The 72,089-nt window shown below is 35.1% G+C and overlaps 4 protein-coding genes across 9 annotated transcripts in view; 3 read left to right on the top strand and 1 right to left on the bottom strand.

Annotated features, from left to right (window-relative positions):
* The window catches only part of LOC105044188 (protein PHOSPHATE STARVATION RESPONSE 2), a 9,730-nt gene extending 8,882 nt beyond the window's left edge, over nucleotides 1-848 (top strand). The window contains exon 8 of one of the 2 annotated variants that reach the window (XM_010922000.3): nucleotides 230-848. In XM_010922000.3, the coding sequence (XP_010920302.2) occupies nucleotides 230-598 (369 nt within the window). In that variant the 3' untranslated portion in view covers nucleotides 599-848. The remainder of the gene's footprint in view (nucleotides 1-229) is intronic. The other variant, XM_010922001.4, reaches the window with a different exon arrangement.
* Nucleotides 849-14,116: 13,268 nt separating this feature from the next.
* Nucleotides 14,117-31,445, top strand: LOC105044189 (peroxisome biogenesis protein 12). 3 transcript variants are annotated; one of them, XM_073255372.1, is made up of 10 exons: nucleotides 14,117-14,404; nucleotides 18,396-18,501; nucleotides 21,448-21,596; nucleotides 22,703-22,955; nucleotides 25,530-25,639; nucleotides 26,158-26,232; nucleotides 26,436-26,522; nucleotides 28,301-28,387; nucleotides 30,720-30,847; nucleotides 30,940-31,445. In XM_073255372.1, exons 1-10 carry the CDS (start codon nucleotides 14,297-14,299, stop codon nucleotides 30,962-30,964), a joined length of 1,128 nt encoding a protein of 375 aa, XP_073111473.1. In that variant the 5' UTR covers nucleotides 14,117-14,296; the 3' UTR covers nucleotides 30,965-31,445. The 3 variants fall into 3 exon arrangements, with proteins under 3 accessions (XP_073111473.1, XP_073111472.1, XP_010920304.1); XM_073255371.1 differs by having other exon boundaries at nucleotides 14,118-14,404; nucleotides 30,710-30,834; XM_010922002.3 differs by having other exon boundaries at nucleotides 14,119-14,404; nucleotides 30,710-30,847.
* Nucleotides 31,446-32,395: 950 nt separating this feature from the next.
* LOC105044190 (eukaryotic translation initiation factor) lies at nucleotides 32,396-44,682 on the top strand. Its single transcript, XM_010922004.4, has 5 exons — nucleotides 32,396-32,739; nucleotides 37,263-37,431; nucleotides 37,636-37,761; nucleotides 44,123-44,188; nucleotides 44,427-44,682. Exons 1-5 carry the CDS (start codon nucleotides 32,408-32,410, stop codon nucleotides 44,475-44,477), a joined length of 744 nt encoding a protein of 247 aa, XP_010920306.2. The 5' UTR covers nucleotides 32,396-32,407; the 3' UTR covers nucleotides 44,478-44,682.
* Nucleotides 44,683-51,230: 6,548 nt separating this feature from the next.
* On the bottom strand, nucleotides 51,231-58,473 carry LOC105044192 (probable inositol transporter 2). Of its 3 annotated transcripts, none has more exons than XM_019850195.3 (7): nucleotides 58,024-58,473; nucleotides 56,371-56,615; nucleotides 53,928-53,998; nucleotides 53,473-53,808; nucleotides 53,266-53,373; nucleotides 52,474-53,079; nucleotides 51,231-51,932 (listed from the first exon to the last, which is right to left on the bottom strand). In XM_019850195.3, exons 2-7 carry the CDS (start codon nucleotides 56,501-56,503, stop codon nucleotides 51,468-51,470), a joined length of 1,719 nt encoding a protein of 572 aa, XP_019705754.1. In that variant the 5' UTR covers nucleotides 56,504-56,615; nucleotides 58,024-58,473; the 3' UTR covers nucleotides 51,231-51,467. The 3 variants fall into 3 exon arrangements, with proteins under 3 accessions (XP_019705754.1, XP_073111471.1, XP_010920307.1); XM_073255370.1 differs by having other exon boundaries at nucleotides 56,371-56,543; XM_010922005.4 differs by having other exon boundaries at nucleotides 56,371-56,586; nucleotides 58,024-58,472.
* Between the last annotated feature and the right edge of the window lie 13,616 nt (nucleotides 58,474-72,089).

The raw sequence follows: 72,089 nt of genomic DNA, 5'->3' as shown, positions 1-72,089 counted from the left end.
TAAAAATAGTTATTTTTATGAATACTAAGGTATTATAAATATGAAAATGAACAATGGAGTTTCCCAAACCCTTTCTAACATGCAGTAATATATCATTCTCGTTCACTTGCTTTTGATCACCTTGACTGGCATGTCTAAAGATTTGTTTCTGCTGGTAGTCTGTATCGAGGACACCTGTTTAAACCAACTGCAGATAATTGTTTTTGACTCCATGTCCTCCTTTCCACAGATTCAGAGAAATCTGCAGTTGCGAATTGAAGAACAGGGGAGGTACCTTCAGATGATGTTTGAGAAGCAATGCAAGTCGGGCATGGACAATCTTCAAGCTGCTTCCACCATGGAAGAACCGGTGACTGTATCTTCTTACCAAACACATCCTGCTGACAAAGAATTCCCAGGGAAGAGTCGAGATGAATCAGGAAATGACCCTGCTGGTGCAGAGATGGCAGAAGGCTCAAGGCAGGTTGGTGGCAAGCAAAAGATGCCTGAAGCTGAATCCTGCTTCGAGAGGGAATCTAATACTGTTAGTGGGTCTCATTCCCCACCCTGCAAGCGCGCACGAGGCCCTGAGGAGTCCTCAACTCCCACATCTGTGTGAGATTAACATATTTCAGTCTTGTGCGATGACCGGTGAAATGAGCACTATCATTTGTAATGAGAATCTCAGTAATCAAGTGGGAAGCTATTTTAAGGTTAGGAGCCACTGACTCCTCAAGGAGGCAGCAGATGTGATTGCCTGTACTGTTGGTGGGTAATAGCACATTTTCTGTTTATTTCAGTTAATGGTGAACTTGTAGGGTGTAGAGATGTGGTAACGTGCCTTTCATGAAGTTGGAAATTTGCACCAATCCAGGACCAGCAAATGAATAAACCCACACAATCTACACAGCCACATTTCTTCAAAGATGTTGAAGTCCAAATTATTTCTTTTTAAATGGGCCATTCATGAGCAGCTCGAGTTCGGTTGGAATCTAAATGGGCTGTCTTGAGGTTAAGTCGATTGTTAATCGAGCCAAACTGGTTTTTTGCTTGTTTACACCCTTAAATATGATTGTTGATGGCTGTGGTAACAGCCCGGCCAGTGATGATGGTGGAATTAGTAAATGGCCGGCAGGAAAAAAGGCAGATTGCTTATAAGCAAAAATATTTCTGATATTGTACTTTGTAAAAGATAACTATGACTGATCTAGATTGTTATAACTGTTATTTTTTGTTTATAATTTCTTTTTGAAAACAAATCGGTGGGAGCATCATCATTCAGGTCCTATGTGTTTCAGGCAAATGAAAAAAAATAACCTCTTTATATCTTAAAACAGGGGCCCCACAAGGAGGGAAGCACCACTGGGCAAGGGTAAGAGAGAGAGAGAGAGAGACGCCACCGCAACAAGTCGACATTGAAATATTTAAAAAAAATTGAAAAAAATTAATTTATCAATTTCTTTGGACAGAAAAGCGTAATTAATTTGGTACACTTCACAAAAATTCTATGTCATTAGTAAAACCCTTCGTTTATGTAGTGATAAGAAGTTCCTCTTGCCCGTGGTATTCCACCAGTTTGAAACCCAGAGCAGGCCCAAGGGCTTAAGCCCCTTAAAATAATAATGTGGGGCCCGCAACCATGTCTTTCCGACACGTGGCATATCGTTTCCCATCACCAAAAAGTCGGTCAAAAGAGAGTAGAAATGTTTGAGCTCTTTTCCGGAATAATACGAAAAAAAAATTTAAATACCAAAATAATTTAAAATCAAATTTTTTACCAAATTAATGTAAAAGAGAAAAATATCATTTTGAACGGCATTTTCCCCCTTCCACGTCACCCTATTTTCCACGATGGCATCATCCCAAAAAAAAAAAAAAAAGAAACGCCAAATAAAATAGCGTCTTTAAAAACGCCATTTGAATGGCGTTTTTAAAAACGCCATTCAAAATGGCGTTTTCAATTTTTTCCACAAAAAAAAAGAAAAAATCGAAAAATAATGAAAAAAAAATTTTATAAAATTTAAAATTAATAAATAAATTAAAATTTTAATTTTGATTGAAATTTAGAATATAAAGATTTGAATTTGTAATTCAAAATAAAAATTAATGCAGATATTTATTTTTCAATTTTTTTTAAAAATGTGAAAAAAAATCTTAAGAAATTTAAAAATAAAAAATATCATAGAAAATAAAAAAAAAGAGAAAGAAATAAGAAAGAAATAAAAATTTAAAATTTAATTGAAAAACATCATTTCAAATGCTTGTCAAAAAAATTAAAAAAAGAATTTAAAAAATAAAATGTAGCATTAAAAAATAAAAATTTTTAAAAAATCAAAAAAATAAGAATTATAAATTAAAATTTTAAAAAAAATAAAATTTTAAAGATTAATTGAAATAAAAATATTTTTTCAAATTATTTTCTCAAATTAAAATTTAAATTATTTAAAAAAGTTTCAAAAAAAATTTAAAAATAGCCTAAAAAAATTTCATAAAAACATAAAGATTTGAAAAAAAATAGAAATTATAATTGTAATTGAAGAACAAAGTTTATAATTTTTAATTTTAAGAAATAAGGATTAAAATTATAATTAAAATTAAAAATAACATTTGAAATAACTAAATTAATTTAAATATAATTTTTTAAGAAATATTTTAAATAAAAGAAAAAAATACGTAATAGAATGTCAAAAAGATAAAAATGAAAGAAAATTAAAATTAAAATTTAAAATTATAAAAATTATAAATTAAATTTAAAAAAATATTTTATAAAAGAATAAAATTAAATTAAATTAATTATAATTTCTTTATTAGGGTATTTTATAAATGTGACTTAAAAAAATTTAATTTGAATTAAATTTTGATCAAAAAATAAATACATTAAAAAGTTAAAAAATGAGGAAAATGTGGAAAAAAAAATTTGTAAATTGAACTTTAAAAAAAGTAATTTTTTTTAAATTATTGTAAAAAAATTATCTGAAGAAAAGAAAAAAATATTGTAAAAAAATAAAAAATATCCTAAAAAAGAAAGAAAGGAAAAAAATAGATTTGAAAAAAAATAGAAATTGTAATTCTAATTGAAAAATATAATTTTTAATTTTTAATTTTAAAAAATAAAAATGATAATTATAATTGAAATAAAAAATATCATTTGAAATAATTAAATTAATTTAAACATAATGTTTAAAAAATATTTAACTAAAAAAAGAATACGTAATCGAATGCTAAAAGATAAAAATGGAAAAAACTGAAATTATAATTTCAAATGATAAAAATTTTAAAAAAAATTTAAAAAAAATATCAAAAAAATAAATAAATAAATAAAAAAATAAAAATTATAATTATAAATTTAAAGAAATTTAATTTTAATTTAAATTAAAAATTATCATTTAAATTATTATTTTTATTATTTAATTAAATTTATTTATTAAAAGATTACAAATAAATAATTAAAGAAATTAAAAAAAATAAAAAAATAAAAAAAAGGGGAAAACGTCAAAGAGAATGACGTTTTCCCCTCCCAAATCCCTTTTTCCTCCTTCTTCCTTCTCCCTCTTCTCCTTCTCCCTTCTCCCTTCTCCCTTCTCGATCTTCTCCGGCGTCTCTCCGGCGGCATGGCGGCACGGCGGTGAGCTCTCGGCGGCGGTGAGCTCTTCCCACCTCTCTTTTCTCTTCCTCTTTCTCTCTCCCTCTTCTCCTCTCTCTCTTTTTCTATTTGTCTCATGCCGGTGACGGGCCGCGCGCCCCGACGGCGGGCCCCGGCCCCATCCTCTCCCTCTTCCTCTCTCTCTCCTCTCTTCCTCTCTCTCTCCCTTCTCCTTGGCCGCCGGCCACAGACGGCCGACGGCGGGCGGCGGGCACCGCATCCCGGTGGTGGGCCGCGGCCCCCTCCTCTCTCTCTTCCTCTCTCTCTTTCTCTTCCTCTCTCTCTCCCTTCTCCTTGGCCGCCGGCCACAGACGGCCGGCGGCGGGCGGCGGGCCCCGCATCCCGATTGTGGGCCGCGGCCCCCTCCTCTCTCTCTTTCTCTTCCTCTCTCTCTCCCTTCTCCTTGGCCACCGGCCACAGACGGCCGGCGGCGGGCCGCACGCCCTGGCGGCGGGCCCCGCGTCCCGACGGTGGGCCGCGGCCCCTCCTCTCTCTCTCCCTTCTCCTTGGCCGCCGGCCACAAACGGCCGGCGGCGGGCCCCGCGTCCCGGCGGTGGGCCCCGACCCCCTCCTCTCTCTCTTCCTCTCTCTCTCCCTTCTCCTTGGCCACCGGCCACAGACGGCCGGCGGCGGGCGGCGGGCCTCGGCCCCCTCCTCTCTCTTCCTCTCTCTCTCCCTTCTCCTTGGCCGCAGGCCACACACGGCCGGCGGCGGGCCGCGCGCCCGACGGCGGGCCCCACGTCCCGGCGGCGGGCCCCGGCCCCCTCTCTCTCTCTTCCTCTCTCTCTCTCTCTCTTCCTTTCTCTCTCCCTTCTCCTTGGCCACCAGCCACAGACGGCCGGCGGCGGGCCGCGCGCCCCGACGGCGGGCCCCGCATCCCGACGGTGGGCCGCGGCCCCCTCCTCTCTCTCTCTCTTTTCTCTCTCCCTTCTCCTTGGCCGTCGGCCACAGACGGCCGGCGGCGGGCCGCGCGCCTAGGCGGCGGGCCCCGCATCCCGACGGTGGGCCTCGGCCCCCTCCTCTCTCTCTCTCCCTTCTCCTTGGCCGCTGACCACAGACGGCCGGCGGCGGGCCGTGCGCCCCGACGGTGGGCCCCGCGTCTCGGCGGTGGGCCTCTGCCCCCTCCTCTCCCGACGGTGGGCCCCGCGTCCCAACGGTGGGCCACAGACGGTCGGCGGCGGCCTCGTGCCCCGACGGCGGGCCCCGCGTGGCGATGGGCCCGATGCGATGGGCTGCGATGACGGTGGGGCCCACGGGCTCCGGCGCTCATTTTTTTTTATCTCATTAATTTTTTTATTTTTATTTTTATCTAATTAGATTCAGTTGTGTTTTAAATTTTTAAATATATTGCATTTCATGAAAACGTAGACCTGTCAATTAATCAATGTATAATATTCTACGTTATCCGTATAAAATATATAAAATATATATTTTTATACGGATATCGTAAAATACATACATTGGTCAATTGATTGTCCAGTTTGGATAGTTCGGGAATTGCATTTAATTTTATAGATAATTACATTATTCGAATGATATGCGGAGGGTTCGAGAAAAATTTCGGACAGTATTTTTCTTTAGTTCTCCTCACACATTTTGAGTCGTGTGGGGAGAACTAAGGAGAAATGCTGCCGAAATTTTTTTCGGTCCTTTTTGCGTATCGTTTGATTAATGTAATTAATCTATAGAATTAATACAATTCCGAATGGGATAGAATCTATCTGTACCTATTTATTGATGATATGATGCATGTATCATGTAAATCTTTTGAAATGATAAAATAATTAATATATTAAATATTTTAATTTTGATTTTATTGTAGGTTTTTTGAGAAAATGGTCAGTACTCGAGTTCGTGTATTATTGTATTATGATGGCATGATACAGAATGATCAAACTGGTGTGCAGTATAGTCACCCTGCAAATCGGATTATTAGAATATCTTCATCATTATCACGTCAAGAATTATTGGATCATTTATACAGCAGTATTCCTGTAGACAAAGAAAAATATGAAATAAAATTGAAATGGAGATCTCCTAATCTGTCGGGACAGTTAATGCAGAGTAAATATATCTTGGTTCCAATTGATGACGATGATGATGTCGAAGAAATGCTGACATTTCCTTTGAAATATTCAGAATGTCGATTTTTAGAATTATATATTGAAAAAGAAGATGTACCAATCTTTGGATATCATAGTCAGTTTTTAACTCAAGCGGATAATAATGTTGGGCCTTCCTCACCTTTCGTAACTCCTATGATACAAATCGATAGTGTTGAGGTCGGTTTTGCAGAACAACATTCCACTACTGCCGGTCCTAGCTGTCCAATTATTCCAAGTGCAGTGGTGACTTCTCCTGTGTCTTCTGCTATGGTGACTTTTCCTTTGCTATAAGCAGTGGTAAGTGCGGGAGACGACACTCATATAGGAAACGATGATTGGGTAGTCGGTGGAATAAATTCTGATAGTCTGGATTTTGAGTCAGATGAAAATGAAGATGAAGACAGTTGGATGGATAAGGACAATAGCAGTAATGATGATGATGATGATGAAGATGAGAATGATGATGAAGATGTTCAAGCTAATATTAATGTGGAAGAATCTCAACCTCATTTTCACGAACCTCCATAATATTTTAATGATATAAATTTAGATGATGGTGGTTGTGTTAGTGCTGGTCGAAGATTGAATTCTGACAATCAATTTTGGGACTCTTCGATGACTGAATTTTCTAAAGGTTTAATGTTTGAGAGTAAAGATTATGTAAGGAGAGCTGTTGATCTTTATCACATTATGAAGCATCGGACATACAATATAGTTCAGTCGCATTCGAAATTATGGTCCGTACGATACGCATCATCAGATAATGTTCAGCATTGTAAATGGAGGCTTCGTGCTGCATTGTTGAAAAAATATGGATATTTTCAAATCACAAAATATGAGGATCCTCACACTTTTTGTTTACGGGATTGAGTCGAGACCACAAACATGTCAGTGGAAAGATGATTAGCACATTAGTCCGACATATTGTTGAGAAAGATCCCGGTGTTAAAGTTGAAGCTATTGTGGCAGCCGTTAATGATCAATTTCAATATACAGTATCATACAGGAAAGCATGGTGTGGAAAGCAGAAGGCATTGGTTGATATTTATGGAGAATGGGAGCCATCTTATGCTAAATTACCTTATTATATGGCTGCACTTCAATATGCAAATCCTAGTACAGTTGTTTCATGAAATTTTTTTCAAGCTATGAATTCCAATGTTCGCATTTTAAATTATATTTTTTGGGCTTTCGAACCATCTATTCAGGATTTTATGCACTGCCGTCCTATAATCAGCATTGATGGCACGCACTTGTATGGAAAATTTAAAGGTAAGATATTAATTGCAACAGGCATTGATGCAGAGAATGTGATATTTCCATTAGCATATGCAATTGTCGATGAGGAAACAACTGTAAGTTGGAGTTGGTTTCTTTTCCAGCTCAGAACACATATCGTTAAAGATAGAAATGGAATATGCTTAATTTCTGACAGGCATCCAGGTATATTAAATGCCATTGCAGATGAGTCTATTGGATGGAGTCCACCATGTGCCTATCACCGATACTGTTTAAGACATATATGCAGTAATTTCAACACTCATTTTAAAAATGTGCAGCTGAAAAGAGCAGTATGGCAAGCAGGAAGTGCTCATCAAGTTCGTAAATTCAATTTTATCATGGGTAGGATTAGAACAGTGAATGAAGAAGCTTGGAGCTGGTTGTCCGAGATAGAAAAGGAGAAGTGGACATTGACACATGATGATGGCCTACGCTACGGTGTTTTAACTACAAATTTGTCGGAGGTTTTTAACAATGTTTTACGAGGAGTTAGAAATGTGCCAATTACAGCTTGTGTTCAAATGATATTTTATCGTCTTATCAAATATTTCAATACGAGGCATGCCCAAGCCTCGAGATATGTAGAGGAGAATCCAAATAATCTTTTTACTCCTCATGTTGCAATTAAATTGCTGAAGATCAAGTTAAAGCTAACCAGCACCGAGTAACAGCATTCAACCTTCAAAGAGGTATATATGAAGTGCTTACGAGAAGAGCAAGCGGAGGGTTACGAGGTGGAAAAATTCTCATACTGTTACATTAGCTGAAAGAAAATATTCTTATGGAAAGTGGAGCACGTACAAATATCCATGTTCACATGTTTTAGCTGTGTGTCAAAAATAGCTGTACATTTTAGTGATTTTGTGGATGATGCATGTAAATTATAGCATATATGAATGCTTGGAGCGGTAATTTCAATCTACTACCATATGAAGATTATTGGATGCATACACGTATGTTCAAATGTATGCCTGATCATCATCGTTTGAGATCGAAGGAGAAAGGTAGACCAAAATCAACGAGACTACGAAATGAGATGGATGATAGGCAAATAAGAAATAAGAACCACTGTGGTATTTGTAGGGAACAGGGTCATGATCGTCGTCGCTGTCCTAGATATTTCAACATACTTAAACTTCAAACAGTGAAAGAAATTGAAAGCTTCGAAGATTTATTTTTGTCATTGTTTTATGAATTACTGTGAGATTGTATTTGAATTTACGTGTTTAATATGTTGGGATGAACTGAATTTTGTGTTTAAGTTGTATTGTATGATAATATTGTATTTAAAAAAAAAAATTAAAATATATTGTCTTATTTTTTTAATACATCTGTGATAATATTGCTTGAGATAGCGTATTATGGCTTACGATCTACGATATCTCGGTCCTCGAGACAGCAGCATTCTTAATTGCAGGAGCACCATCGATCACAGACTATTTTAGATGGCGGCGTAAGCATTACAATCTTATTTACTCTTTAAATTTTTATTTTAAAAATTATGTACGTTATCTAATTATTATATTTTATTGCAGGAGCCAGACATCTTCGTCTACGACGATCTGATGCTGATTTCTGGAGGACAGAGGACATCCCAGATAGAGTGTTAGATTATTTACGATATCTGAATTTTATGGAGTATATCGGATTGGTCGTATACAAATGGACTTGGTCTTATTACTGCTTTGCTTGAGAGATGGCGTCCAGAGACACATATTTCATCTTCCATTTGGTGAGGCGACCATCAGTTTACAGGATGTCAGCATCCTTACTGGACTACCAGTTGATGGAGATCCAGTTACCGGAGTTGATCCCACACTTACCATTCCGGAGTGACAGGCTTTGTGCTTGCGATTGTTAGGGTTTGAGCCCACGCATATTTTTTTGATCATTCACGACTCAGGATTGAGTGTTTGGATGATCGTTATCGCCATTTTCATATTGCGGATGATGCACCAGAGGAGATGGTGCAGCAGTATGTTAGGGATCAGTGCTACGGTTGTTAGGTGGTGTCCTGTTACCTGATACTTCATCGAATAAGATGAAGTTGATGTTTTTGCCATTATTAGATGATTTAGACTTCGCTCGTCGACTCAGTTGGGGCAGTGCAGTACTAGCTTGTCTATACCGAGCTATGTGTCGGGATTCCTATACTGATCAGAGCGAGATTGGCGGTTATCTTGTATTATTACAGATATGTGAATTAAAAATTTTTATTTTTAATATTTAATTATATTTTACATTGGATATATCGTTTATTTAATTTTTAAAATTTGCAGATTTGGGTATGGGAGCGTATGTCGACTATCAGTCCATTACGACGGCAGTTGCTCGAGATGCCATCAGAGTAGCAGGATCCTGATGTTCATTCAGACTAGACGGACCATTGGGATACAGGTATCGAAATATTATTTTTTTATTTAAAATTTATTATTTTAAATTTATTTAATATTAGTACATTGTGAAACAGATGGAACGTTGTATTCAACGTCATCACGTATCGACAAGAGTGGCACGGATTTATAGGTGCCAGTTGGATACATTAGTTGATATATCTAGACGGATAAATTTTGAATTTTTTACAAATATCAATTTATAGTATTCATAATCTATTAGAATTTTTTACTAATTTTTTTTATTTTAACTATACTATATCAGTTTTTATGGGAGCCATATACAGATGGGATATTGGCTATACTGCCGCAGATGTGTACAGTTGGACACGACATATGGACTGCTAGGGTGCCACTTATTTATTTTGATGTGGTAGAGTGGCATTTTTTTGATCGTGTCCTGCGGCAGTTTGGTCAGACTCAGGGCATCCCAGAGCAGTTTGATACCAGCCAGGGACTTCATCGTATTGATCGACGAGGAGAGCTCGTATTGACTGGCGTATCAGACATGCACAGTACATCGATATTTGGATGCACGTCGAGATCACATTGTTCATGGTAATCCTATTTTGAGAGGCCGTTCATATACTGATGACTACATGGCTTGATTTTTTAGCATTACGGTGCGAGTCATTGGACAGTCTCAATATGCAGTTTCTGGATACGAGGGCGAGAGTTCTACTGTGCGTCTTTGGTAAGATTACGAAAATTACTTCATGTTATTTGTGTTATATTTCTGTTTTATATTTTACACTATACTGATGTTTTATACCAACTGTTCTATTTTTATTTTATAGACTAATTCTATGTCGGATCTCGTGTTGGACGCTCATCGTGCTTTATCTACGACAGATGAGGACGAGCGGATTCAGATACTGCGGGAGATAGAGAGAACAAGTTCCGAACATTGGTGGCGATTGGTGTTGATCCACATACCTGTGCGCCTTGGTATGGAGCAGTTCGGGCGTCAGATATGAGTTATACGCCGTCACCATATGTTTCACATATGCCATCACCGCATATTCCGCATATGTCATCATTCGATGCTGCACAGATGCCACCGCTTTTCATCCACAGATGGCAGCGTCTTCTTCTTCCTACATCCCCAGATGCCATCACCGGGTATCAGTTGGCCACATGAGTATGATACTTTTTTTCAGGTCCATCCGTGTATCCAGATGAGAGAGTTGAACGGTCTCTCAGTCCGTAGATGATCGACAGCATCAGTTATTCCTGAGCAGCATGATCAGCAGATCTCCTCTACTGATATAGGGGAGGAGCCATCACAGCAGGAGCAGCCGGCGAGGACCTTCCTGAGAAGGTCCAAGCGACCACGGGCGCCGCGACGTCCTTGTGGGACTTAGTCTTTGTTATATTTGTATTTAGTATTTTTTACATTTTTATTGTACTATTTTTTTTGTACGTTTGTCATTTTTATTCTATTCAATAATATTAAATGTTGATTTTATTTTATATTATTTAATTTTAAATGATCGAATATTATGATTTGTGCACATGGATACACATACTCGAACGTATCTCAGAACATTAGGAGAGAAAAAATTATGCTGAAAGGACTACAAAAATTATAACATAAATAATAATATATGAATGTTGCTTTTTGAATTGATTTTGATGGTTACAAAGCATTTGAGGGGATTACTAATGATTTTGGCTTGGAAAAAGATTTATTGTATTTCAGAGATAAAATCATAATTTTATCAGATATGATTCTAAAGTCTCAAAAGCAAGAACAAAAGATGTGTAATCTATTGGAGGCAATTTCAACATTTTTGAAAGCGTATTTTGTAAGAAAAATAGGTTTATATTTTTGAGTCGACCCCATGAATCGACTCATGGCTAAAAGGGCTTAACGGCACGCAAAATTTTTGGCTGCCACACTCTGTGAGTCGACCCCTTGGCTTTCTTTCTGGTAATTTTTATTTTCTAAATTTAATTTTTTTTATATTTTTTTTAAAAATTTAATTTTAAATGACAAAAGAAAGTTGAATTTTTTTTTTATTTTATTTAAAATTAGATTTTTTAAAAAAAATAAAATTATTCTTTATATTTTTTTACCGACCTTCTGACGTCGGTGGCCAATGAAAAAGAGGGAGAGGGAGAGGAAGAGGGAGAGAGAGGAGGCAGCTCACCGCCGTGCTGCCGGAGAGATGCCGGAGAAGGGAGAAGAGGGAGAAGGGAGAAGAGGGAGAAGGAGAGAAGAAGGGGGAAAGGAGAAAATATCATTCTCTTCGACATTTTTTTATTCTTTTTCTTTTTTTTTTAATTTTTTAAATTTTTTTCATAATTTGTTTAATTATTTTTTCTATTTTTTTTAATTTATTAAATTTTTTAATGAGGATAGTAATTTGAATGATAATTTTTAATTTAAATTAAAGTTATTTTTTTATTTATAATTATAATTTCTATTTTATTATCATTTTTTCTCTTTTATTTACTTCTTTTATGATATATTTTTTTAATTTAATTTATAATTTTTATAATTTAAAATTATAATTTTAGTTTTCTTTCATTTTTATCTTTTTGACATTCTAGTACGTAATTCTTTTCCTTTATTTAAAATATTTTTTAAATATTTACCTTTAAATTTATTTAGTTATTTAAAATATTATTTTTTATTTCAATTAAAATTATAATTTTTATTTCTTAAAATTAAAAATTATAAATTTGTTCTTAAATTACAATTATAATTTCTATTTTTTTTCAATTCTATTTTTTTCTTTTTTTTAGGGTATTTTTATTTATTTACAATATTTTTTCTTTTCTTGAGATTATTTTTTAAAAAGTATTTTGAAATGGACAACGTAATTTGAAATTATATTTTTTATTTGAATTATAATTAAAATTCTTATTTTTTTGGAAATTTAATTTACAAATTTCTTTTTTTCAAACTTTTTCCTCATTTTTATTTTTTAAATTTTTTTTACACATTCTTTTAAAAAAAATTTGAAAAAAAAAATCTAAAATTATTTTTTTAATTGGAATTACAAATTCAAAACTTTATATTTTAAATTTCAATCAAAATTAAAATTAAAATTTATTTATTAATTTATAATTATAATTCTATTTTATTACTACTTATTTATTTATTCTTTTATGATATTTTTTTTAAATTTATTTTAAAATTTTTATCATTTGAAATTATAATTTCAGTTTTCTTCCATTTTTATCTTTTCAGCATTCTATTACGTATTCTTTTCCTTTACTTAAAATAATTTTTAAACATTATATTTAAATTAATTTAATTATTTAAAATAATATTTTTTATTTCAATTATAATTATCATTTCTATTTTTTGAAATTAAAAATTAAAAATTTTTTTTTCAATTACAATTACAATTCCTATTTTTTTTCAATTCTATTTTTTTCCTTTCTTTTTTTAAGGGTATTTTTTATTTTTTTACAATATTTTTTCTTTTCTTGAGATAATTTTTTTACAATAATTAAAAAAAATATATTTTTTTTAAAGTTCAATTTACAAACTTTATTTTTCCATATTTTTTCTCATTTTTTAACTTTTTAATGTATTTCTTTTTTTATTAAAATTTAATTCAAATTAAATTTTTTAAGTCACATTTATAAAATACCCTAAAAAAGAAATTATAATTAATTTAATTTAATTTTATTCTTTTATGACATATTTTTTTTAATTTAATTTATAATTTTTATAATTTTAAATTTTAATTTTAGTCTTCTTCCATTTTTATCTTTTTGATATTCTATTACGTATTTATTTTTATTTAAAATATTTCTTAAAAAATTATATTTAAATTAATTTAGTTATTTAAAATATTATTTTTAATTTCAATTTCAATTATAATTCTTATTTCTTAAAATTAAAAATTATAAACTTTGTTCTTCAATTACAATTATAATTTCTATTTTTTTTAAATTCTTTATATTTTTATGAAATTTTTTTAAGCTATTTTTAAAATTTTTTTGAATCTTTTTAAAATAAATTAATTTTAATTTGAGAAGGTAATTTGAAATAATATTTTTATTTCAATTAATCTTTAAAATTTTATTTTTTTTAAATTTTAAATTATAATTCTTATTTTTTTGATTATTTAAAAATTTTGATTATTTAATTTTTTTTGTAAATTTTTGGGACAAGTATTTGAAATGATGTTTTTCAATTAAATTTCAAATTTTTATTTCTTTCATATTTCTTTCTCTTTTTTTTTTATTTTCTATGTATTTTTTTTTATTTCTTAAAATTTTTTTGAGAATTTTTAAAAAAAATTTGAAAAAAAATCTAAATTTATTTTTTTAATGAATTACAAATTCAAATATTTATATTTTAAATTTCACTCAAAATTAAAATTTTAATTTATTTATTAATTTTAAATTTTAAAATTTTTTTCCCATTATTTCACAGTTTTTTTTTTTTTTTTTGAAAAAATTGAAAACGCCATCGTGAATGGCGTCTTTAAAAACGCCATTCAAAATGATATTTTTAAAGCGCCATTCAACATGGCATTTTTAAAGATGTCATTTATTTAGAATTTTTTTTTTTTTTTTTTTTAGAATGATATCATCGTGAAAAAAATTAGTGACGTGAAAGGAGAAAAAATATCATTCAAAATAATATTTTTCTCTTCTGCATTAATTTGATAAAAAAAGTTTGCTTTTAAATTATTTTGATATTTAAGTTTTTTTTTTATTATTCTGGAAAAGTACTCAGAAATGTTTACTTTGCCAAAAGGAAAGAAAAAGGAGGAACCGACAGCCATCGGCGTTGCACTGGAAGTTGCGGGCAAGATTGAAGAAGAGCGCCAGAAATTAGGAATACTCCTCCTCCCCGTCTCTCTCTGGATTCGAAGAAAGAAGCGAAACCCTAATCCTAATCTTTGATCGCGGAGGAAGAGGAGGAGATGCTGTTCCAGGTGGGAGGGCAGGGGACGCGGCCGACCTTCTTCGAGATGGCTGCCGCGCAACAGCTCCCTGCCAGCCTCAGGGCCGCCCTCACCTACTCCCTCGGGGTAATCCCCTCCCCCCTTATCCCCCTTTTCTTGGGTTCCGGTTCGCTCCTTTTTGTTCCAATTCACACTAGGGTTTTGTAAAATCCTTCTCTGTCGATCCATTTAGACTTTGGCCTCTCTTGATTGCCATGTATCCTTTGTGACTGTGTCTGGCGGTGTTTCAACTGGAAAGCACTGGAAGGAGAAATTTTTTGCCTCCAAGAATTCTGCTATAGCGAATAATATTACTGGTTCTGTCTCATTGCTATATAGTTCTTGCTCAATTATCTCTCTTATGAAGTGGACCGATACGATATAAATTACTCTCTTGGAGAGGCAAAGTTAGAGGAAAATAGTGTTAAATAGATTAATTTTGTTTTCCTGATGGACCTTATAATTGTCATTTTCTTTACTGCTCCGAGTCAGATTGAAAAATAGATTTCTGTGACTGAATTTGATTAAAAAGATTTCAGTTAGACAGGTCAATGTTTCATAGTTTGTTATCAGTAAAAGAAAAAACTGTTTAAGCTTTTGAAGTTTATAAGTGAATGTAATCCTTTTTTAGTCATTTCAACAACTGTTTTTTTGACAATAGAAATCTATGGATCGAGTCTTGTAAGGGTTGCCAGAGATTGATTAGGTCAATCGTATATACATATAGTCGTTCAGGGAAAGCAGCTACAGTGCCTTACCAAAAGAACTTAAACTTTCTAAAATGATGTAAATATTGCAAAGAAATAAGTCACTAAGTGGAGAAATAATAACTCACAGGTAGAGAAACAACAAAGAGATTGATTACATCAAAGAAATATGTACGTTGAGAAAACTTCTCTAGAGTAGAATGCCGTGCTAGAGAACTGGATAAATTGATATGGGACTAGAATTGCAGAATCCTCTTTATGTTCAATTGATCTTCTTCAAGGTGGAATGAATGTCATGTTGGAGAACTTTCGACCAGATCATGGATGCAAAATTCTCTCAATGCTCATCATGGTGCAAAGAAGAGGTTTAGAAGCCTTGACTGATGTTAGGATTGTCAAGTGTCTCTGTGTGTAGAGTGTGTCTGTTCCCAAATAAAACCTCTTTCCCGTCTTATGCTCTTATGATATATATAGACAGTTATTTCTAGCAATAACTACTTTTTTTTTAATGGTTCCTTGTCTTGATAACTCCTTGGTGATTACGGTAATTATTTGCAGAATCGCTCACTCTTATCTTGATAACTTTTTAAAAGGTAAGGCAAACCAATACCAATAGGCATGCCAGTCGGTTTTGTGCCATACTAAGCCGTGGTGTATAGGAACTAGAGGGAGGGGGGAGAGAGAGGGCTGGAGAGGAAGAAGGAGAGGGAGAGGGAGGAAGGGAGAGAGGATTGAATCTATGCCCCCGATCGAAAAGCCCTCAAGGGTTTGGGTTTTGCTCACCTGCTTTTCCTTCTTCTTCTAGAGTCTCAAGAGAGGGAGGGAGAGAGAGAGAATCGAAGCTGTGCCTTCGATCAAGAAGTTCTCAAGGGTCAGGGTCTGGGATAGGGTTTTGCCCGCCTGCTGGCTTCTTCTACTTTTAGAGTCTCCACAGGGATAGAGAGAGGAGAGGGGACTCAATTGGCCGGGATGTTCTTGTTGTCATCAACAGAGACCAAGAGCTTTGAACATGGCATCAAGAGAGTTGGAGGGCTTCAAGCCTTCATTTCGGAGTCAAGGAGGTTGGTAATCGAGGGCCTTTAAAGAAAAAAAAAAAAAAGATAGCTAGTTCGGCATGGTTCAGCTTACCTTGATGTAATCTTTTAACTCAATATAGCCTCTTGTATAAGTGACAAGTGGCTGAACATGGTTCTTTCAAATGTCATGCATAAATAATTAACCAATTCTTGATTGGCCATGTGTTTGATCATTTATTATAGTTGGTTAAAGATCACCTAATTTTGGGTGCAAACACAACATGGTAAGAGAAAAGGCCAACTTGAAGAAGACAATCATGTTGCAAGAATTATGACCTCTAAACTTTGGAGAGCTTATTTAAGAAAACGAGGCTAATGATATCAGATGCAAGCACACATGAATGTAAGATCTACAAGATGCAGATGTTAGATACATCTTAGCATGAAGCATTGCCCACTTGCTCCTAAAAAAAATTTATATTAATAATATGGTTCTAAAAGCTGTATGTAAACATGAAAGAATCATAGAAGTTGAAGAGCCATCCTTTTTAAATTTTTTTTACTACCATGGTTTAATTTGCATAAATAGCAATAATTTGCTGTCTACTCTTGTAGTCCTACTATGATGATTTTTTTTTTAATGGCAATTTGGAGAATGATGAGATATGGACAAATAGATTTGATAAGAATGCTCTGACTCAAATCTGACGGTGATAATGATGCTAAACGTCAGAAAACTTGAGTTTGAAGGGACACCCCAGCATAAGATTTAAAACATACTTACATAATCAACCTTGGCTCAGAGGTTGATTACATGGTTGATTCAATTGTTGTATATGGAAAAGAGTTTGGGCGTTGATATCTAGTAGTGACCATGAGGTCAACTATTTTAATTTATGTTTTTGCTTGTTATGGATTTTTTTTTCTTATGATTATCTTATCTTAGATTTTGAAGTCCAGATGGAGTAGATTTGGTTTTTCAAACTGTATTTTGGTTAGGATTAACTGAACAAATATAGAGGTACATCTGTCACTGGTTTGGGCCGATTCCGTTGGTCATATCTATGGTAGGTAATTGCGCCTGAGGGTCTTTTGTAACCCCCTTCCCCCTGGAAAAAGAAAGAACAAAAAAAAGTGTCTATACATGGCTCCAAGGACCCAAACATTTTGCCACCCTTTCCTTTTATTTTATCTCTTGCTAACTTTGGTAAGCTGTATGTCTGTAGGAGAGGCAGGGTTTTCTTCCTTTATATTTTTTGCGTCCACTGCTAAAAGGAATCCATTGTGTTGCCTGTATAATGTTCATGACTATGTTGTGTAGAATTTCATTTAGTATTTATAATTGAGTGATCCTCACCACTTGTGTGATGACCGATGACCCATGGTTGAACAGATACTGTTCTACAAGTGCCACTTCCCAGGCTTAAAGTTGCTGATGCCTAGTTCATTTTGTTCATCTGTCGATCTATTTTCTTCTGGTTAATGCCCAAAGTATATTATTTTTCTAAATTTATGTGGTTAACTCTAACCTAAACTTATAATCTCATTTACCTTAAGTAGATGTCAGCTATGCAACAAAATTCTATGATACCAAAGATTCATTCCTTCATGAGATCCTTCAACGTGATACCAACCTAAGAGTCATAATTTCGTGGTTGAAATCTTCATTCCCTTTTTATTTCCCATTAAATTTACAAATTCATGTTTCATGCTGTTTAAATATCACTTACACTTACATTTGGATTTAATTGTATACTCGCCCATCTAAACCTAATTTTCCTTCCCCTTCTTATTCATTTAATATTAACTGTCCAAATTCCTTTTACCTTATTGCAAGTGAGGATCATAGTACAGAGTATCCCTTGTGTTGGAGTTGGACAGGTGTATGATACTTGTTTCTGTGCCATAAGTAACTGAATACTCCACAACCCAAGAAGCAGAGCTTTGCACTGGCAGCAAACAAGTCTATTGCCAAAATCTGTCTATTTGAGATTAGAATAGCTTGTAAGGATGCATTATCCACTAAATTTTGTACATGGAACCTCGATACTACTGCCAATGATAATGAATATCTACGACAGAATCTCTCCAATTACCATCAGTGCCAAACTTTACAATGAATCTTATGGTGTTAACAAAGCCAATCTCGCTAAAATGTTTTATTGGCTGATGATGCTTTTGTAATGAGGTCACTATTCCTAATTTGTATTTTGATTTGACACAGGTTACATGATTAATTAATAATGAAACTTCATCATTCTGTCTTTGTGGTCCTTTGTCATTTTTCTATCTCAAATGCTTCTTGCAGTACCTATGCAAGAAAATGCTTATTGACATTCCCGTTGAGAGTTGCAGGTATTTGCCTTAAGAAGACCATTCCTTCACAAGGTGTTAGATTACGATGATGAATTCTTTGCCTTGTTGATGATGGTGCTTGAAGCTCACAGTTTACGAACCACAGGTTCTTCTTTATTATCTTTTGTATGATTCCATTCTATTTTTCTGAAACCATGTATATCGAGTAGTTATTTTCTTTTAGTAGCAGATTAAGAGACTGCAATATTTGGAATCAAGTACGAGTTCTGTCCCCCTTTCTTCTGAGTTTATTACAAGGATATGCAATCCTTATCCAAAACATGTCTCTCTCAAGACATATCTCTATTATAGCCTTTGTGTTGGATGATAGGCAGGATTGGCCATCTTAGTAGCAGAAAACTTCTACTTAGGGTGTTGCACCTGCTTCTGAAACTCATTCCTACACACTTTCCTTATGTCCTCTTTTTTTGGATTTCAACTTCAGAACTCCCAAGCTCACTCGTGCTTTGGGTAACCAGTGACCATCTCATGCATGTTCACTTACATCTTTGTTCCCCATATTTTTCTCCCGGTAATGTTTTGAACTACTTCTGTACTTCATGAACTGAAACCTTTGAACTGGCAAAAGATTTAAAGCAAATCTCGGCTGTTTTTTCAGTTTAAATTCAATTCTTTGCCATGTTCTTTTTATTAGCTCACTTGCTATGCAATCATTTTTACCAGACCAAACTATCTGTATGAATATATTAGATGGATTGCAGCTATTTGGTAAAACATATCTGGAGCTTGTTTATTTGCTAATGCAAATTTCTCATCATATCTTCTGAATATCCACCACCTGAATTTAATTGTTAGAACATGAAATGCCAGAATTTTGTATTGATTGAAACCAAGAGATGAAACCTAAGAACTTGAGAACTTTGTATTGATATCCCAAAATTCTCTCGAACGTCGGAAAATAAATCTGTTGAATTCCAGACAACCAGATACTTACAAATTTTTCTGCTGAAATCCTACATAATCTTAGTTTATGGAATCTATGGATAAACAACCAAAAAATTGAAACAAATTGCTTATATATTTAATTTGCCCCTGGATAAGTGTTATTGAGAGCTTTGGAACCTAAAGATTTCACATTTGTTGAAACATAAAATCATGTTATGCATATAAGTTAATGCACCTTGAATTTATCTATGATTCCACTTGACATTTGAATACAGTTAAGCTCTGCTCTATCTTCAGCTTTTTCATTTCAAGTTTCTGATTATTTCTACTTCCGACCTGGACATTCCCTCTAATTAGTATATTTAGGAAAACATGTTTCCTAAGTGTAAGCAATAATTTTATCCTCTATTAAAATGCTCAGGCCATCTTAGTTAAAAAAATAAAGCAAAATGTTATTAGCTTATTATCTTTGGCAACAATAAGGACTTCAGCCATACACTAAGCTTATAGAATGCTGCAGCAGTTCTGTTGCCTTGTTCCAATGTGACTTATGTTGCTAACAAAAGTTAATTGTGCAAGCTAATGTATCTCATGGCAGTTCAATTAAAGATGATAAGCTGTGCATTCTTCTCACTTCAAATAAATAAATATATTTATTTGTGAAGTGCAACTAGAAAGTTGGCATAGATTTGCATGATTGCAATCCTTGGATATGGTCTATCAGCATGCGTGGAAGTTGCAACCTTGATACATGTTAGTGGATGAACCGTACCATAATTTATTTTCAATTTTATAGATTGCAGTGGGAACGGAAATGGAAGTGGTTAAAATACATTATAACAACATCTAAGTGAAAAACTAAAACTTCTCAGACAGAGGAAATGACAATTTCTATGGTGTTCCTGTTTGAAAGTGACACTGGGAACAAGGGCAGGTCAAGAATAGTTTGACCCTATGGTTTAGGCTTGTGTATAAGACATCAACTACTAAGTATATTTTTGAGGAATGAGGCAGGGAAAATGTCTTGATTGATGTTTTGTAAAACTAGGAAGGACTGAGTGGAACAAGGATTTTGGAAGTATAGGAGTTACTTTGATTAAGGGAAAAATAATAGTGAAATAATTGAGATTGTATGGGCATATGAAACAAAGACCTAAGGAGGCTTTGGTAAGGATAGGTGCTCTATATATGTTTTAGGATCTAGAAAGAGGAGAGCGAGAGTTGCATATGATAGATCTATTTGCTTGTGCTAACATATTTATGCTTTACCAGTTAAGCTCTTCCTGCTATTGTAATGCGGTATAGTTTTTTTTTGGAATTTGCTGATTTTATGTATTTTATTATTCAAGCTTGCCTTTGATATTTAATCAAACAATAAAGATATTTGAACAAACAATATATAAAGAAACAAAAACATAATTTAATTAAAAATATATTTTGTCCTACATATCCCATATCTCCCTTTTCCTCTATTGTTGAGCTAGACACTTGGATACATGTCCAAATTCACTTCTCCTACGTCATATCTTTGTCCATGCAATACTGTCCCTAAATAATGTTTTATTATAGTTTGGTGCGCTCTTATAGAATTTGGTTAAGCCAAAAAACTGTGAGAGCATTTGCAAAATAGAAACTGAATCTATGAAAGTGACCGGGAGGAACCGCATGTTCTTTCTTTTTTAAGATATGCCACTCATTAGGTACAAAGTCCATCCATAGATATCAACTAATAGCCAGTGGAGGTGAACCTTATTTGAAAAATGTGAGATTATAAATTTAAATCCATGTCACTGTTCCTGAATGTTGTTCTTCTCAATCCATACAATTTTTTCATAATGCCACTTACTTAAGTTATCTGCAACAATTGACACCTTTTAAACTGTTTTTCACTTTTTCTGAGATATGTAAAGGGGCAGCTTTAATTCTTCGTTTAGACTGCATGATTCTGCATTTGGCTGATGATATTATTACTTTGCATCATAAGGCAGTGGTAGAATGCATGAATGTACATTTTTATGCTCTGCAAGGATATGTTTGGTTTTACTTTGGGGTTTCATTATGTAGGAATAAAATTTGTGGATTTCTGGTTGAAGGATTTTCAGGTCTGCTATTGGGTAATACATGTTTTATGTATGTTCTATTTCAGATGCTTCTTTCTCAGAGTCCTTATATGGTCTGCGAAGGAGAGCAGTGAAGATTACCCACAAAAAGCATTCTTCTAATATGGAGTCTAATGATAAAATCCAGCATTCGGGACTGGAGAAGCACCAAAAAGTTATCTCAGTTGCATTTCTGGTATCAGATTCTGCTTTCAGCTATTCAACTGCACTTTTTTGTTGATACTTTCTTGATACACTTCTGATGTTGATAAAATTGGTGCTGTCCCATTGATCCTGCCAGACCATAATGTTTGCCTTTTTTTTTTTTTTTTTTCAGATTTTAATTCTCTTGTCCTAGATTTTACTCACAAAGAAGATATATTTACATTGTCAGTTTATCAGGACAAAAAATCATGTTTTTTTAGAAGCTGCAATTAATTTTGTTTGTATATCAAATTCTGGGAACATCTATACAGCAGTTAAAGTTGTGAACCTTCTACGTAGGGTGGTAATGGGTGGGTTCAGGTTCAGGGTGCGTCTGGCTATATCCATAGCCAAACCCTAAGTGAGCTAGAGCCTCTACCAGTATTCTGTAGCGAACTTGATAATATTCTGGCAGCATCAGGTATTTGATAGCTGCAAGGTACCTGTTAGATTGTCTCAGATGCATTCCTGTCAGCTTTGGAAAATTACTTTACTCTTTCATTGAGTCTTATTTTATTTGATTAACAATGTCCCCCTTTAAGCATGAAATCTGCAGGTGAACCACATTAGTAGTTAATGCCTTGAGAATTTAGGAAAAACATGAAGAAAAAGGGGTGAATGTGAGGCAGACTCTAACCATCTTTTCATGACATTATTGCTAAGGCTTGTTGGTGGTGCTGCTGCCATTGCCGCTATGAGATAAAGGGAACCTAGGTCAGAGATATATAATTACATATATATGCACAGAAACATACATGCCTGCCTATATGCCTGCTTGCTAGCTTGATCTATTATGTGGATCATGCTGTGCTTTTAAATTTGAAGTAGTACCACATCAAGCATTAGAAAGTAAAGCTTCTTCTTCTTGGTCTTTTAAGGGCAAGACAGGGTGAAACCCAGTAATTTTACCAAGAGAAAAATTAGTTAAAAATCAGGAGAAATACTAACAATCTTCTTCCATTAAACAAATATGCTTCTGTATTTACACAATAAAAAGCTTCTAGCTTTCAAGCATCATTATTATTTGATTGGTACTTCAATTAAAACTTGCAAAGCATTTTAAATGTAACATCCTGTCATTTGATTGAATTGTTGTAGGTCATTTTGCCTTATATAAAATCAAAGCTTCATTCTATTTACAACAAAGAAAGGGAAGCAAGGCTTCAAGCAAGTCTTTGGGGCCATGATGATGATGGATTGGATGAGTCAAACTTTCTCCTGGATCCAGGAGAGAGCTCTCATTCACAAGTTGAATCTTTGAGGATTGAAGGATCAAGCTTGACACACATGAAAAAGAGAATTATGGCAATTATTGCTGCTTGCTACCCTTGGATTCATGCAACCAATGAGGGTAGGTAATTTTCTTAAGCTGCTGGTGATATCATCTACAAGTTTGTTAATGGTTCTCCATTTAAATGTATCAGTATCATATAAGCATTTGACCATGTGACTTATTTAAATTACACTTATTCTTGCATGAAACCTCCTATGGATGTTTATTTAGATTTGATGTAAATGATGAACCCACTTAATATATTTTCCAGGGTTTCAAGTTTGAAGAGTCACACAACCATCTTTAACAATTGAATGGGTTCACTTTTTGCAGAATTACAACATATAGTGCTTGCTTAGTAGATCATTTACTAAGTCAGGAAGTTTTGTGGTAACTTAGATTAAAAAGTATTCTTCGATATCAGTTCTCTGTATTCAAGATTTCTGCTAGACGTCACATTTGTTTGGGGGGGGGGGGACAGTTAACTTAAGATCCCTTTGTCGAAGTTTGTGTCTAGAAAATTTGTTAACCTTGTACTTTGCTTGGTTAAACTTTTTATGAACTTCCAATTCCATTTGTATATTTTAATTTCTTATGTTTAATTTTGTTGTCATATGTGAATTCAATTAATGAAAGGCTGAGCTAGTTTGAGGTTTATCAGATCTGTTTACTTTTTAATGCTATTTCTTTGGATGATTTTTTTTTTAAAATGCATGCGTAAAATTTTCTGCTCATCTGGGAATTATTTTAACAACCAATATGACCTTGTTCCATTCTGTAACAGTTCACAGCTTTGAAAAATATGGCTTATAAGTCCTAATTAAACAGAGATAATTAGATTCCTAATATTAACTCAGATTGTTAGCACTGATTGTATTTTTTACATATTCTTTTTATTTGTTTAATACAAAGGAATGAGTTTTTACTGCTTACTTTGTACTTCACTATCTATTTTCTATCTTTAAGAGCCTTAGAGAAATAGTTGAATCAAAGCAAAGAAATTGATCTCCTTCAAAAAGATGGATGCAGAAAGATTATGGGGATTGCTTACAACAAAATTATTTATAAAGCATTTTTTCTTTTTTGGTTTAATAGATGCATTTGGTGAGCATGGAATAACTTGTTGCTGTTGTAACCATTGTCACTATGATTTGGAGTTCCCTCGGTGTATGTGTGTATTGTAGAAGTCAAGGGGTATTTCAAAAAGTCCTTGCATCATTGTTTCGTACACCTTGCCTTTGTCTTCAGATGAATGGACCTGCCATTGAACTGAAAAAATACCTCTTTTAACTCTCCTCCATCACCATAATGGAAAGGATGGATTTTTTGAATTTTAATCCTTCCAAAATGGAATATCTGGAAGTAGGTTTATTTAGTTTATTTATGTAATTCAATTGGACAGATTCAAGAGGAAGGAGCCTTTGATGGGTGAGTCATTTCATAATGTGCATTGCATGTGATGGATTTTAGTGTAACTGTAAAAGTTGTTTTTGATACCTGTGTTCTATCAATCAATGAGGTTTGGGAAATATATATTTTCTTTTATTATTATTTTTTGCTATCAATTTTTTTATTTGGGCAAAGTAATTAGCATTTACAGTTGACTTGTTCATAAGTGAGGAGTATATGATGTACAGTTTCAGAAGTGAGGAATGGCATAGGAAATGCTCATGATTTATTTAAGATGGAGTATTTCATGGATGAAAATTCTGATCTCACCAGAACAATGAAATGCTTGGAAGTAGAGCTCTTCCATCCACCACGGCTTTTTCTTCTAAATTTATGTAAATTGGTTGGCATGTGTTGCAATTAATTGATTCAATGGGGAGTATTTGATAGATGGCTATGTTCTCATGTGCTCATCAGTGTATTGTGTGAATATTGAGGTAAAATAACAAATCGCTACTACTCTGCATCACTAGTATTCTCACCCACTCCTAGCAACTATATCCTGGATGATATGTTAAGCATAAGTTGACATATTTGAAGTACATGTTATTGAAAATAAGATTGACAGTTTCCAATTTAAAATTTTTGTGCTATTGCTTTGATTAAGAGTGGGTGTGGATCATGGATATCAAATTGTTGGGTATATAAGGGGTGGCACCCTTTTCTTGAAGAATCCACAAGTTATATGTGAATAAGATCCTTCAGCCAAGTTATGGCTGGGGGTAATTTATATTGATATATGTGTAACAAGCTTCTAATTAAGATATATCGTGCTTTCTTTAATCTAGCTAGTACTGGCAAATAACAAGGTTTCTGTGTACTTTGATCTCTTCTGATGCTATTAGATTTTTCTGCTATTTAGCTTTGTGAACGTTTGTGGTCATTCTTTTCCTAATGAAGGGCTAATATTAGTGGTATATAAAAGTTCTATAGTTAAATTGTCTTTTGTTTTCCTATACCAGTAACTATGTTAAAGTGGATCTGGATTGTAAGTCCTTTCTTGAATTATTATGAATAGATTTTTCTTATGCTTATTTGTAGCCACCAATCAAATAGTACCTCCCTCTCAGAAGCAGCTGCGTGTCATACTGAGGTCCCTGCCAAAACCAAAATGATGTCATTGAACTGGATTTTCAGCCCTTTCTGTGTGTAAATATTATATAATGATCCTATATTCTCAAGTAGCTTAATTATTCTTTGCAGGATTGTCATTTGCTTATCAACTATTGTATCTGTTGGATGCTACTGGCTTTTATGGTCCAGGTCTTCATGCACTTGGGGTTCATGTATGTCGTGCCACAGGACAAGAACTGGTATGAAAACTTTCGAAAGTGTTAATTGTTCTCCCTTTTGAATTCAGTCACTTTGATGACATGCTAGGAGCCTAGGGCATTGGTATGCTGCGGGGCACATGCATACACATATATACATGCTTGCATGCATTTATATATATTTATACACGTGTGTACCATGTGTGTTTGTGTGCACATGCTTGCATACTTATCTTAAAAGGCTAAGGCTTTTACAATGTTTTACCATTGCTCCTATAATTTTTTTTCTGCTTGCTGAAACTTTATATGCTTATGCTACATATGGATGCTTTATATTATAATCTCTTCAGTCACCTTTTTTTTTTTCTCTTCTGTAAGTGGAAGATGTTGATGTTTGCACCTTACTCATGATTTCAAGATATAATAATCTCATATGAATAAAATGTTACTAGAAACTTGCACAGCATGAAGATCAATATCTTTTAAGATCAGAGCATTATGCCTTACCACTTATCTCAAGCTTTTTTTTTTCTTTTTTTCAAAAATGAATGTCAAGGTAGATGGATTCCTCTTCTAGAATTTCAAGGATCAGAAGTCGTGAACTTGAAAGACTGAGGGGCCCTCCGTGGTTGAAGGTATATCATTTCTATATTCAAAATTATATGAATGTAATCAGTTACTTGCAACAATAGTGCATGAGATTAATATTCTGTCTGTTTCAAAAATATATGAATGTAATCAGTTTTATTTAATAGTAGTGTTTGAGATTGACAGACTCTTTGTGATCTTTTCCCTTATAGATATAAGACTCATTTTGTGGCTTGTCTGATCTGTGCAGGCAGTTCAGAGAGTTCTGCTTAGCTGCATATACACAACACTGGATTATGCACAAACTGGTCTAATTGCTGCAGTATTTTTTTTCAAGGTTAGTAGACCTTACCTAATTTTTGAAATTCCAAATGTAGTTTGCATGAATGCATCTTACTTCACGCAAATTTAAGCACATCCTTTTCTTGATCTAGCGATTTTGGCAATTTGTTATAACCAGCCTGTAGGTGCTTCATCTCTTTATCATACAATAATTTTTTCCAGAATTTAGGGCATTCTTTGATTAAATATTATATTTGAGTATTTTATGCATCATTCATATTTTTTATGTCCTTTTGATTTTGAAAAAAATAGTAGGACATTTTGCATTTATAGCCATTCACATTTTCATAATTGTAGAGATGGCCTATTTTACTTTTTTCAGGATTGGCTGTTTTTCTATTTCTTTGACCTAATTGCCTCTGGTCTGATTAGCATAAACAATGTGCATCCAATTATCAAATTTTGCACTTTCAAATATTGTGCATCAGTTAGTAAAGTGTGCACCCTCAAGGTGCATACACTGATCCACCTTTGATGTTTATGAAAGTGTCCACCAGTTAGTCCAAATGTATTTATCATGTATATAATGCACCAGTTTGTCTAAAGTGTGTGTACCATGGATTATATACCTCTTTTTCAATGTGTGCTGGATAATTTAAATATGTGCAACTAGTCATTTTAGATCTGAAGGACTTGTTAAACATACGCTAGATGTGTGCACATAGTCTAAATGTGTGCACTTAGTCTAAATGTGTGTGCTGCTTAATAATCGCTTGAGTCCTGTTTAATCTATGGATCATATAGTGTGGGGCTGGGGCAATTTGGGCTGAAATATTGAAATGACCTATCATGCAATTTCTGCAAATCTGAAAAATTGTGTGGTCTTCTATGCAAAATACCCAAAATAGTATGGTGGCTGGCTGGCAGCAAATTTTCTCTAATGGAAGCAAGCTATTTTCTGTGGGTTTTCAAATATTTTCATCATGTTCAGCATTTGATATCGCCACTAATTCCTTGGGTTTGTTTGCTTATTCAAATAAGCATTGCACTAAATGCTGATAAAGTATTTTCCATTTACGTACCATAAAATGATATTCTATGCTATCCACTTTTATCAGCTTCAATAAAGACAAAATGGGTCCTTTCCTGCCATTAATTTATGCATATCCATGCATTATTCCTTGTTATTATTTGATGTGAGCCTTGCATGCAGAAAGATGCATTCTGAAACAAAAATAACTGTTTTGGAGCGGATTTGACTTAGCAATGTGGTGGAGTGGATGAGACACCCTCTCTTTGATATGCCTTATCATGTCTGAAATGCAATTCTTTGTTCTTTTCCTTTTTGCCTCCAATCTGCAACTGCTACTTTTGTGTCTTTTCCTTCGGTGCTGTTGTTTCATGTATGGTGTTGTGTCACAAGGATGGTTTTTCCATGATTGATCTGGTCACCTTTGCATGTTCATAGTATTGAAGACACATCCACTTTATTAAGTTATGATATGATTGGTCCCAATATGGTCTAATAAAGGTTTATGAATGTGCCTTTTTAAATGTCATTTCCCTTTCTCCTTCTCCTAATTTCTGTTTCTGATGCATGTCTTTCTGAAGGTTTACATGGATTTAAGTATTGATTAATGGGTGAACTTTATTCTAGCTTCATCTACTTAATGTTAAAAAGTAATAGAAAGACTGCAAGATGTTTATACCTGTTCTGAATAAGTATCTACCTAGAAATTATGGCTGAAGGTTCTTTACTTTTCTTCTTTTTCCTGTACCATACTCTTTTATTCTTCTACATATATATTCCACTTTGGTGGTTATCTCATGCAGATGATGGAGTGGTGGTACCAATCTGCTGAAGAAAGAATGTCAGCACCAACCGTGTATCCCCCACCTCCTCCTCCACCTCCCCCAAAGGTAAGCTTGTCTTTCATGCTACAAGGCAGTCTTGAACTTTCTTCCAAAATAATAAAGCCTTTTTGTTGACTGTTATCATAATGATACTCTCTCTCTCTCTCTCTCTCTCTCTCTCTCTCTACTTCTTTGCTTGCTGTTCTGGGCATCTTTGCTACGTAATTATTATATCCATGACATGCATATCCTTGTATTATACAACACGTCTGATTTGGATCTGTATTGTGATATTAAGATACTTGCATGATATTTGTTGACTAAGTAGACATGCATATATAGATGCAAGTCTGTACCAACTTTGCTTTGGTCTTGGATCTCATTTTGAAACACCTTACTGGATCAGTTCAGTTCTGTGTGATCAGTTCAGTTCTAAGTCAAGGGGTGGGTTAACTTTTCTTTCCTCAACCGAACCAATCTATTTTTATAATGTTACATGTATAATGTTTGTAGCGTGCGTGTGTGTGTGGATGTGAGGGTAAGATGTTATCTCATTGTTTGTTGTAGTGTAGACTCATAGTTTATGCTCATTTTCATGGAATGCTGTACCATGCCGAACCGGCCGGTACACCGTGTCGAACCTAACTAGCCAGTACACCCCGTACCGAGCCGGACCGATGGGGAACGAGCACGGTTCGGCTGGTTCAAACGGTATACCGGCGGAGGAGGGAGGAAAAGAGAGGGAAAGTGAGAAAGAGAGAGAGAGAGAGGAGGAGAGGGGGGAGCCGCTGGAGGCCGACAGTGGCCTGCTGCAGCCACTGGAGGGCCACGAAAGCATTCGCAGCTCGTCAGCTCGCCCGATAGGGCTTTGAAACGAGTGAGAAAGAGAAGAGAAGGGGGGAGATCACCGAAGATGTGAGCGGGCGGCATCGCGGTCACGGAATAGGGGCTGTCGTCTCTGTTCATGCGACCCCTTTTTTTAAAAACGAAGATCAACAGTGAAGCCGACAAACCATTTGCTGGCTTCACTGTTTAAAAGATTTTTTAAAAAAATTAAAATCAATGAAGCCGGCAAACCATTTGCCGGCTTCACTTAAGTTTCGGTTTTTAAAAAAAAATCGTGAAATAGGGGCATCGCTCTTGTTTCACGTCCACGGCGTCGTGCGTGAGCGCGGTGCGGCGCAGCGCGCGTTGACAGCGCTGTCGGGCAGCCACGGCGGCTAGCTGGAGGCCGTCCTGTAGCCCCGCCCCCTCCTTCCCCTCCTTTTCTGTCTTTTTCCCCTTTTTTCTCTCTATTTCTCTCTTTCTCTCTTTTTTTTCTCTCGATTCGGGTTTGGTGCCTTCATCGGTTTGCTGCCGGTTCGATACGGTACGGAACCATATCGAACCGTACCGTCGGTCGGCTGAAACGGCCGTCGGTACCGAGACGGTGAACCTTGCTCATTTCATTTAATAAATTATGTTTTTTTGGTGCCATATTATTTTCAGGACTTAGTTTATGTTTTTGGGGTTAGTTGTTATATGGTGTTGTGAAATAAATTTTTGTTGGTTTATGCTGTTCACTTCTGAATGGATTTCCTTTTAGAGAATCAATGTATCATTTTGTGTTTTTTTTTTTTAATAATTTTTTGGCACCATGGGAACCTGTGGATTTTGGTTGAGTTGGTTTGGTTTTGTTCCAAAATTGACCAGTTTAGCTTTGGTTCCGGTCATGGAATGTCGTACCGTTTGGTATGGGGCATGTCGTACCATATCTGTCTCGTACTGGTACACCGTTTCGGAGCATTCCAACATTGCCGTACCGTATCGAACCACATACCGACATTATAGTAGGATTTTGCCAGTATAGGGTCGGGTACCGGGACGGCGAATCTTGGTTCTAATACTCGGAAACCAATTGGGATTGGTTTTTTCCTAGAATCTGGGACATTTACTACCTGAACCATGTGCTGTTGTTGATCAAAAACCTTTAAGTAGATGCATTCAGAGTCTTGTTTTCTCTGTTCTGGTTTAAATGGTGATCATCATTATTCTGATTATTAAATTGGCAAGGAAACTGGAATAGAATATCTGAGCAGATGGCCTGGAAGTTTTTTTGTCACCAGATTATTTATTCACATTGGCAAACTAAACAATGCAAAGGAATTGTTGAACCTAGATTCTTCAGTATCATAGCTCTATTAAGTTACTTATTTTTTCATACTGTGTAATATTTTAATGATGTAATTAGGCAACCATAGTCTTCCAAATAGTGGTACATTTTTTATAGATTTGAAAATGATTTCCTGATCTTTTTTCTTGAGCTGAAATGATCTCACAGATAGAAGGCTGGAATATGGAGTTGCTTTCTCATTCATGATTTTTGTTTGCTTGATTGCTTAACCACAGGTTGCTGAAGATGGAATTCCATTGCCACCGGAAAGGACTTTGTGCCCGCTCTGCTCCCAGAAACGGGTCAATCCATCGGTTATTGCTGTTTCTGGTTTTGTTTTCTGCTATGCTTGCATATTTAAGTATGTGTCACAGGCAAGTCCTCAGACTTTTAACAATTTTGTCATGAGATGGAATACCTTTTACCGTGCATCCTGACGTTCTAAGCTTTGCTTTCAAAATGACAGTACAAACGGTGCCCTGTCACATTGATGCCGGCAACAGTCGAGCATATCAGGAGACTCTTCCATGATTTATAGTTCAAGTAACCGAAGCTTTATAAAATTGCAGTGAAGATCTGATCGGATATGCACCCAAAATCCGAGAGAAAAATTACTGTTTCTTTGCTGGACAAATAATGGGAGGTCCTCTAGTTTGTGCCTAGCATGGGTGCCATCAAAAGAATTGTAACTGTTTTTTGCCCAGTTCTGTGATGACAAGCAGCTTCTGATAGAAGTTCAATTCATTATTTGTTCACAAGCTATGGAATTATTTTCTCTATTAAGAGAGCTTGGTGGAAAATCTACCATCCATGAGGAACTTTCCTGGTTCCTTCTAGGTCGCACAGGGCTATCTCGTGGTGTAACCCCTAATCCAATTTTCAAATAGTTGAGTTGATAGGCCTCTGTACATCAAAGACTGTTGATTAGATCTGCATCATGAAAGAAAGTGTTGAATGTGCAGCATTCCTCTATATGTCAGAATGGTTAAACATGTGCCTGTTTGTATACTTTGTTGTATGCTGGGGATGATGGGGGGTAACTAAAGATTCTAGTTAATTGGTGGTTGATGCATTGCCTGTCAATGCTGAATGAGTTCTGAATTGGCCAGTAGAACGATGTTTTCTTATTGTATTGATGCAATGTAGAAAGCATGTATGATGCGTTGGTGCTAATTTTGAAAATTATCTAGATGCGATGCACCTGGGGCACTCTGATAGAACTTGCAGCTGTAAAGAAAAAATGTTAACTAGTTTGTAAGCATCTGATAATTTTATTGAGGGTGGAAGATCCCTTTTTAGCACAACATATTATTCGAATCTTAGTCATGCAAGACAGGTGCTAACGATCATTTGAACTTTCTATAGTCGCAGTCTAATTGTTAAAATTATTCTCAGAAAAAATGTGTGAGTTGGAAGTATGCGGAAGTATATCAACAGGAAAGAGAGACCGACAGCAACCCAGGATAGTTGGTCATCTTATGGAAACTAGCTTTTGGGTTTGTGCTGGATGAAGACGTGTTTCGTTATATTGCCATTGGTTTGTGCGGTTGGATATGGGATTGTGAGGGGAAGTAAATTTTAGTTAGCCCAATAATTTCCTATGTAATTGATCGACCAGAAGTTCATGTGAGATAAAAAGGTACTGAATGCTTGTGCGGAGAAGGGACTTTTCTCTACTGATCGAGGCTCGGTGGTTTCCTACTTGTGGAGGCTTCTCCAAGGATCGGCTAGTAAAATATGGCCATATATTTTCAGATTAAAATAAATCCATGTACTGCTTCGGAAAATTGGATGTGTATGAAGTTGGCTGGTCCGAAGTTACGTCCATCAAACGCACCCATTTATCCAGCCAGGTGACGGAGAGTAAATAAATCGATATGTCAGTTTGTGCCGGCTGATACGTCGGTCGGCAAGGGCCCGATACCGATAAAAGGATGATGGCCGATATCTCGTTCGTTTCTTATATTAAACCTATTTGTTTAGCTGCGGCGCCTCCTCTTTTCTCTGGCCGGCGGACCGGATTGCTTCTTTTTGTGCTCTCTAGAGGGGAGAGGAGGAATCGAAGAGGGATGGCCGCGGAAGTGGAGACGGCGGTGGAGGCGGCAGCGAGCGGTGGGGAGGGCGAGGGAGGGCAGAAGGCGCCGCATCGGCTGGAGCGGAAGTGGACCTTCTGGTTCGACAACCAGTCCAAACCCAAGCAGGGCGCCGCCTGGGGCACCACCCTCCGCAAGGTCTACACCTTCGACACCGTCGAGGAGTTCTGGTGGTCAGTCTCTCTATCTCTCGTTCGAATCGATTCGTCTTTCTTTCTTTTCTCTCTCTTTCTCTAGTTTTAGATCTCTTCTCAGTTTCAAATTTTGATGCCAAGAATCCTTTGTTTTCTTTTATTTTCTCGATCTTTATTGGTCTCGATGGATGCTTCTTGGTTTTCCTATTCGATCGGTGTGGACAGATTTCTTGGTGGAAATTCCATGTGATTTTTTTTTTTTTTTTTGATATTAGAAGAAGAAGAAGTAAAGAGTTATCTTGGTTGTTTCACTATACGATGCTTCTTGATTTTAGGTTTTCTTTAAATTTTGAATTTTCAGAGAAACAGCATGTAATTTTCATAGTATTTATTATGATCTTTTTCTTTCTTTTCTTGGTACCTTCAATTGGTCATGCTATAGTGCGATGGTTCTTGTTTTGATTTGATTGATATTATCTGCCAGGTTTTTCTCTACAGAAATTCATATAATTAGTGCTAATTTTGGTTTTATTTAATTTTGTTGAGGAAATCGTGATTTTTTTCTTTTTTTTTTTTTTTGGCATGATGTTGGAAATTTGACCTATTTACAAATCTGTGAATTCCGATATTGATTTTTATTACTTGGTATGGATTCCTTACAATGCAATTCTTCCTGTTTTCAGCGTATTGGTGTCTGATATATATTTTTGTGGGGTGGAAAGTTATAATCTTGGTTTTGTTTAATTTGCTATTTTTAAGAAGGAATAGAGTGTTATCTTGGTAGGGTATTAGTTGCATCTGGACGTGCTACAAAATTGCGATATTTGTAATTTTACATTGTTTTTTGAATCACATGTAATGATGTTCTACACTGGGTGTGTCTCTGCATTGTGAAATTCATATAATCCTTTAAAACATCTAAGTTGTTGAGTTTTCTTCCCCTATCATCTTAATTCTACCCATCTTTTTATATATTTGAACTTTCTGCTTTTGACAACCAAAGGCCTCGTCAGTCTCCAGCTTGAGAGTCCTCTATGATTGGTTTCATTTGATTACAGTGCAATATTTTCTTTTAACTTATTTGGTGGTTTTGACTTGTTGTATGAAAAACTATTCGAACCATTTCAGTGGAACGGCAGTTTGAGTAGATCCAAGCCTATTCTTGTAATCGAGCTAATTTATTGTATAACACTATGTGATTTTCCGAAGATAGACCAAACATTATGTCATCAAATTACCCTGATCGGTGTTCCTAGTTTTGTTTCAAAATTCTTAATTGAGGATTATCTCACATTGGACCTTAAGTTGTGGCTCTTTGAAAATACGCCGAGACTCATAGGTGAGTCTTTACAAGAACAAAGTTATCAAGCTAAGAGGTCCTTGTATGGTGCACATCTTGTTAGTTATGCTTTTTGACATTTTTCTTTTTTGTGGAGACATGGTGGAAATATTGGCATGCTAAGATAAGATGATAATGCGAGGCATTATTCTTTATGTACATTTGGCATATGGGATATATTATGTACTAAAATTGTCTGCAAGTTCACTCATTACATCCTTGTATTCGACCTTATCTATTCCCATGTTTTTCTTCCATTCAAAACATTCTAGAAATATCAATAAGGCCCACACCTTGTGCTTTGAGGTTTATGCCTTGCCTCTTTTAATCCTAAACACCTTGCTTGTGCCTTTGGCTTATTGAAAATAGTTTCCTATTTCCAGATTAATGAGGTTCTTGTTCATTTGTCTTATTAATTTCTCTTCTTATTCTTGTATTGCAATTTCTTCATACCAGTAGACTTGAAAATATCTTTGACAACATAGGATTTAGATTTTCATCATTTAGTATCTAATTGTTATGGGGCCTTGACTTTGGTAGGAGATTACATTATTGTATATTTGTTGTGTCAATTAAGGGTTGCACAGTAAGCATACTGTTCTGACATTTAGCAAGCACTACCATAGAAAAGATGTAATTCCATAAAATGATTTGCAATTGGCATGTTAAGATGCTGCTTCTTTATTCATTTTTTTTATTTTTTTGATAACATAGGCTGCTTTTTGGAAGCTTCATATTAATGTATACACATGGTTGAATTGTATAAATATGGTTGATAACAAGTATGCAGAAATCTAAGGCTATAATGTATAATTGTGCTAATTATCAATCCAGTGATCAGTGATGCATTGCATGGTTTTGAGTACTTTGCTGTAGAAGATAATGTTATATGTTTTTTTTTAATTACATAATGAAAACATAAAAAATCTTAAAAATCATGATAAAAAATATAGGTGACAACACGCAACATATCAATGACATATGATGATATTTTACTCACGTAGCTGGTAACACAAGAAGCTCATATAACAACATTTGTGGGAAACTTAGAGCACATTTTCTGGTTCAGAACCTTGGGTCTGATTACGAATGATAGTTTTCTGTCATACTTATGTCTAGTTTCTAAAGAATAGACAGAGAGAGAGAGAGAGAGAGAGAGAGAGAGAGAGAGAGAGAGAGGAGTTTCAAATGACCTTGAATAGAAATAAGGTCTTTTAGGATGGTCGGCTACAAATTTAAAACAGAAAAAGAAAAGATGTAGAGAAAAACATTGTACTGGTGCATTCTAATTTGATATGATATGTATCAATACAAGTTGGCATCAATAATTCATATGTAGACAATGTTATCATGCTGATAACATGCTAATGTGGTACTCATTGTGGATCTAATATGATACAATCAGTTAAGATCATGTTTGGAGAGCAGAAGTTTCATGTCTCTTTTGATCGCAAACTTTTTAATCATTAATGACATATTTTTGTTGTTTCTTACAAATATCAAAATCTTTAACCAACAATGACACCATAATAACGTAAAATATGTAGAATGCAACATACTGTTGTCAATGTTGCATGGAGTACATTAAGCAAGAATTGGATTCAAAACACACCATTTGACTCTACAAGAGGAAAAAAGGTGTGTCACAGGGACATGTTGAAAGATCAATTATGTATCTATGTAAATACACACTTATATATAGTGGAAGGCTTTCAATATGCAAATTTCTCATCAAAAACCCCAAAAGTAGTTCAAAGATATAAAGAATATGACATATCACAAGGTTTGATGCCTATTTGCTTAACCTATCTTAGACAAGTAAAGCCCTATTTTGATATTATTATGAGTTGATGGAACTCATTGTTGGAAGTCTCCAATCTCCTATCAATCTCTCAAAATTGGAACTTAAGAACTTGATAAGCATCTCGTTATTGGATGCTATTCAACTTACCGATACATGTTCGATGCAGATTCTTTGAATTGTATAGAATTGTTTAGGTAAAATTGATCACAGTACAATATTATGAATAAAGATGAATGTTGCATGTAAGCTAGCAAGCTTTTGCTCGGAATGGTCAAACATAATTGATTTTAAAATGACAAAAAACAGCTTAGAGATCGACTTGGATGCGACACCTTCTCCCCTCCTGCTGGTGTTTTTCTTCATCCACATATGAGATGGTTTCTGTTTTGGTGCCTTTCTGTTTTCTATGTGCCCGAAGCATTGGTTTTGAAGTATCACTAATTTGGCATGTAGAGAAAATTTCAATGAGTTTGGCAATATTAATTTGGATGTTTTGATTGATGACTATATCTCAGCAGACTAGTCTTCTTTCACAATAGATCATCACATTGTAGTCATAAAATGGTTTAACTGTTTAAGGGCTACTTACCTCACACTCTTGCTTGATGGCATTCTTGTTATTTATACATTGTCAGACTTTGTCATCCCCATGCTTTTGCAAGTTTCATCTGCCTATCTGTTTTCAAAGCAACATCGTATCTAGAACTGGGTCTTTATCACAACTAATTATGCATTGGAGAACCAAGAATATTTTATTATTCAACTATGTAGATCATCATTGATTTCATGTGTTGGCATGGCCAGCATTTACTTTCTTACCGAGTCATGCTAGCATCTTAGCTTGGAGGTGATTGAAATTTCTACAAATGCATAAAATGTTAAATATGGTGTAGAGGTTGTGCATGGATTTGGAAAACTTCCATTGACGGCTAAAATAGCATGATTGCTTAGTGCTATCACTTGTTTTTTCATTTTAGGCTGCCAATGGAAAAATGAACTCAGTGTCACATGTAGCTTTTTGCTTGATATAAATGTTTATTGGAAACATATTTGGATTCTGTAAAGTGTTGTGGTGTGGTTGGATTTAGTTAGCAACTCTTTAAAAATTTCCATTTACTTGTCCAAAGACAAGGTATCAGCCTCTAGAAAGAATTAGAAATTATATCCTTGTCTGGGTATCAACCAGCCACCAGAAAATTACACCTGAAAAGTTGCTGAGAGTGCCATTTATCCAACAAATAACACCTAGCTTTGTGAAATTCATTTATCATGTAATGGAACTGGTATTAGATCTTGTTTGTGTGTTTGAGTCTCCCCTTCTAGCATTGGCTTCAAACCCTGCTTATGCTCCATATGGTCCAGTCTTTGTATTACATTGATATTCTAGTTGATTTGTGTTTTTCTTTTTTCTTTTTTTAGCTTGTATGATCAGATATTTCGTCCCAGCAAGTTGCCAGGAAATGCTGATTTTCACTGTTTCAAAACCGGGATAGAACCCAAGTGGGAAGATCCTGAATGTGCAAATGGGGGCAAGTGGTCTGTAACATGTAGTAGAAAGGGCACTCTTGACAACATGTGGTTAGAAACGGTTAGGCCTTGCTTTTTATCCCCCTTCTTCATAATGGTTTTCTTCTGTTCCATATGGGCATCATCTGGGTACCAAACTACGTTCACTGGCATTGCAATTAATGGTTATACACTTTTGCAATTTACTGGCTTTTAATCTTTATGGTTTTCCCACTTTTCTTTTGTGCCAACTGATTAATGGTGCACAAATAATGTATACATGCAGTTGATGGCTTTAATTGGAGAGCAGTTTGATGAGAGTGAGGAAATCTGTGGTGTTGTTGCTAGTGTGCGCCAGAGGCAGGACAAGCTTGCATTATGGACCAAAACAGCGACCAATGAAGCTGTTCAGGTTCTTATTTTTTTTATTTAATCGACTTTGGAAGTTTAATGGGCTTCAATCGATGATACTATATCATTATGTTGCATCTTTTCTGCAAAATGTGAAACACCTTATCTACGCTCTAGCTTTTTTGTTATATGTGTAACTTATGAATTAGGAGCCCAAGTATTTAAAATGTAATGCATAAGATCGCTTTTAGCTTTTTTTTTTTTTTTTAATTTTATTTGGTGCTCTTCTTTTATTTGAACTTCAGGATTCTATATTGATGCTTTTTACATGTTTAGTTTTAACTTTTAAGGTCTCTTTCTTTTAAAAGAGAAAAGTGCTGTGTTGATGTGGGGCAAGGGAGTGTGGGATAGGGACCCATAAAGCCGAGAACAAATAGTTGGGGCAAAGCTGGATGGTTATAGTTATTGGCAAGGGAGAATGGGATGGGTCATTGATGTATCTATGTGGTCTTGGTGGTCTTTTATGATCAAAGTGCATTACAACATGAAAACATGTAAATGTGCCTGTATCAGATTTCCTAGATTGGGGTGGTTTAGAGTATCATAAATGATTGTTATTTAGATTGGGTAGAGCAACATGTGGAATGGCAATGAATCATAGAAGGGTTGATTTTTTCTGTTATGGGATGATAAAGTGTAGAAGATTTAGCTTTCTTGTGTAAATGACCTAGTCGATCATTAGAAATATTATTGGAGTTTGGTATTAAGATGTTGATTATGGAGGAAAATGGAATAAGTAACATCCAGCAAGGAAACAACGGTCTTGATTAAGGTGCAACAGAAAGGGAAAAGACTTAAGTAAAAAAAAAATACTGCTATATGGTAACATAATCAAATTAATGTGACTGGAGTAGGACAAAGATCCATAGTAGAAGTTTGCTAAGGATCATTGAATTACTTGCTTGCCCCTTTACAGAAAAAGATGTTGTATTTGCCCTAGAAAGATTGATAAAATAGATGTCTATATTTATAAAACAAATGTTAAGAGCATGGAGTTTGGTATTTCCTTGTAGCCTCATGGAAAAGATGCTCGTTCAAATGAATCCCTTTTTACATGAGCAAATGAGAGACTAATTAGACACAGTTGGTTTGATGGCTTGCTCAATATTATCATTGGACTTCTTTAAAGGAGGAGGTGGATTTTAGAAGTTTGCTCTCATCTAGTCAATTTGCTTTTATTTATTTAAGCTTCATTGTTTGTTCTAGTGGTGGATGAATGTGATAATCGCCATCTGGTTGAGGCTTGCCCGATTTTTTTTTGTAAGGTTGACCTAAGTAAGGTATTTGAGTGTTCATAGGGATTTTCTTGGGTATTTTTAGCTAGAATGAAATTTTTAATAAAGATGGATTGACTGGCGAAGTGGTACCATGATCTTTTTAGCATATTTCAATGGGCTGATTAACTCTTGTAGTAAATGTTTGTAGCTTACTTATGGAAAACAGAGAAATATGATAAAGCCTTTTCTGCATTGTGTTGAAATTTTAGGCTTCTGCTGTTGCACTATTAAGCTCAAAAGCATTTATTATGTCCAGGTCTTAAAAGAAAAGAAGTGAATATTTCCAACTGTGTACTTGAGACAGTTTATAAGAAAGATGGAAAACTCAAGAAAGAGAAAAACTGTATGAGATAATGGGATGGATGACAAGGCTATTACTGAGGTTTGAAATTAAGCTCGATCCAAGGTGACATGAAATGGTTTGCGCAATTGCATAAAGTTTTTTAAAATGTCAGAAACATATGGGAATAGCAATAATTGAAAAAAGTTTAAGTTTATTTTTGTTTGAAAAAAAAAAAGATTCTTTTATTTGTAACTCTTGAATATGATGTGACATATTAAAGGTGTGAAAAAGGTTTGAACCTCAGTTGATGTCCATGCAAATTTTATGCCAAGGGTGTGATGTGTGTTAAGGTCTGTTGAAAACTATTAACTGTTACTGAGTCAACCATTAACTAGCTAGTTTACTTCAATCCTTAATTTTGATAACCAAACTAACATAGAAAATCAATTTTCTGATTAAATATGAACCAATTAGTAGCGAGGTTAATGTTGGAATGTAACACTCGTAAACTAAAACTTCAAAGGTTAGTCTTCCAAACCTTATTTTGAGGTTGCACTGGTCTTGGTTCTGATAAAATTGCATATTACATAATGAGGTTTCGTATTTCATCCGAGTATTGGAAGAATCTTCTTGAGGAGAGAGTGGTAATTTGTACTAGCTCTTGCTCTAGCCTCCACAATGGACTTCCCGTCTAACCAGCAGTGATTCTAAGGTTCCATTGAAATACATGGCTCAACCTTCTCAACCATGAGAAGGGATTCCTGGAATAATTTCAGGGTCCTCTGAAATTGGATCATTTGGATGTCTTGCTGACAAGCTTACGGAATTTTGTCCTCTAATAGCTCTTTGTTGCACATATGCAGTTATCAGGTTTCATCAAAATTATGGCCCACCTACCATCTCTTCAGTTCATGGTAATTTTTGATGTGGCAATTACTTATCTCATGCATAAGGACTAAGAAGATAACATTTGAGCTTCTTTATAATGAAGACGAGTTGGGAAATGGAGGATGGCAGGAGGTGAGGACAGTTGTAGCAGGAGGTCTGCACAATTTAAATCTGTGCTATTGCCAAATATTTTCTGGTGGACGTGAAAGATGGACAGTGTAAGAAGGTCCAAGCGGTAGTGGAATCAGTTGCTACTGTCCCCCTTAGGGAACTGGGGAAGGTTGAGTTGATTGGGTGAAGATTCTGTAATCAAAGCTGTCCAATGCTGTCCAATCCACTATCAGTGAATGATTCACGCTATGTAGGTTAGGGTGATTAGAGGTGGCTAATGCATAGATTGGAAACGTGAAGGTGGTTGATGTGTAGAGTGAAGCAATTAGATGTTGTCAATGCAAAGGTCTTTGCACTTGAAAGTTCCACTACAAAACATTGATGATTATGGTCAGATGCATAGATCAGGATGATTGGAGGTCAGTGATGCAATGGACACAGCACAGGGGTAATTGGCACATATTTGGTTTAGTTTTGTTAGTCTGCTGACAAACATTGACAGCTCCATGAGAAGTTTGGATATGTGTTTTTTCTGAAAAAAATTCTTTTTTTTTTTTAAAAAATTCAGGACTCTTTTTGTATTTGAATTCCTTTTATATTTATTCTTGATTCTTGTTGCTGTAATATGCTACAGAAAGAAGAAACTTTGCTTTACTTTCATTCATATATTGTCAATAGTAACAACATGCTACTGTTACTACGGTTGTCATACGGTCATACCAGTAACATCCTCTTGTTAACAATAATATTTAGTGGTTGTATTCTTGTAGTCTCTAAGTTTATATCAAACAATAATATGTTTATAGTGAAGTATTATATTTTTAGTAGAAGTCGTGCATTAATTGTTTTGAAGTATCTTTCAATCATATGATATGAATAATTTATTGAGAAGGATCCAAGTTTTAATGAATAACGGAAATATATGCGAATATATAAATCATTTATTTAATGTTTTAAAAAAGTCCATCATATAGGTGGTCGTCTAATCACCTAGGTTATAGGAGGGTCAATCACCTTGGGTTGCCTAGGTTAGTTGACAAGTGTGGTTGGATCTTCTAGCTTAGTTACCAGTGGCCTAGTTTTTCTCTTTGATCAGTTAGACCTTCTATTATATAGAGAGCACGGTCACCAGCAAGGTTCAAAACCTGGTCTGAGTTTGGTTTGAACAGTTTGCTCAAATTTTCAAAGTTTGCTAAAAAGAATTTGCAAGATCCACAAAAAAGAAAAATGGAAGAAAATAAAGAAGCCTAGAAAAGTTATTTTGTTGCATTGTTGGGAGTTTTTTATGATATAAGTTCTTTGTGTAATTTTGTTAGTTTTTATGTGAAACTTGTTTTATATAGGTAGGCCCTAGTGTTTATTTATGTATTATCCAACAGACATATATTATTTATTGAATTTCAGCTATTCAAAAGTTCATCATATTAAGTCTTCTTCTTCATCATTTTTCTGTACAACTGATGAGCCTGTTGAATTTGGGCTTTTCCTACTCGTATTTTGAGGTTAGATGACTATTGAATAAATGCAAATATTACAGGAAATTATGAAACAACTAGTTGTTATTTGTTGTGCATGATGGTGCATTGTATTTTGTTTGTTCACATTAGCATTTATAAATTAATATAATGGGGCTTCTCTAGAAGTTCAGTCCATTCCATGTTACATTGGGGTTCCATGTATCCAGTATGTCAGATCCTTTCAATATCTCAAAATTGCTTTTTATGGAGCTATTTTCAAGCGTCATACCAATGTCCGTGCTTATCATATGGAGGTACTTTAGATAAATCAAAGGGGTAAGATATCCTAATGCCATCAAGATGTCAAAGTCCCTTGGGATGAAGGTCTATGCAGAGGTCCTGAGAGGCATTAGATTGATATTCCATCTGTGTGTTTGGTAATGGAGCCCTCATTATTAATTGTTCAAATAGACTTGTTTGAAAATATTATTGGTTTTAGTTGAGATTGATTGGAGTTAACTAAAGTCAATCAATTCAGCCGAAACAGGTCAAACTGGCCTAATACTTGAACTGAGTGAGTTGGCTTCAAATTGCCACCAGCCAAAAAATGATTTGTTTTGTCTGAACTTGGGTGCTGTTTAGAATCATGTAAGTGGAGCCGCATGCAGCTCAAGTTATAGGTTGACTCATTCAGATGCCTGCAACCCAAAGTTGAGTTGTTTCTTGGGCTATAACTCAAGGCTATCTTGAGGTAGATAGACCTATGGTCAAAAATGGCTTAAGGGCAAGTTGTAGTCACATGAGTATCTTAATTAAGAAAAAAGTGAAGAAGAAGAAAAGGAAAGAAAGGATGGAAGGGAGAAGAAAAAGGGAAAGAAAGAAGAAAAAAGAGTAAGGGGTTTGAACCACCCTGAACCGAGCAGAGCCAGGCGGTTTTGCTTACTTCAGCCCAGTTGAGACCCTCTTACCTAGTTGAATCAGCAAACTGTCCTGGTAACCTACTATTCGTTCAGGTTGGTATACCTAGAACTGGGCAGTGGGATGGTTTGGCCAACTCTGCTTACAAGAGTTCCATCGGGAGTCAGAGAGCATATTATAATCATCTCTGGATATCTGTTAATTATAATCACATTAGTGGCTTTGGTCATTCATGAAAATAGTTGCCGTCATCAGTATTATAATGCTGCAATCATAGCAGCACTTTCTTCTTCTATGTTTCTATATTATCAACTTGGATATAAAACCAAGTTATCCTCCTTGGTTCCTCTCCAGCAATCGTTTGGTCACAGTAACTTGTTCATACAGTAAATGTCTAACAAAATCATGATCCTTGGGATTCATAAAAATCCATGGATTTACCTATATGTTAACCATTACTAAGGATTGGAGGATTTTAAAAGCTAACATGCGAAGATCTCTATTAGCAAGATTCTAGTTTTTTTCAAGTGCGAGATCTTTTCTTGCAGTAAATGTATTACAAAAATCATGATCCTATAGCTCTTCAACAAAATCCTGAGATTTGACTATACATCAACCATTTCCAAGGATTGGGGGGAATAAAGCCATCTTTTTTTTTTTGAAGTACGAGAACTATGTATTACAAAATCATGATCCTGTGGTGGATTCATCAAAATCCAGTGATTCACCTATATGTTAACCATTACCAAGGATTGGAGGATTAAAAGCTATCTTCTCGTTTTCACATGTGATATCTGCTAAAATTTCTTCTTCCAGCTTCTGATGTTGTTGATGTTTTTGTGAGAGTTGCTATTATTTCTACCACTACATTACTATCATGATTGCTATTGCCATTACGACTATTATGATTATGATGATGAAATTATCGAGCATTGCTTAGTTTAAAATAATTCTCCCGCTTTCTGTCTAGAGATAGATCCAGTTTGTCAAACTTATGCCCAATCATTGCTAGTTGTTTTGGTGCATGTTCCTTTTGCTGACAGCTCTGTGAAGCACGTTAAACTTGTTTACCAATTGGGGGTTGATAATCTGCATAATTTTCATTGCTAAAGTGTGATTTCTGATGAGTTCTTATTCCATGTTTGCTCTCTTAAATTGATGCAAGTGGATTTACATCGTTGTATTTTGCTCTTAGTTGTCCTTGTGGTTTCTTGCTTTTGGTTGGTAAGAAAAATAAAGGAAAAAAGGATGATTTTTTTTTTCGATAGAGATTTTGCGAGGGTTTTTCAAACATATAAATGATTCTGTTTTATTGATTCTCTGCTTTAAAAACTTTTGGTAATACTATTCTTGCTGAAGCATGTAGCTCTTTTTGAAATTGTACCATCTACTTTTTCTGTAAACTTACTGTTTATTAACACCATGCAGATGAGCATTGGGAAGAAATGGAAGGAAATCATTGACTACAATGATAAAATTGTATACAGCTTCCACGTATGTCTCCTTGGAACCTGAAAGTTTATGCATCATTCATAATATTGGATATATTGTTTTTGTTAAATTCACTGATGCCAACTGGTTGATGTATTCCCTTTCTTTTCATCATTTTATTCATAAAATATCTCGAAATGAGCTTAAAATATAATTAATTTCTATAATTATTGTCAGCGTTTGATTCTGGTTACTGTCTTTCAGATCCTTTATTATATTCTTGGTTCTTGGCTTTTTGCAGGATGACTCGAGAAGAGAAAAATCAAGCAGAGGTGGTCGGTACAGTGTGTGATTACTGCAGATGACCTATCAACAACTGAAATCTTGGGTGGTTCTCTGCCAGTATTTTGTGAGTTACGCAAGTACTTGCACTCCTTCGAGAGAGGTGTTTGAACCCTACTGAAAACCTCGTCTGTATCCGGATATTATATGTTCTGTGAATACCAAAGAAAAGTCAGCTGCAACTTTATGATATTTCCAGTTTTTATTTGTCTGTATCTTCATTTATTCTATTCCATCAGGTAATGCTTGCTTTGATCCAATTCGGGATTAAATAGTGGAATCGGGTCCATCTCCCAAATGTGCAGATTGCACGTTGATTAAATAGTGGAATTGGGTCCATTAAATAGTGGAATCGGATGCTCCGGCATGATTCTATTTAGATTGACCATAGATGACTTATGATATTTATGATTGAATTTATGATACTTGTGAATAGATTTGAATAGACACGAATTCTAAGCTGGTGGGGACATTAGGATTGGATTGAAGGGTATATGAGGATTCACGGAATGTATGTTTAGTTCTAATTGTACTAGGTAGATCTTGGGTGTCTATAGAGGACTAAGGAAATCATATAATATTTTCTAACTAGTCTTTTTGGATGATGCGATCTTAGATTGTTTATAAGTAGTATCAGAAACGATTCGGTCCATAACCTATATCAATTAAAATATTGTAGCATAGGCTCATTTGAATTGATCATGAGTTAATTGTTATGTTTATGATTGGATTTGCGGTACTTATGATGGAATTTAAAAAGATTTATATCTCTAGTTTAGTGAGGATGTTAAAGTTTAAATTGGAGGAATATTTGAGGATCTATACAGGCATGTTTTTAATCATACATCGACTATGCATTGAGTAGGTCTTGATATTTTATATAGGGTCAAAGGATGTAAATAATATCTTTTAATTAGTTCTTTTGAACGAGGTCATGGGTTGTACAAAGTGGATTTTCAAGGTATACATTCTTTGGCTTTGAATGTTTCAAGCTATACAGTTTTCCAAAGTAACATGATGAGCTTTCTAAAAGTCTTCTTCAGGAATTAGGTTTTTCTTGCACTTTACCCTATGCCCTCTCTCCTTACCATAGCCACTTTTTTATTAAAGTAAAAAATAATATAATCTTATTTTTTCTTTATCTTTGCTAAATAAAATGAATAAATAAATTTATGAATTTAAAGAAAATTAAAATATAATAATTATGGTTATCGATGGAAATTAGAATATTAGTGAAGGAAAAAAGAGGGCATGGAGAGATGCTCAAAGGCATTCTCACCATGGGAGGCTATGGATGGCAATCCAATTGGGCCAAGTTGGATGCTGGATGACTAAAAAATTTATCAAAACAAATCTGTTTATTAAGTAGGTAACCGAATGTGATTTGTGTAATCCATTTGCTAAGCAAGATGAACTAGGTTAAACAGGCTAGGTCAGTTTTTAATAGGTTAAATGGATTTAAATATGTTAAACATGTTAAATAGGTAGATGTAACTTAGGACAAAAATGGTTTAAATAATCTTAAATGGGTTACACATATCTTAAATGGTTTAAATAAGTGCGGTTGTGACGTGATTTAATAATTATATAGTTTAAAATGGGCTAAACAAGTCAAATATCTGAACATGAATTTGACTCATTTATTAAACAATTTTAGGAGGGATAACAAGTTTATGACTCAAGCCAATTTATGCCAAGCCTGAAACCACTTCAAGGGGAGTGTTTGCGGGTCTGACGAGTCGGGTCATAAATTACCGTTCTTAAGAGATGCTATTACTCTTGCACATTAGGCACCTGTGTGGGCTTGCGTTGGGGAGACATTCCTTTTCTTTTGGTGCATGAAGTTGAATCTTTTACATGTTTAATTTGATTTTACCAACTTCATATTAAGGGTTCGTTGGACTCACCAGAGCATAGAAAAATTTTTAAAAAATAATATATTTCTGAACAATAAATGTTTTGCTCCGTGTGGATTCACGGGTTCAACATGAGGGAGGGAGGTTAACAAGGCATTTTAATAAGCAATGGCCTTTCAGTATGTGGAGGGAGATGGAAGCAATGGTGGAGGTAGCCAAGCCCGGTGCGGTGATTCCAAGGGACGAGCCGACAGCAAGTGTTCAGGCCATCCTGTCTAGGGTCTATGGTTCCCTAGGCATTACACCCCCAATAGGTGGTGATGTCGCCGCGAGCAGCGGTCTGGAGGGCCGAGTGAGGAAGGGTGACGAAAGACGGGAGAGAGTAGATTATTAATCATTAACCCTTCTCCATTTTCCCTTCATAATAAACTATATACTTGTCCTTCAAATTTTAAAATTGCCATTACCATGAAAGCCTGTATCTTTCTTAAATTACAAAAATGCTATTGTAAATAATTGTTTAATTTGATAGAGTAAAAGAATGTCCATCCCTCTAATGTAGAATCAGGGGCTAAAATAATCTGGTAGGTGGGGTAAAGTAAATGAAGATGGATGATTTTTAAAAAAAAAAAAAAAAATTAGTACCAATATCCATATTCATGTACAATTGCACTTTTGTAAGGAAAAATAACTATTATCTGGCTCAAAGTTTCACTTAAAGAAGCTTCGAACTCAAAATTTAAAAATTAATGAATAATCAATAATTTTTACTTAACTTTGTAATATGATAGTTTTAGTATTTATATATAATTAAGAACACTTGTAGGCTAGCTAAATACCATTCAAATTGGTGGATAGCTTTATTAGGTCCAAAGTTCATAAATATACCTAACCTGGATAAATATATTTCAAAAAAAAAAATAAAATAAGGGTCTATTCTTTTATGGATAAATATTATGAAAAAATTGCTCAACTTTCTCACTAACCAATTTATCCATATTCTAACAGTTTTCAAGATAGGTAAGTTAATTACTTTCCATAGAATGAAAGGAAAATCTTATCCATCTTAGAAGTGGCTATATCATTTTTTTCATCAACCAGTAAAATAGGTATTTAATTTTATTCCTAAAATATCCAATCCTCATTTCTAATACCTAATACCCAATAACTCAATCATTTACTTTCTCCAAACCTAAAAGGCATAAAGGATATTATGAAAAATATAGATAAATTTTAGTAACTTATCTCGGAGTAATGTAAAAAAACATGGATAACCGATCTCGAAACCACTTTCTCATGCATAAAAGAATATAGATAAATTATTTTTATGTCTAAATATTATCTAAAAGATATTTATCTAGCAAAATATAGATTCTTAGATAAATTATTTATTCATAAAAAAATAGACCCTAAAATAAATCATCCAGTACTCTCTCTCTCCCCCACCCCCCTCCCCTCCACCTCTTTCTTCTCTTTTCACTTTCTTTATAGCTTTATCCTACTAACCATAGGAGCACCAACCAAGTAAACAACAACATTTTTCGCTGATTAGCTAGAGAGTGAAAACAAATGATTAGGAAGGTATATAGCTATTTGGTATCCAAGCACAATCTAGAAGAATATAGAGGTATTTTATCTAAAAATAAATTTGTTTATACAGTCAAAGGAATTCCTTATTATCTTGTTTTCTTCTTATTTTAGAAGAATCTCTTTCCTCCAAGATCCTGCCAATCCTTTGTGACTGTTTTTTTTATGTTGCATGATGTACCTCATCCTTGTATCTTCTATTTGTACAGACGCCAATCGGTTGGATAATTCTCTTTAAAATATCCTTTTGGGTCCAGACAAAAGTTTGGATTTTCAAATTTTCTACTATTCTTTTAAAGCATTCTAAGCTGATTGTAGCTTTATTTTGTGAAGTATTCTTGGAAAGAATCTGTGTCTTGATATAGAAATATGCATTAGCATTATAGTTGACTTGAGGGGTTGGATTGCTTACAAGCATTTTAGTGATATGATCATGTTCATTTTGATAGATATGCCAAATTAAGATAAATTGGTATTTGAAAGTTTTTGGTTCAGCATCTTTAATTTGGAAGAATTAGATTTTTTAAATTTTAAAAATGAAATTTTTTTAAGGGAGGAGAATGTAAGAACTGGTCCAAATGGATTTGGTTTAATGAGAAAAAAAAAAAGAAGAAAAGTGAATATGGAAACTTAATCCCATGCCAATCCTGTGGAAGAAGATAAGGCTGTCGAGCAGTCGGATAAGCATCTTGTGTCGGTGGGAGAATGACCGAAGGCTATTTGGATGGGGTACACCAGTGAAGACTGGCCTTATCCATGGATTTATCATGCTTGTCTTCTTTCCTTCCACTTCTTCTTAAACCTCACCATCCTCGATTGAATCCATCACTACAACTCCTCCCTTTCCCTTCTCCCTCACGTCCGGTAGCCACCAAAGTACCACAATCAAGCCGTCATTGCCCCAAAAAATCCATTTCTCCTCCCTATTCCTCAATTTTCTATTTATTTTGTCAGGAATCGGCAGCACTGGCCAAACCATCGCCGTCGCCAGCATCCAACCATGCCACCACTGTCCAATTGTTGACCTCATCTCCTTTTGTCTTCCCTCATTTCTTCCTTAAAAAGGCCATGGAAAATCTCTGTTTTACTGTCCATTGGTGGCCATAAGAGGGGGCAAGAGAGAGAGAGAAGGAAAAAAAGAACAAAAGAAAAATAAAGAAAGAAAGAGAGAGAGAAAGAGAGAGAGAGATGGAGAGAGGAAGAGAAAGAACTTGACCAAGACCCAATTTCGATTGGATCTACATTGATCTCTTAATGACCAACTTAAACCATCCAGATTGAGGCCCTTGATTTTGACTTAAATCAAGTAGATCCAGTCCCAAATAAAAAAATCCAACTAATCTAGATCAGGTATCTCTCCTTTTTATGTTGGTTGAGTCGGATCAAATAGATCAGACCTTGATTTCTCTTTTCTTTATATCTCTACCAATTGACCAGATTTAATTAGTCTAATTTTTCTTGATTACTGAAATAAATTTGATCAAAGATTTTTATCTAGATCGAGAGAAGCACAGATCTAAGGATCAGGCCATGTGTTGAAGATTATGATTTTTTGGAATCGATTGACTATATATTTTCTTTTATCTCTAAATTTATTTTGATATATATTTATATATTTAAAAATTAAATTTTTATATATAAAATATTTAAAAATTATTAAAGTTTGAAAGTTTATATTTATGCATGAAAAATAATTTAAAATATTAGATTAAATATAGTATCATCTCTGCATGATACAAAATTTAGAAAGAGATGATTTTCTTATTTTAATATTATATGATTTCTAAAAAAAAAATTATACATATTCACTTTGTATGAACGTTTGAATAAAAATTATTTTATTACTCTTTTGGAGAATGTAAAAATTTGAGTTGATACTATAAGTATGATTGTCTATGAGAAATTGGTTATTGGTGAAATCATGAGAAAAACTCTTTAGTTGACTATGATTCGGATATAACTAATGGGACTGATCGTTAGTCACACATCAAAAATATATTTTTTCTAGATCTAGCCTGTTGGGGTTAATCGCTGGCAGAGCTAGTTCTTTCTGATCTAGCCAGTTGGAGTTGATCACTGGCATATGCTAATACGTCACGTGTATATATTTCAGAACCGATCTTTTTGTCTTGTCATGAGACTAATCGTGGCAATGTGCATCAAAACTAGTTTCTTTCAGACCAACTCAGTCGGGGTTGATTGTTGGCACATGCTGATGTATCGTGTGTTTGTTTTTTGGGGCCTAACTTCTTTTGGATTTTGTCAGGGGACGGATCGTGGACATAATCACCAAAGACTGAGAGAGAAATTTTAGATTTTTTTTTTTACTGATATGCACGGCATATTTTGAAGGAAAATTATGTTGTTACATATTACTGTTAAATTGTTATATTTTAAAAATTAACTTTATTTGATTCCTCAGAGATATTGGTAACTTATTGAGCCCATAAAACTCAATCTTTTTTTCTATTTTTTTCGGATCCGAAAGATTCTATGGGACTTGGGACCGAGCAGTGAGAAACATAGGATCTTAGAGGATATTTATTTAATTTATTTTTGAATAAATATTAATCTTGATTATAATGAGAAATTAGTGAATTATATTATCTAAGTATGATTTGATATAATATTTTGAGTATAATTTGAGATAATATTTTTAAAAATAGAGGTTGCCTTTGTGCGGTAGTTAAGTTCGGAGCATGATAGAGTGAAAACAGAAATGAAAGAATAGAAATAAAATAAGCAAAAAAAAAATAAAAACAGTGAAGAAAAAAATGATAAATATTTTTCCGACACTTCTCTCTAATACGTTATCAGATCGGATAGAGCTTTGCTCCATCTATTTGTCAGAAAATAAGAAAAAGTGTTTGCTATTGATGGAAAAAAACATACGGGAAAGAGAATTGAATCATCTATTTGTCAGAAAATAAGAAAAAGTGTTTGCTATTGATGGAAAAAAACACACGGGAAAGAGAATTGAATGGACCACTTGAAGAGGGGATCTTGTATCAGCTCTCTCTCTCTCTAAACAAAGTACAGATAGTTGTGATCTTGTATCAGCTCTCTAGCTCCTTCCCTCCATCCCTCTGATGACGAGGGCTGTCTCCCCCTCCGACGTCCCAGAATAGCACGGTACGAATCTAAAGCTTGACATCCTTTGCCCGTTTGGCGAACGTTGGTTATGGATGCATGGTAAACCACTCTATTTAACTTCATTGCTTCTCCATTAAACTTCTCCAATAATATTGAAAAAAATGACACCAGGATTTTGGAACGGGACCTCCAAACCAACCATGACCGGAGATATTTCATGCAAGAGATTAGCATAAATTCAGTCCATGATATTGTATTATGTACATCTTTTAACAGCATGCCATCAAGCAGAAACAACATAAAGTATCGTTCAATACCAAATTCCTTTGAACTCCATGATCCCAGGACTAGTTATAAGCGTTTGTAACATTCATTTGAGGAAGGAAAACCATAAGGTCATAAAGTGGTTGTTATTATCCTATCAACCTAGAACAGACTTACAAATAATAACAAAACATGGATATCTAAGGTTGAGCTTGAACAGAGCGCTTCTTCCAAGCCCTGTAGCTTTTGCTCTCCAGCATCCTCTCCACCTCTTCGAATGGCAATCCCTTGGTCTCAGGCACAACCAAGAAAATGACAACAAATGCAACGACAGAAACACAGCAGAACAAGAGGAATGTTGGTGCAGTGCCCAAAGCCTCCGTCAAGCTCAAGAATGTCTGTGTGACAATCAGGTTAGAAACCCAATTCGCCACTGCAGCCACCCCACCACAGACTCCTCGGTATCTCAGTGGGTAGATCTCAGAGTTGACGATCCAAGGGACAGTGCCCATACCCGGAGAGTAGGAGATGATATACGCTCCGAGGCCAATGAGAGCCAACCAGCCAAAGTTGCTTGGGCAACCACGAGTGTACCACTCACGGCTTGCTGCTTCACAGAATTCTTTTCCAGCAGACTCAGATGTCAAGCAGGTGCCGGGAAGAAGCTGTTCAACAAATAAGGCATGATCAGGATTAGATAATTTGAAACTTTGATGCCACAAGAATGAAGTTAAATAATACTTCCTTCTACTTTCAAAATATGCGACATGCCATGGACATTGATGCAACATGGATAAAGCCAATCTAGTAAAAGACTGGAATGTAACATTTTGAGCATCACACTGAAGCTTGTCATATTCTACAGAGATAACTGGTACCATCACATCTTTTTTATGATCAAATTTAGTTGTTGTAGTTAAATTTATCCAATATCAAGATCTGTGTGCTAAGGCAATGAAAATTCACCCCAAGGCATGGACACCATCCAGGATTTAACATGGAGACTCTCCCTAGCACATGCACTATGAGGAATGCCTACCGGACCAGAGTCCGGTTGGAGAAGAAGCATTCCATGTATACATTATTTAACCGATGACAGGAATGCTCTTATTAAAAACATCCAACAACTGAATAAATCACATACTAAAGCTTATTGATGATCAGTCCACAAAGGTGCTTAACAATTTAGATAGCTGAGGCACTTACTTTATTCCCATCATGAGCACAAAATCCACACCCAGAGGCGGCTTTCACGCAATTCATACACGTCCATGTCGTGCTTGAAGCTGGCTTGAGATCAGAGCAAGTCAAGTTTCCACTGACCTGACTCGACAAATCAACTGCTGGGGAATGTGAAGCAACCCCAAAGAAGACACCGGATAGCAAGGCCAAGCATGTAATGATTCCAATCAAACTCAAAAGTAGCAGCCTTCTCCTTCCAGCTCTGTCAACAAAGAAGATACTGACAATAGAGCCCACGGCATTGAGACCAGAGGTTATGAGAGAGAGTGCCAATGCAGTACTGTTGGAAGCATAACCAGCCAGTTGAACTATTGTGGGACTATAATACATAACTGTGTTGATACCCACAAATTGCTGAGCTACCTGGACGAGAACGCCTGCCACAAGCCCTCTGCGAACAACTATACTACCCATTCCTTTCTTTAATTTACTGAACGCGCCATGTCCGTCAACAGAACCTTCCTCAGCTATTTCAGCTTCAACCGATAACCGTAAAGCTTCTATTTCTTTCTCAACTTCATGAGAAGGGTATATCTTTCTTAAGATCTCTGCAGCTTCTTCTTTTCTATCCTGTTTAATAAAAAAAATAAAGAAAGAATCTATGATCACTATCATGTAGCAAAATACTGGACAGAACAAATGAAGAGTTCTATAAGGAGTAGATTAAATCAGCAGAAAAGTAGAAAGCTGTACAAAAACGAATGTAATAATGTGAGCAAAAACCACAAAAATATATGAAAGGAAATATAGTATAACCTTTCTATACAGCCACCTAGGTGACTCAGGAAGCATCAGCATCAATATAAACTGAACAAAAGCAGGAAATCCAGCCACCCCGAGCATCCAGCGCCAAGTTCCTGCTGTCTGCACCAAAAAAAGATAGAACGGAGTTGAAATGTCAGTACTATGATGACCACATGGGAACAACACTTTTAACAGAATGGGAGAAAATTGTCTAATCACCCGCGTGAAAGCCAGATTTATGAGGTAAGACAGAAACTGCCCTCCTGTAATAAGTAACCCATTGGTGCTAACAAGAGCACCTCTAATTTTGGCAGGAGAAGCTTCAGAAATGTAAAGAGGAGAAGTCATAGAAGCCATCCCAACTCCTAAGCCCACAAAGATTCTCCCTACAATTATAATTGCAGGAATTGGTGCCACAGCCATTACAATAGCACCAACAAAGAAAAGCAGATCAGCAAACAATATTGAAGGTCTCCGTCCAAATCTGTCATTCATCCATCCACCAAAAGCAGCACCCACTATAGCTCCAGCCACAGCCATGCTCACAATGGTTTCCTATTGACAAAGTAATGGTCAAACACGTAAGCTGGGATGACGCATAGGTTGGGAAAGATCTACTATAACAAATTCTGTAAAATCATATCACTAATTGTCATGAACATAAGGGAGCAGACCTGCAGTACAGTACTCTTTTCGACTTGTTGGAAGTCATCACGTATGTAAAGAAGTGCTCCAGATATAACACCTAAACCAATAATCAGTGAAAATTTTGAATCCATGAATTATTTTGACTCACAAGAATAATACCAGATTACATCGCAGAAATACAGCAACAAAAGTGAACAGTACATGTTTCTCTGACATGCTTTAAATAATCCAACATTATATGTGTACTTTGTGTATGATATAATGCATTTATAGGGCCTGTACAAATTTTGAGGCCTATGACATAAGTCTATTCATTAGACAGAACAACAAAAAGATGCCAGATCGAACATGAGCATGCAGTATCAGACTAGGTCCATCTAGCGGCAGCAATGCTTAAATGTAAACAATGTTATGAATAGAAATATTGGGTTAACTTATTCTGATTAATGTTTAGTCACAAAGACACAACAAACATAAGCAAAAATACAAAGTCCAATCCTACAAATAAAAGATAGCCAACCAGCACGAAAAGACATCCCTAATGCAGTGAAATATTAGAATCACCTGACAACTTTGATGTGGAACAATTTTTTTTAAAACAGGCAACTACCTTCTCTACCCCCAAAAACATTTGCAGAATGTTTTTGACCAACAATCTAGAACAATAAACATATTAAAAGCCTATCTTTCAGACATGCATAAAGAAGTTTCTATTTAGGCACCAGAAGTACCATTCCCATCACCTCTGAATTACATTCCATCCACCAATATATGGTGACATGGGCATGACATCTTATTTGGTAAGACAGGATTTCTTCTAAAGAACCGCAAAGATGGCATTTTTTGGAACCAGTATGGAGATTTATATGCCTAAATTCAGAAGATAGCATCATATCATGACAGTTATCAAAACCAATTTGCAGATATAATATGCATATTATCATGCACATTTGGAAGAGAAATCATGCAAAGCCTGAAAACAACTATGCAGCTAAATTGGTAAAAGTACTTACATTTTATTCAAATTGTTACATGTCTTTGGCCAGAGAGTAGTCTGGCATCCGAATATAAATTTCCATTTTTTTAAAAAAACATACAATTCCAGAGTGAAAACATATCATGATGCTTTAAAAAGCATACAAAGAGATGAAGAAATGAAGATAAACTTTTATCTGTCGAAGTACCAAACAGTGTGTGTCTGTTCCCTCCAAAACATCATGGTAGTCATTGCGCAATGAAAGATGTCAAGAAATTTAAAAGAAGGAATACTCCATTATGGTGCAGATTCCATTCTAAAGCACCTTATTGACCACTTCTTCAGCTCTGGGCCATGTCCCACTTTCAAAAGGTCTGGAATTTAACATTCACCTTAAAGAAACTCGTTTGCAGCACTGTTCAATTCTTACTCTAGTTTCAAAGATACCAGAGCTTTACCAACTTTTTCAGAATTTAAAATTTAACGAGTTAAAAAGATGTAAGTTACCATCTATCTGGTGTTTATTAGAAAAGTGTTTATTTCCATCCTGACTTCCGAATCCACTCATTTTTTGAGAAACCATAAATTGAAGATCCGCTTTGATATCTTTTATGGTTTCTACTTTTCTTTCATTTTTTCATGGATTCATATGCAAATAATCCTAACAGCAAGAATTGGCAGCTTCCAGAAAGAAATTTAAGTAAGAATTAGAACTTTTCATGGATAAAGCAAGTCATATAATTTTCCTAAAAAATATTCAAAGAAGTGTAGTAGAACTCATAACTTCCAGATGTGTGCATAAAATTTCCTTTAGTGACCAGCAGCTCTGTTATACCCTTCACTTCTTAAACACAACCTCTCAGTCCATAGTGGTGTCAATGACTGAGCATCACCTTTCCTTGAGCATAAGAAAATGTATAAGCAGAGAAGAAGGCTTCACCATAGTAAATGAGGCAGTGGATCCTGCGCACACAATGAAATTTTCTATTTGTGCTTTAATGCGCTCTTTCAACTTACATATCAAAGCAGAAGTACAATCCATTTGCAAATCCTTAGGATAGCATTACCAAAAAATATCCATACATTGCAGCTTAGGGGAAAAAAGAAGAGGTTATTGCAGCTGGACCTTTTTTTTAATTTTTGAGAAGGGAAGTGAGGCCCATCCTCACTATAGTTACCTATGTCCCATTACCAGGTATGCACCGTCCAAGATTGGAACCCGGAACTTCTGGTTGCTACAAACAGGTACGACCAATGGGACAACCCCATCCATCATCCCCTTGAAATAATTGTTTAAAGAAAGATCAAGTTTTGGACCACTATGTCCTAAAGTGCCTTCACCATATCTCAACCATAGTATGCATATCAGATCATATTATATGAACAATTAAACTTTGCAATGTCTAGGTTATAACAAACTTCATCTAGATATCATAGAAGTGCTATGCCTTTCAATATGACACGGAAAAGACAGCTAAAGTTAAACTGTGTACCTGTGTCGTAGCCAAATAGAAGACCACCAATGCCAGCAGAGAATGCAAGGCGAAGAATGTACGGGTGCTTCCATGTCAAACTAAAGCATTCCTTAAATTCTGTTTTGTCTGCTTTATGGACACCCCCTTCCATTGCATTAACGATAGAAGACAATAGCCGAGAGGATCCCTACCTCCAAATACTTAAACGCTAGCTCGTTAAAATCCTGTCCAACACTGGCATGAAAAAGAAGCATTGATACATTCTGCATGAGCAAAAGATTATTCGCAAAGCAACATCACTATGGAATGTGGATAAAGGCTAATGCTAAAGTGAGACCAGTTAGAATGATTATGGCTGTTGGTCATAATCATGTTTTCGTAGTAAAAAAGACATAACACGATACATGAGACATATATTAAGTAGCTGGTATAAGACATATAGCAGTAAAACCTGCAATGCGGTCATAAGAATACGAAATGCCAACTAACTGAAACTGCAGTTCTGGATGATAAAAGACCATCTCAAGCAAGAAGAAATAAAGCAGATAGGTCAGGTGTATAACTATGAAAACTATTTCAAAAAAAATCATTGGCAAGAATAAAGAGGACACCAAGAGAAGACGGTAAAAAAAATATTTCTTCATGGCTATAATAAGGCAAAAAAAAATACCATGATATGAGAAGGCCAGTAAACATGCATTTTGAGCAAGACAGACAAACAGTTAACACCCAATGATGGTGACAAAGGAATCGTAGACACCAATCCAGGTACACGGAAAAAGCCTGTTGCTGGTGGTCATTGTTATGACCACCCTTCAGTAAGAATTATATTAAGCACAAGCATAAGCACTTTTGGAACCTCTCAAATGATGATTTGATTTCCTGACTTCAAGTTGATGATTTCTCATAGTTAAAAACGAACATCCCAGAGGCCCACAAAACAAAGACAAGGACAGGAGAAATGTTCAGCTTTTCCTTTTGGTCAAGGGCACACATGTTCCAGATCACATCAAGATCGAAACTTTAAGAACAATATGTCCTCTTCAATGTCCATCACAGGCTAGAATATGCTCCCTTTTCTAACTCCCCCAATACAACAGGAAACAAATCAAAGCATTAATGATAATGGCGCAAATTATTAACATTAAAATCTGACATAATCTTCTTTTGGGAAAAAAAGGATTGGTACTGGAATCTGCCTTATTCCGCGTCTCAGGAACCAAATCTAAAGAAAGAAAGCCAAGAAAGGGGGAAAAATATCCATGTCTTACAAACCAAAGATCTTATTTATATGTCCGTATCCTATTATTCAACAATATTTTCTGCCACAAAATAATGTAAAAGAGTAGAATAATCCAAACCAATCACAGGAGTAGGAAAACCAACAACATTTCGAATCCCAGGAAGATTGTAAAACACAAAGAAGGGGTCCAACCCATACCTTCTCACATGCAACGACTTAAAAATTGAATAAAAAAATCAATAAAATTGTCGCATCTTCTCGTTCTATTCCAAGACACACTATAAAACGAAGGCGAAACCAAATCTCACATTCTAATCGCTTAAAAAACAAAAAATCCAAAACCTTGGTAAAACCCCCGTCCAATGCCCTAAAAAAACCACAAAGAAAGTTAAAGAGGAAAAAAAAAAAAAAAGGTCTCTAAACCTTACCGGAAATCTTTCTACAACTATGCGTCTCTCTCCTCGTTGGAGGGTCTTTAGACTTCCCAACCAAAATACTTTAATCTCTAAGCACGTCAATCGCTAGGCGAAGAGGCCGACGGGAAGGAAACAAGACCAGAGAAAGAGAGTTCAACAAGAGATAAGAATGACGGCGATCTCACTTTATATACTGATCTTTTTTCTCTGAAGAAGGAAATCTTTTTAATTTATTTATCCTATTTTCGGAATTTTTGGTCCGAGGTTTTCGGACTCGCTATGGCCTATATTAGGGAAAAAAATGATTCGGGATAAGGTCCACGAAGGGATGCCTTATCCGGCCAACCGCCATCTCCTCCCGCCGATCTCGCGGACAGCGTATCGCGAACGGAGGCAATGGAATGGATTACGATGACAAACGCGGCCGGCCGGCCGGTCGGTCACTCAGCTGCTAACTCACCAGGAAGATAACGGCCGCCCCCACGGGTTTTAAAGACCTTGTCATGCGTCCACCGTTATTCTAGTCTTTCTAAGATTTTTTTTTTTTAATTAACAGTTTGCCTGGTTAATCATATTTTATGGAAAAGTTAATTAAGCTTATAATTGCTGATTTAATAACTTTATAATCATCAACTCCATTATTGACTACAAATTACCGACCCCTTCTTGTCACGTCACCAAGAAAGCATTTAAGTGCATGTGCATGTGCATGCGACGAGATCATCTTACCGTGACCTGATTTGGTTCTGGCTAGATCAGATCTGACAATTTAAAGATCTTGATTAGGTTTGATTCAAAAATGGATGTGATCAAATTCTCAATCAAGTTTGGATTTCATATTTTTCAGTCGACCTGATTCAACTTGGTCCATATATCATTTGAATGTGATTTAAACTAACTAAAAATAAGCCCAACTTGGCTCGAGGTAATCCTACTTGATTAAAAAACTCGATTCCTATAATTTTTCTTCTTCTTTATTCTAAATATTTTTTTAAAAACGTTGGATGAATTTTTAGTTAAACTAATTCATCCTTTTCATCTCAACAACTGCATCTTCTCTCATCTATTTTTTAATTATTTTTAAATATTCATATTTTATTATTTATTTTGATAGATTCTTAAATATAATGCTATCAAGTATATCAATAAATATTTTTTTAAAAGAATATTGCTTGTAAACTTAAGAAAGATCAATGTAATACATTGATAAAATTAAAAATTTTAATAAAAATTCAAGTTTAAATTGACTCTTTTTAAATTTATTTGATTTTTTTAATGATTTTATATTCAATTATCTATCATTATTTTTTAGTTCTAAATTGTTATAAAAGAGTGGCTAGATGGTCAGCTCAAATTGCAAACCCAACCTTCCTCTATCTTGACTCTAACACAAACATTTTAAATTGGGTCTAGATAATACTTAAGTACCCTGATCCAACCTGAACGAATCATTGGGTCCAAAATTCTATTCATAAATTCTACCCAACCGACTAATTTGCTAATGGTTTGGCCCTGATTGCAAACCTATAACCAAAATATAGAGTCAGGTCATGTCGGGCTCCAGTCCAACCAACCCATCCGCAGCCCTGCTTATAAACTTACTTTTTTAAAATTTAAATTCCAGCACCTGATTCGAGCCTCCTCTAATTTAACAATGTTGTTAGTATTTTATCTTGCCCGATTAAACCTTCAATTGATCTCTTTCTGCTTTTAATGGTTGCAATGAGAGATAACAAGCAAAATTGGCAAATAACTAAGATGATGAATCTAATGTTCTCATGCATCAAAAGTTGGTTTTGTATTTACAACATAAGATATGATCTCAAAGGATGTCCATTTAATTTACATGAACAATTGTTATAGAATAATAATATTATTATTTTTGGTAGTTTATAGAATATTATTAACTTCTGAAACAATTCCAGAAACTTTGTTATGTTGGCTTTTAATATCAGCTATTATTATAAATTAACAACGACCAGTAAAGAATAAGAATAATCATTACTATTTGATCTTTTTCTACTGCTTATACAATTATTTATGAGTAAAATAATTTATAGAATTAAAATGATGTTTTCTTCGCTTCAAGGCCTCAATGACGATATTCAATACTTCGAGCTCGAACTTGCACCAGCCGACTAAGTATGTGTAAATTCTTTATAATCCTGATTGTAAAATTTATTAAAATCAAATATACATGATAAGATTTTGATTAGTGATACCCATTATTTTTGTGCCAAATATCTCAATATTATCTAGTATTGGACCGAGTAAATATGACTTCTCTTTTTTCGAAACAGTAATTAACCGTGCTAATATACCAATTCACGTTAAGATCATAATCTAATACATACATACATACATACATACATACATACATACATATATATATATATATATATGTGTGTGTGTGTCCATATATATATATATATATATATATATATATATATATATATATATATAGACACACACACATATATATATATATATATAGACACACACATATATATGTATGTATGTATGTATATATATATATGTATGGAGGCCTTTGTGTTGATAGGGCCTCCTTCTACCACATCGCAACAACATAGAGACCTCCATCTGCCACATCACAATAACATAGAGGCCTCCATCTGTCACATCACAACTCTCATGTGGAAGTGTATTTACTTGAGATCATTAGCTGGTTAAGTCAATTTAAAACCAACCTGAATTCCTTGCTAAAGCCGCTTCACTACTTCACTACTAACGCCTCTTGCTCTTCTTTCTTCCTCTATTTCTCATCATTGATTTCTAGAGCCAGAGAGGGCGAATTGTCCATCGAAGGAGAGAACCATGTCTTGGATGAAGTGAAAGTGGCTGGTGAGGTGGTAGTAGGGATGGCAATGGATAGGATTTGGGTCGGATAGTATACTACCCATCCCCAAACCCGAACTTAATACCCTATACCCAAACCCTACCCGATACCCAATCAGATAAGAAAAGAGATACCCATCCCCATACCCAACGGATTCGGGGATACCCGTGGGTAACCCATTTTCCCATATCCAATCCATACCCGCCCCATACCCATCCATTCTATACAAAAAAAAAAAGTAAAATAATTTTATGCATATTATCAATCAAAAATAGAATTATCAATTATATATATATATACATACATACATACGCACATACACACTTCTAACACACACACACATACATACATGCATACATATATGCATGCATACATATACATACATACATATATATAATTATATATATATATATAGAGAGAGAGAGAAAGAGAGAGAGATCATATATATGTGTGTGTGTATATGTGTGTGTGTATATATGTATATGTATGTATATGTATGTATATATATATATATATATATGTATATATATATATATATATGTATATATATATATATATATATATATATATATATATATATATATATATATATATATATATATATATATGTATATGTATATGTATATGTATATGTATATATATATGTATGTATATATATATATATATGTATATGTATATATATATTCGGATATGTATATATATATATATATATATATATATATATATATATATTCGGATATGGGTTCGGGTATTACCCATACCCATAGGTTTGGGTCGGGTTCGGATAGAAAATAGCACTACCCATACCCGTACTATAATTTTCGGGTTTTACCCAAACCCGAACCCAAACCCAGTCAAACCCTATTTTTCGGGTTTGACCGGGTTCGGATAGGGTGTATACCCATCGGGTCGGATTAATTTTGCCATCCCTAGGTGGCAACAAGGGACTTCATAGGTGAAAGAGCAGGTACATCGACAGTGATAATGGGGGAGTCCTTGGTGAGGTGCTAGATGTTCTCGAATCTTCCCTCATGGATGCCCATCTCTTTCTTGCTCTTCTCGCTACCACCTTTTACCTTCTCCGCCTTCACCTTCCTCCTCATTGTCACTGGCATAAAAAAAATAGCCAACACAAAACCCCAGCCATAGTCTAAGCTTCTCTATTCGGCCGCTTCGAGCCTTCTCACCTGGTTGGGACTCCTAAGGATAGAAAACATAGAGGTAAAATGAGAGAAAACGTAGGAAAAATCAACGAAAACAAAGGAAAGACAGAAAAAATTTAAGGGTCAAACCTTTCCCCACATAGATGATCATTTTTGTTTTCTTTTCGTTTCTTTTACTTTTCATTTCATTATCTTTTTTAGAGATATATAAAAAAAGAGAGGGCTTTCTTAGGTTCCATTGGCAAACGCTCGCAACCTTCTTGAGCCCTCCTTCCCACTCTCCTAGCTGCCACCTCTCATCGTCTCCACCATTGCCTTCCTTCCCATCATGACCAGTATCGGACTTCCCCCTCAAATTTCGTTCAGATCGAATCTTCATAAGATAAATAAAATCAAATATTATTTTTAAAAAATCATATTAGATATATCGTACGGGTTTATAAACTGGTATAACATTATCATGAAACCTTGTAGAGCAAGAGATACATGCATGTTCGGGAAGTCGGAGGTGGAATTATGGATATATTTTTTTCCTTTTTAATGGATAATGTTGTATAAATAGGAAATTGCGGACAGTGTTGAATGCTAGTCCAACAAATCATTGCATTAAGGCGATTATCATGAACAAATTGATTGTTTGAAGGTCACCATCCTCCTCAAAAAGTGCACATATGATGCATTTCAAGTACATTCCACCAAGGAGGGGGAAAAAAAAGTACGTTGCACCCACCACCTCATAACATACACCCTCCCATGTGTTATTGTCCCTGGACGCAAACACATGTTGAATCGTCTAAAATTAAATAGGTCTAAACCATTTCAAGGAACAAGTTTATAGAATAATTTTAATTAACATGACATGACATTCTAATTACAAAATCTCCATATGGAAGAGGTTTTGGATTCAAATCCAAATGTTGGTGTTATTGTCATATTCCTTCAAAATGTGCAATTTATTTGTGTGGATTATTCTGGATGTTGTAGGAAGGCCTGGACTCTCTAGGACTCGATCAAATATTGAAATTTTAGAAAGTCATAGCTAGAAAGAATATAACGATGCAATTAAAGACAAAGTTGTGCAATTATAAATTACTTGAACACTAATAGATGCCCGAGAGCTCATATTTTTAATTACTGGCTTTACCAACTGATGTAATTAGCACACTCTAACTAACTGTTGTTTTCTTATCAAAATTCATAAATTCTAAGAAACATGTGTTTCAAGAAATTTAATCACATGTGATCCAAGCAGGTATATGACCTGTTCCGATAGTAACTTTGATCGCTAGATGATCTATATAAAAGACGGAACCTTTTGTTTTAGTATCAAATTGCACAACAAGCATGTCTGAAATGCCACGGTGCGGTATTGGTGTGACATCATTAGAAACAATGCGTTGAAGACAGAATGTTGGGATCTCTCTCTCTCTCTCTTTCGCCCCCCTCCCCTTCTCTCTTCTGAATACCTTTTTTTTTTTTTTGAGAAAAGTGAAAGGAGATTACACACCATCTTGGAGTAGCTACAATTTAGAAGCATGTGATCCAGTATCTTTCCGTCTCTACAACATAAAGGACATGATTTGGGGCCTTTAACTCTTTTTTTTAAACTGTCAGTCGTGAGAACTTTGTTATTATAGCATAACTAGATAAAAAATTTGACCTTTTCCGATATTGGTAGTTTCCATACTAAGGATCCAAAGTAGGATAAGATACCACCATGAGAGAAGAACATATAGCACTGATAGACTGAGAAATTACCTAACACGCTCTATTTCCATTGTCTAGAGTCACTATTGGTGGTAAATTGAGCTTGATTCAGTAGACCTAGTAAAATATTCAACTCGTTTGTCGCTGCCAAAGGTAGGGGGCTTCTGAAGTTGATTCCTAGACTTTGCTTTGACATGAACTTTGCAATGCTAGTTGATGGATTGTTGGCCATAAGATATAGATTGGGAGTTTAAAACTGAAGGGTTTGTTACTCAACCAGGCCGCGCACCAGAAGGGTGTAAGATGCCCATTTCCTATGTTGGCAGAGGTGCTATGTTGAAAGAGACTTTCCATTGATAGAACACTCTTCTAAAAGAGGGATGCAACCTATTTGAGATAGGATGAAGTAGTAAAAGGTGGTCGCTGGTTGTAGTAGATACGCTGGATCAAAATACACCATGGCTTTTCATTTTCTGAGAAGAGCTTCAACCACCATTTTAGCAAAAGTGATTGATTCATGGTTGAAAGGTTGATGATACTAAGGCCTCCAAATTTTTTTAGTCTACAAACTGAAGATCAGGATGCTAGGTATTTGATTCTACGACTTGAGCTATTTTCCTTCCATAAGAAGTCTCTACAGAGCCTATTGATCCTTTTGATGACACTTGTAAGAAGTTTCAGAATTGACATCCAATAGATCGGGATTGCCCAAAGTATTGAGTTGATTAAAGTCAACCTACCGGCTGCTGTAAGTATTCTACTCTTCCATCCAGATAGTTTTTTTTTTCATTTTTTCAGAAAAAAGTGTCAGTTATTCTACTTCAGGGAGGAGTGATGAAGCGGAATGCCAAGATAATGGATGGGAAGATGTCCTACTTGGCATCCAGGGATCGACGCAAGACACTGTGTTCCAATCTCTAGGATATTTAGGCCAATGACTTGGGATTTCTCAAAGTTTATCTTTAGGCCAGTCAATAGTTTGTAAGAGTATAGGATTAGCTTGTTCACATGGCTCCTAGTTGGATGGCAAAAGATTAATGTGTCATTTGCGAATTGAAGGCATTGGATATTTCTAGTGATCGTGTATGGGCCCATGCCAGAGATAAGACCTTCAGATTCTGCAAGCTTTAGAATTTTACTGAAGGTGTCGAGTACTAGAATGAAAAGCATAGGCGATAAGGGATTGCCTTGTCTTAACCCTCTCTTGTTTTGAAACCACCGACCCACTCTCTCATTAATTATCAATGCTCAGCTTGCTGTTTGGAGTATACTGGAGATCCATCGGGTCCAAAACCTCTCTTGTCAAGCAACTTGAACAAGAATTTCTATGAGATGCAATCGAATGCTTTTTCAAAATTGATTTTGCGTAAAATTTCTTGTACCTTCAATCTTTTGCAATATGAGATGATTTCACCTCCTGAGATATAGCTCTCATAGATTAATCTATTTTTGATGAATGCTGACTGAGATGAGGCTACAAGGCAGTCCAGCACTTTGCTTAGTCTTAGAGATAGAGTTTTGGAGAGTATTTTGATGATGCCATGTTCCAAGCTAATCGGGCAAAAGTCTTTCACAATCTTGCTAATTGTTCTCTTTGGGATGAGGGTGATCAGACTATAATTTAGTCTGGATAGGTTTGTTGATGAGTCTTGGAGGCTTTGGAAAACTCTGATAATGTCATCTTTTATAACATTCCAATGCTTTTGATAAAAGCATATGGGAAAACCTTCGGGCCCCGGTGCTTCATGCTTGGGGAGGCTGAACAAGGCTCCACGAATCTCGTCTTCTGTGAAGGGGCTTTCCAAGTCATTAAGCTGAGGATGAGCTTCGGGATATAAATGATCCCAGAGCGCTTCAACTGGTAGTCAACAGCTGTACCAAGAGAAGAAGAATAGTGGGAATAAAAAACTTGTTCAATGTCATCCTGTTTGTGGATGACTCTCCCAGTGTCTTCAATTTCTAAGATCATATTTCTTCTGGGTCCGTTACTGGCCGTAACGTGGAGAAACTTTGTGTTTCGATCGCCATCTTTTATCCACTGGTTACGCGATCTGTGTTTCCAGTGTGATTCTTCTGAGCTAAGATGGTATCTAGCTGTTTCTTGAGGTCATTTCTCTGCTCCCTTCTTTTTGGGATAAACTTCCGATATCTTCTGCTAAATAAATTTCATCAATTTTAAGGCAGATGTGTTTCTTCTTGTGCCAAATGTTCCCAAAACAGTTCTTGCTCTATGTTCTGAGATATGATCTTAGGAACCGCAGCTTTCCCACCATATTGGCATCAGCATCTTTCGATGCCGGTGCAGTCTTCCACCATTGAGAGATCAAATCAATTTTAAGTCCTCGTTTTTAATAGAAAAAGTTTCAGTCCCCAGACAACAAATCTGCTAAGTCGATCTTCTGGTTATTGAATATTCTCTCTTCTGAAATACTTGAGATTAGATGAACTCTCATACCCTAAAATGGAGATACCCTCTGTTTTGATGGGCAATCTTTTAGAAAAAGGGTCTGGGTTGCCACCCCCGGCAACGGTAACCCAAATTTGAACAGAGACTGGGGGTACAGATTAGGTCCCATGATGGCCCAACACCCCTTTTCCCTGGATATTGTGTTTGTTCCATGCTTCAGTTAGGAAATAATGCAATAAGAAGTGCCCAAATTCAAATCCAAACCATGACTCGTAATCTCCCTTCATAGAATAGCTGTAGATGTCTGTGGCGATGACCTAAATTCTTCCCTCTATTAGCAGCCCCTGCCTCTTGCCAGGTAAATCACAGATATTCTATGATTTCGTTGTTCACACAAATAAATCAATATTTTGAATCCAATTTTGTCACAATAATTTTTTGCTATATAAATAATAATCTTGATGGTTTCAGTAAATAAGGATATTATCCTTTCAAAAAGTAAATAAGCACAATGACATTAGTTTTACATTATTATCCATTATTTCCTATGCTACTGGTTGATCATAATTATTTCCATTTTAGGGATAAATCCAATTGGGCAAATCATGGACATTATTTCCATTTTAGGGGCAAATTCAATGTTTACGGATAACACACGTTATAAGAGGATATTATCAAAATCCTCACCTGTAAAAGTTTATCTAGTTTACTTCTCTAAATTAGATATTAATTTTTTTGCACGTTGCCATGGGCATTGTGAACTCATCAGTACCCAACTTAGTGGTTCAAAATTTAAATGCGGATGAGGGCACAACAGCATCCAATCCATTCAATTCCCGTAATCAGGAGATTAAGTAAATTTGCTCATGTGGATTTTGTGAATATATATTTGGCAGCCAAAAGCGCAGCATCACCATGTTAATGTGAAAATTTGCTGTGCTTGTGGTGATGAGATCAGACTCAAAGAGAATGGTGAGTTGTTTGTGGAACGCTACGAGCTGGGCGAGGGCAACCAGCCCTACCTGGGTGCAACACTCATTATAAGGATCGAATTTTAAATGATTAAAATCTAGTTGTTGTTAGAAAATTTTAAAGGTAAAAGAAAATGACAAAATCTTATTATCAGAACACTACTAAATAGTCCGATCACTGGCTTGATAGGATCTGAGGTGTGCTACGCATTGATCTTTAGAGAAATTTCGATCACCTTCTTTTCAGCATGGACTTCAGGTTCGATTTTCCTCTAAGATATAATAGATCCGATCTACTAGAGGTACTGTGACTTTGGCAGATCCTTGATGAACCCACGGTTAGTCAGAAGTCACCCAGATAAGAAGAAAAAGAGGAAGATATAGAAGAGAGAGAGTTAGAGGATGAAATAACTCCTTATTCTCGAGCTATTTAAGATAGGAGAAGGTGAGGATATTGTCTAATGGGCTAGTGGAGGGCTCTTTTTCTAGGCATCCAAAGATATAATTCCCACATAAGTCCATTAAAATCCATTACCACCTAAATAAAATTAGTCCAATAATGATCTCCTCCGATGGTCAAAAAAACGATCAACATTTTTACACAAAAATCATGGCAATTAAAATATTTAATATATACTAAATATTTCAAATGGTCAAAAAAATGTTTGAATTTTAATTTCATATATAACAATCCCCCATAAGATTCAAAGATCTTTAAAAATAAAAATATAGAGAAAAAGAATTATCTGGGCAACTCGTTGAATGAAATAAACAAAGATGTCTTTTGGACTTACACCTTCGCTTAGTGACATCAAATTTTACTTAGAACAATCCTAGAGTAGCTTAAGTTTTGAATTCAAGATCTTTATATCACAAGCTTAAGTTGAAGCACACAGTGCATGGGACACTGTGCGAGTTCAATCAGGGGTGCACATTATGGCCATGCACTTGTATCTCGATTTCATGAGTGTTCTAGAGAATAAAGCCTTAATTCTCATAAACTGTGGCCTCACAATCACACTCATATAGATAAGTCTCCAAGGATATCTGCAACAACATACCCTATCATATTTATGACTTTGATCTCATTAAGAATTATACTCAATCTTGATAGTTGCAGTGACGAGCACTAACATCAATAGGGATAGGCCTAGAGAGATAGCTCCTCAAGTGCTCCTCTTGATTACTTAATCAGCTTGTTTTACCTATTGAACCTATTTCATGGGATCTCCACTCATATAGATTGGGTTGCCATTGAAGATAATCTAATCTATAGGCTTAAGCTCCATCCCCCTCGATGTGTCCATCATTAAAACTTTAAAGAGGCTTTTAGTGAAAGGATCTACAAGGTTTTTCATAGACTTAACACAGTTGAGTGGTACAACACCATTCTTTACGTGATCTTTGATCATTTTAATCCTGGCTTGTATGAATCTTGATATTTTGGCATTGTGCTTCTTGCTGTATACCCTCCTTATAACTGCTTGGCTATCCTAATAAATGGATATAATTGGTATTGGGTTTTTCATTAAAGAATATCTAATAGTAGACTCCTTAGCTATTCAGCTTCTTTAGTAGCTTCCTTGAGGGCTACTACCTTCACTTCTATAGTTGAACGAGTCATCAATGTCTGTTTGGATGATCTCCAAGTGACTGTAGCTCCACCCAAGGTGAAGATGTAACCACTAGTTACTTTTGTTTGATCACCATTAAAAATCTAATTTACATTGTTGTATCCTTCTAGGACAGCAGGATACCCAATATAATAGAGACCATAGTCAATGATTCCCTTTGAATATCTGAGTACTCTGACAAGTGCACTCCAATGAGTCTGGTTAGAACAACTGGCATATCTACCAAGTCTTCTTATTGTATATGTTATATCAAATCTAGAATTTCTGCTAGATATCTCAAACAGCCAATTATTTGAGCATATTTTAATTGTGAAATTCTATCTTTTCTATTTTTCTCAAATTTATACTAGGATCATAGGGAGTACTAACATGTTTGCAATCAAGATGACCAAATCTTTCTAGAATTTTCTCAATATAGTGTGATTGAGAGATCTTAAGATTATTAGAGAATTTATTGACCTTGATCTCTAGTATAACATTTGTAACATCTATGTCTTTTATGTCAAAGTGCTTAGATAAAAATTTTGATAGTGATAATTCTAGCAACAGGGGCATAGGTGTCAAAGTAGTCAAATCCTTCTTTTTGTGTATATCCTTTAGCTATAAGTCTAGTCTTATACTTATCTACTATGCCATCTAAATTCATTTTCTTTTTAAAAATGTATTTGCATCCTATAGGTTTTTTTTTCAGAAGGTAATTCTATTAGAATCTAAGTTTTATTCTTAATTATTGAGTCCATTTCATTCTTTATGGCTTTGAGCCAAAGTTCAGCATCTCTATAGTTCAATAGATCATCTTCCACAAAAAAAGTGATGAAATCATCACTAAAGCTCTTTTCAATTTTACCTCTTTTACTTCTCTTGGGTCCTATAAGGTTAGATGGTAATTCATCTCTAGTGCTACTAAAGGATAGGGTAGATAAGTCTCTAAATATTTGATTAATTTTATCTTTCAAAGGATAGATATTTTCAAAGAAAGTGGCTTCTCTAGATTCAATTATAGTATTATTATCAAATCTATTTATTTTAGATTTTATTATTAAAAATCTATAAGCTATACTATGATATGCATAGCCTATAAATACACAATTAAGTATTTTGGATCCTAACTTCCTTTTCTTAATAGGTTGTACCCCTACTTTCGCAAGATAACCCCACACTCTAAGAAAGTTAAGGTTAGGCTTCTGACATTTCCACATCTCATAAAGAGATTTATCGAAATTCTTATAAGAAACTTGATTCAAAATTTTACAAGTTGTTAATAATACCTCCCTCTACAAATTAATTATTGGGTAGGTTAGAACTAGCCAACATGGCATTTACTATGTCAAGAAAGGTTCGATTTTTCCTCTTTGCAACCCATTAGATTGGAAAGCATAAGTAGCAATAGTTTCATAGATTATACCCATATTTTCATAAAAGACATTGAACTCAATAGAGGTATATTCTCCACCTCTATCAGTCCTCAAGATTTTAATTTTTTTTTTCCATTTGATTTTTTATCTTAGATTTATAAAGTTTAAATTTATCTAAGGCTTCATCTTTTGTTTTAATCAAATAGACATGATAATATTTTGAAAAACCATCTATAAAAGTAATAAAATATCTTTTTTCATCTTTTGTCAAAATATTGTTCATATCACATATATCACTATGGATTGATTCCAATATTGATGTATTTCTTGAAATATGTTTTAAGATTAATGTTCTGAACTTATGTGCATATTTGCATCCACATCAATCCACCAATCGGTGAAAGAAACAGCCACATTAATTTTGGGGTACAAGATTATGAACCTGTCATCAGTCTGGCTCGGACCAAATGTCACAACATTGGCATGAGCTTGTTGGGTTGTAGGTGCTTGGATATTACCCTTCACCTTATCCTTCCTGTGGTGGCACTATTTTGCAAAGTGTCCTGATTTGCCATAGATATAACATACTTTTTTTTTATAGATCTTATGTTTGGGTAGATTTTGGTTCTTTTTATTTCATATTTATTTTGTTTCTCGACGTTATTGGCATCAACAACCATATCATCCTTAGAGGTCTTTATATCTAGAGATCTATATTTTTTTTCTATTTGAATACAGACTATTAGATCATCTAGACTGAGATCTTCTCTCTTATGTTAGGGAAAGAGTTGAAAATTTTTCCATGAAGGGGGAAGTTTATCAATGATGGCAGAAACTTGTAGCCATTCATCAAGGTGGATTCCCTTAGCAATGATCCCTTGAGCAAGATTCTGTAGTTCATGAACTTGCTCAAGGATCGAATGGCTATCAATCATTTTATAATCAAAATATTGACCAACAATTTATTTTTTTAACCTTGTACCTTTTTTACCATATTTTCTTTCTAAGGACTCCCAAAGTTCTTTCGAAGTCCTTGTGTTGATAAAAACATCATAAAGATTGGATAGACAGCTTAGAATGTGACCATGACAATATAGTCATCACAGAGAAATTTGGTTAAATATGACCCTTGGTTCTCATGGATAGGATCTTCTTCTATAATAGGAGTACTCCATAACCACATTGTAAAGATCCAAGGTAGTAAGCCGATAAATCATTTGACTTTGCCATCTTTTAAAGAAATGGCCATTAAATTTTTCACGTTTGAGAGAATTATCTTCTATATGAGCCATGGGATAAAAAGAGACCTTGGGAGAATTTTTCTAAAGAATGTTAAAAAATTTTAAGGATAAAAAAAATGGTAAAATCTTGTTGCCATAATACTAAACAGTCCGATCACTGTCTTGATAGGATTCGATGCATTCTAGGTGCTGATTTTTAAAGAAACTCTGACCACCCTCTTTTCAGTACGGGCTTAGACTTGGTTTCCCTCTAACATACAATGGATCCGATCTACTAGAGGTATTGCGACTCTGGTAGATCCTCGATGAACTCACAATTGGTCAGAAATTGTCTAAATAAGAAGAAAAAGAGAAAAGATATAGAAAAGAGAGTTAGAAGATGAAATAGCTTCTTATTCTCGAGCTATTTAAGATGGAAGAAGGTGAGGATATTATCCAATTGGCTAGTGGAGGGCTCCATTTATAGGCTTCCAAAGGTGTAACCCCCACACAAGTCTATTAAAATCTATTACCATCCAAATAAAATCAGCCCAATAACTCTCCTCTAATGGTCAAAAAAAGATCAAACTTTTTGAATAAAAAATCATTACAATTAAAATATTTAATATACACTAAATATTTGAAATGATAAAAATGGTCAAAAAATATTTGAATTTTAATTTCATATATAACAGTTGTAAGGAAATTAAATATTTTATTTCTTTTACTTTTTTAGGTACATTATGTTTTTAGTTGTTATTCTT

Source organism: Elaeis guineensis, chromosome 4, assembly GCF_000442705.2.
Source record: "Elaeis guineensis isolate ETL-2024a chromosome 4, EG11, whole genome shotgun sequence".
Lineage (NCBI taxonomy): Eukaryota > Viridiplantae > Streptophyta > Magnoliopsida > Arecales > Arecaceae > Elaeis > Elaeis guineensis.
This window is presented reverse-complemented; position numbering and strand designations above follow the sequence as displayed.

Excerpts from the sequence above, each read along its gene's own strand:
- LOC105044190 (XM_010922004.4), top strand. The coding sequence starts at position 32,408 with ATGATGGCCGATATCTCGTTCGTTTCTTATATTAAACCTATTTGTTTA. Across the intron at positions 32,740-37,262 it reads ACCGTCGAGGAGTTCTGGTG|CTTGTATGATCAGATATTTC; the intron begins GTCAGTCTCTCT and ends TTCTTTTTTTAG. Across the intron at positions 37,762-44,122 it reads CGACCAATGAAGCTGTTCAG|ATGAGCATTGGGAAGAAATG; the intron begins GTTCTTATTTTT and ends AACACCATGCAG.
- LOC105044192 (XM_019850195.3), bottom strand. The coding sequence starts at position 56,503 with ATGGAAGGGGGTGTCCATAAAGCAGACAAAACAGAATTTAAGGAATGC. Across the intron at positions 53,374-53,472 it reads TAAATCTGGCTTTCACGCGG|ACAGCAGGAACTTGGCGCTG; the intron begins GTGATTAGACAA and ends TTTTTGGTGCAG. Across the intron at positions 53,080-53,265 it reads CTAGGTGGCTGTATAGAAAG|GATAGAAAAGAAGAAGCTGC; the intron begins GTTATACTATAT and ends TTTATTAAACAG.
- LOC105044189 (XM_010922002.3), top strand. The coding sequence starts at position 14,297 with ATGCTGTTCCAGGTGGGAGGGCAGGGGACGCGGCCGACCTTCTTCGAG. Across the intron at positions 21,597-22,702 it reads TTATCTCAGTTGCATTTCTG|GTCATTTTGCCTTATATAAA; the intron begins GTATCAGATTCT and ends GAATTGTTGTAG. Across the intron at positions 30,848-30,939 it reads TATTTAAGTATGTGTCACAG|TACAAACGGTGCCCTGTCAC; the intron begins GCAAGTCCTCAG and ends TCAAAATGACAG.